The sequence below is a fragment of the Aquarana catesbeiana genome, linkage group LG01, assembly GCF_042186555.1.
Source record: "Aquarana catesbeiana isolate 2022-GZ linkage group LG01, ASM4218655v1, whole genome shotgun sequence".
Taxonomy (NCBI): Eukaryota; Metazoa; Chordata; class Amphibia; order Anura; family Ranidae; genus Aquarana; species Aquarana catesbeiana.
Window position 1 is genome coordinate 798,905,451 of NC_133324.1, and position 60,561 is coordinate 798,966,011.

The window sequence follows — 60,561 nt, forward strand, 5'->3', positions numbered from 1 at the left end:
TGAAACTGAGCTGCAGCACGGTGGCCAAGACCATGCAGCGGTTTAACAGGACAGGTTCCACTCATAACTGACCTCGCCATGGTGGACCAAAGAAGTTAAGTGCACGTGCTCAGCGTCATATCCAGAGGTTGTCTTTGGGAAATAGACGTATGAGTGCTGCCAGCATTGCTGCAGAGGTTGAAGGGGGGGTCAGCCTGTCAGTGCTCAGACCATACGCCACACACTGCATCAAATTGGTCTACATGGCTGTCGTCCCAGAAGGAAGCCTCTTCTAAAGATGATGCACAAGAAAGCCCGCAAACAGTTTGCTGAAGACAAGCAGACAAAGGACATGGATTACTGGGACCATGTCCTGTGGTCTAATGAGACCAAGATAAACTTATTTGGTTCAGATGGTGTCAAGCGTGTGTGGCGGCAAAGAGTACAAAGACAAGAGTGTCTTGCCTACAGTCAAGCATGGTGGTGGGAGTGTCATGGTCTGGGCCTGCATGAGTGCTGCCAGCACTGGGGAGCTACAATTCATTGAGGGAATCATAAATGCCAACATGTACTGTGACATACTAAAGTAGAGCATGATCTCCTCCCTTCAGAGACTGGGCCGCAGGGCAGTATTCCAACATAACGGCCCCAAACACCTCCAAGATGACCACTGCCTTGCTAAAGAAGCTGAGGGTAAAGGTGATGGACTGGCCACTCATGTCTCCAGAAATATACCCTTTTGAGCATCTGTGGGCCTCCTCAAATGGAAGGTGGAGGAGCGCGAGGTCTCTAACATCCGCCAGCTCTGTGATGTCGTCATGGAGGAGTGGAAGAGGACTCCAGTGGCAACCTGTGAAGCATCTAGTGAACTCTATGCCCAAGAGGGTTAAGGCAGTGCTGGAAAATAATGGTGGCCACACAAAATATTGACATTTTGGGCCCAATTTGGACATTTTTACTTAGGGTGTACTCACTTTTGTTGCCAGCAGTTTAGACATTAATGGCTGTGTGTTGAGTTATTTTGAGGGGACAGCAAATTTACACTGTTATACAAGCTGTACACTCACTACTTTACATTGTATCAAAGTGTAATTTCTTCAGTGTTGTCACATGAAAATATATAATAAAAAAATTACAAAAATGTGAGGGGTGTACTCACATTTGTGAGATACTATATAAATGAGCAGGTAACCCCTGCAGTGCGGGTGCAGACACACTACAAGGGATAACTTTTAGGTTTCCCAGAGCTGGACATTAAAGGAGAAGTATGGTCAAAGGTTTTTTGGCCATACCTCTCCTACAGGTCACAGGAGTGCAGTTTATTTTGACCCATTTTCAGCTAACAGCGGGCTAAAGCCCGCAGTCATCTGACGTCACTTAGCTGGTCCAGGCTCCAGACCATATGGTAGGTATCCACCCAGAAGCCTGGACCGGCACCTGGCTCAGCCTGTCAGTTATCCACAGGGAGCCTAAGCCAGTACCTCCACAGCCCAGCACACCAGTGAGTGCTGGAGGGGAGAGCATAGAGCCACTCACTGACAGTCATGGCTCTCTGCTCAGAGTGGGAGGGGGAGAACTGAACGATTAGCGGTGTTTGATCACTTAGTTCTCATTGCAGAGCTGGACGGGGACAGATGCAGCATCAGATCGAGGTGACTATAAATGTTTTTTTTTTTTTTTCTTTTAAATGCCGAACTTCTCTTTTAATGAGCCTCAAGAAACAGATTTAATGGTAAGTGTACACACCGAGACACAGTAATAACAGAAAATCATGTCATCATCTGATTTTTGCTTGGTTATTAAACCAGAGGAGCCTGGCAGCCATTTTGGTAGGCTGTTCAGACTAAAATAATAAGCTACCTTATTTTTACTTTAGGTGGCCAACAAGAGCTTAATATATGGTACTAGTATTTATAGTATTTGTTTTTCTGTCCTAATCCACCTAAGAATGTAATGTTCTTATTTTTTTTCTATTACACGCTGAAAAATGTATTAGTAAAAAATATGTGTAAAGTATATGTCTCCCTAGGGCCCAAAACTACTTTGTAAGTTTTTATTTCAGGCCTGGTGTGTGTAATTATGTACAGCTATAAACTAGGATACCAGCTAGATTTCTAAACAGATTTTGACTCTCTGGAGAAGAAGCCTGTAAAACACTGGAGGAGGAGAGATTTCATAGGGTTTAAATTACATAATAAAAAGCACAACATCCAAAAATCTTTTTGAAGGGGGTTCTTGGCACTTTTCCTTTTCTTTATCCTGATGACTAAGAATAATTGGGGTGATAAAGGACTTGCAGGCTTCTTATAAACAACTGAACAGGTAATCATGTGGTTGATAGACAATCAGCAAGTTTATTGAGCCAAAGATCATTTTGACAGGAGGTTGATTAAATGTCTGCAGTGTGGCAACACATTGTTTACTGTTTGTGGCCAGCCCAGTAATCATGTACAGCAGCAGGAGTCGCCTTTGATTGCCATGATTTCATGACCCTCCCTAGCTTTTATCAGGCAAAGATAAAGCTGATCATTTTATTGAATTGTATTCCAACAGAAGACCCACTGTGAGACTCAAACTCAAATTGCTTTCACCTTTTGTACTGGAAGTGGATAAGCCCTTCAAAACTGTAGATTGGAGGGTTGCAATAGTAAGTTGCTAAGTTGAAAAACTATAAATATAAATGGGAACCTGTTTGCCAGCAAACTCCTTTTTCTAATTGCCTGACCTGTTTTGGGGCAGCTTATATTGTATTATGTCCAGCCCTACACAGGTCACACCCTCATACTTCCCCAGGTATATGCTGTCTGCCACTTGTGCTACTGTCAACTTTATTAGAGAATGTTAGCATTGCACTGGCTTTGCAATCTCTCAAGAATTTCTGTTGGGAACAAGTAACTAATTTGCGTCTAATTTGTTTTTTGTTTTTCTTGTTATTTTTTTTTTTTTTAGAGACGGCCATGGGAACGAAAATTCATGCACAGAACAACAGTGACTCTGACTACATCAAGGCTATCTATGAGTAGGTATTAAACTTGCAGCCTGTGATTGAGATGTAATGTATATTATTAGTGGTGAAAGAAGTCAGAGAATAACTAAGATGATTATGTAAAGTATATGTAAAACCAAGATATGGAAATAGAGATTAGCAATACAAGTAGAACTGTCATTTTGTGAGTCACTGCTGGTCTGGAGAATGTCCAAAGAGGGTATTAGCATGATTTAAATAACCATGTCATTTTTTTCAGACTGTTTCAATAATATATGTCAGAATACAAAATAGCATAACTTAAGTGTCTGCATGTAAAACATTGGGACTAATTATCAAAATCTTAGTAATTAATAGTATACAATGTAAAACACACACACTAAATCCTAGTTAGAGCTGCTGACCAACTCCCATCACCTTCTGGGCACAATTAACATTAAGGCCTTATGCACACTAGATGTTCTAAAAACATTATAAAAACGCCAGTAGCTTTGTAGTGAGTTTTTCGACTTTTTTGCAGTGGCATTAGCGTTTTTTTAGACAGACACCACCTCTCTGCTATTAGAGAAGGATAAAAATGTTAAACGCTGGTGAGCCGCGTTTTTAGCGTTTATCGGCATTTTTTGACGTTAGAGCGTTTTTACAGCTGAAAAACTCCTCTCAGAACCCACTAGTTTTGGGGGTTTTTTTACAGAAAAAACACCCCAGCCAAAAATAGTTGACAGCCTATGTGTGCATGGACACATAGGATAACATACTGGAGAGTTTATTGACTGTAGAAAAAAACGTCTGAAGCCAAAAACAGCAGCTGTAAAAACATCCAAAAACATCCAGTGAGCATGAGGCCTAAAAGACACAAAAAAGACAGCGCTCCTGAATCCTCTGTTATCCCTCCTGGAGACGATAACAGGTCTCACCCACTTAATCTTGCATGTTACAAATATCTCTAGTCCAAAGTTTACTTTCTGGAAGCAGTCTCAACTTCATTCTCTCTATTAAACAAACTTGCTGTATGATAGCTCATACCAGTTCCATGGTAGAAATGTCAACTGAACTTGTTTGGAAAAGGCCCCTTTCACCTGGGCTTTCCGATCAGGTCCGCCTGTAAGTTTTTCAGGCAGACCTGATCGGACCCTCCATTCACCTCTATGGAACAGTGGATGTCAGCAGTGACATGTCTGCTGATATCCACCAATATCTGATCAGATCCTGTACGTGAAATCCAGACGGATGGTGACCCACCCTATTTTTCATCCGTCTGGAGGATCAGATCGGATGAAAACGGAGAGGTGGTCCATTTTCATCCGATTTCCCCCAAAAAGAGAGCGGGATTCTGACAGGAACATCTCTGTACAGTGAGCAGAAAACAGCCTGTCATCCGCCTGCTCTGCGGGGATCAGCGGATCAATCCCCCGCTGAGCAAAGCAGAGTGCGCCGGGTGGATTGCCGGTGAACACACGATTATGCCGCGTACACACGATTGGAAATTCGGGCAGCAAAAGACCGATGAGAGCTTTTGGTCGGAAAATGCGACTGTGTTTATGCTCCTTTGGACTTTTGCTGGCCGAATTCCAGCCAGCAAAAGATTGAGGGCATGTTCTCAATTTTTCGGGCGGAAAAAGTTCAGATCGGAAATTCCGATCGTCTGTAGCAATTCCTACGCGCAAAATTCCTACGCATGCTCAGAAACAATTCGACGCATGCTTGGAAGCATTGAACTTAATTTTCTCAGCTCGTCGTAGTGTTGTACGTCACCGCGTTCTTGATGGTCGAAAGTTCAGCGAACTTTTGTGTGACCGTGTGTATGCAAGCCAAGCTTGAGCGGAATTCCATCGGAAAAACCATCCAAGATTTTACTGGCGGAAAATCCGCTCGTGTGTATGCAGCATAAGTGCAGTTCCTGCTCACTATGCTTCAAGCCTCAGCAATTGGTTAATAAACCTCCAAGCCTCTCTCTGGATCACTATTCCTGCTACAGACATTCAAATGAGCAAGTCTCAGGCCCCTTTTACACATGCAGACCATTTGTTTCATCAGTTCAGTCACTTTTTTTCAAAGAAAAACATATGAAGTTCTTCATCCATTTTTTTTATCCGTTTTTAAACCAGTTTTTTAAATCTTCTAGCTAGAGTCCTTAACCACTTGAGTTCCGGAGCCATTTTTTCATGCAAAAACGCACCATTTGTTCATTTACATCCGTTTTTCGTCCAATCCGTTTTTTAACAGAAGAAAAATAGGGCTTTGATCTGTTCCAAAAAAATGGATGTAAACGAATGTAAATGGATGATCATCCATTTACATCCGTTTACATCCACTGCCATCAACATTCATTTTTTTTTTCCATTGAGATGCATTAATGTCTTTTTTTTTTTTTTTTTTCATCCGTCAACAGATGGATGAAAACGGACAAACAGTCCGCATGTGTGTCTGTCAATCTTTTTCCAGTGTTACTTCCTTTTGATTTCGATCTCTCCAAAGAATGCAGTGTCACACGCGTTCTTTCACCCTTACTCTGGAGCTTACACTCTCCTTGAAGGCAAAACAGAAAACTTCTCATTGTCCAGTGCAAACATAAAAGATATTTATTAGTGATAAAAGTACTACTCACAAACGTACAGTCTATCCATGCATTTAGAAGGGACCCAACTCCCCACAGGTAACTCCTGATTGGGGCTGACACTCCAAAACCGAATCCAACAGGTGGAGCTGCGCGATCTCGATTTAACCCTCCTCCCGATATTAATCCAGCATTTCCACGATTCATGTAACAAGTGCAGAGCAGTTCTGCTCACAGCTGTCAAAAAAAAAGCAGCCGCGTTGAAAGAGAGATAAAAAGAAATATTGTATCCTTCTGTTCTTTAAGGCTCAGTTCACATCTAGGCATCCCAAATCACGGCAAATCGGGGGACGCCCCTGCAATCCCCGTCACTTCCAAAGGCACCCCGATCGCAAACAAAATCGCGGGACGCCTGTCGCAGGCGTCCTCCAATTCTGTTTGCATGATTTTACCACGATTCGTCGGGCTACAATCGCGGCACAATCGCGCCACGATCAGGGTGCCATTGGAAGTGATGGGGATTACAAGGGCGTCCCATGATTTGCCGTTATTCGGGATCGCAAGCAGAATCGCTGCGATTCTGTCCGTGACCTGGGATGCCTAGATGTGAACGGAGCCTTAGATCTCAAAGGGGTGAACTTCTGTCTGTAAATGAGGTATATATATATATATTAGCAGAGACCCTAGAGAATAAAATGGCGGCCATTGCAATATTTTATGTCACACTATTTGCGCAGCGGTCTTTCAAATGCAATTTTGAATGAATTTTGAGCCCAATTTTTTTGTATAATGTGAAAGATGATGTGACGCAGAGAATCATGAAAGAATCGTGATCTTTATTCTAAGTAAAAAAAATTGTGATTCTCATTTTATCCAGAATCGTGCAGCTCTACCAACAGGTTATGGTCCGATCCTTCCACAAAAACTTGGCTCCCGCCATAACCCAATGCATTTCAAAGGTCCCGACTCCTTCTTCATCAGATCCATTAATCCCTCCCTTATTGGGTATTAGTTAACTCCTTGTGCATAGAATAAAATGAAGGTACTTCCTCTTAAAATCTCAGTAAGTTTGAAACATTTATGGTAGATTTGATGCATATTGGTGGCTGTGGAGAAGTAAGGTCTGTTGGGGATTCACTTTTAAAAGTATTTTAAGAGTTCTCTGTGTTGCCGCACTTTTTAAACTTAGTAAGATGACAGTTGGACAATGCATGTTTGAAAGTTTGTTTTCCTGAAAAGATACACTTAGGCTACTTTCACACTGAAACTCTTTACAGGCGCTATATCGCTAGAAATAGCGCCTGCAAAGCGCCTGTAAAGCACCTCTCCTGTCACTCCAGTGTGAAAGCCCGAGTGCTTTCACACTGGAACGGTGCGCTTGCGGGACGTTAAAAAATGTCCTGCAAGCAGCATTTTTGCAGCGCTTTAGGAGCGGTGCTTTGCGGGCGATTTTAACCCTTTATTCCACCGCTAGCGGGGTTAAAAGCGAACCGCTAGCGCCAGAAAACAGCAGTAAAGCGCCACTAAAAATAGCGGGGCTTTAATGCCAACGCCCCAGTGTGAATGTGCCTTAAGGCTGGCCATAAAGGAATATTTTTTTTATTCAACCAGCAGGTTGAACAAACGAAAATGACATGATTCCCCATCCATACACTTAGTTTGAAATGGGAAATCCCCCACGCTGAGATATTGTTTTCTGACGAGATTTCCCCACCATCAGAATTCACACATCAGCACCACCAGCTATTGTTGACAGCACTGGTCGAGAGAAAAGTTTCCAACATGCTAGGTGTACACAAATTGATTGATAGATGGACTTGTGTATAACCAGCCTGCCCATACATGGATCAAACTTTGGCCAGTCCCTGCTGAACAGAATTTAAATGTATGTCTGGATTAAGAAGGCTGCACATAGATTTTTTTTTTTTTTTTATAAATAAGGCAGTGGGCTGATGAGGAAAAAAAAACAGATTCCCTATCCATACACGTGAGCTGGGTGGAGGAATTCTCCCCACTGTGCTACTATTTTCTGACAACGGGGACTCTTCTGCTGTCAGAAAACACTGATCATCGATGTAGCCGCTGATCAAATTAAAACTTTCCAACATTCCCATTCGACAGCGCAATAACGGGCATAGATGTATGAAAGATTTGTTCAGTCCCTGCTGACCTGACCAAATTTTTATCCATCTATGGCCAGCTTTTCTCACAGAGTGATACTGACCATAGCCTTGAGCTCAGAGAGGTTAAGGCTAGAGCTACCCAAAGTCTAAATAAACTTTTATTTTAAAAGCTCAAAAGTGTACCTTTGGAACATGTTACATGATACACCTGTATTTGGGGTGTAACATATTCCAGCTCCACCTACTGACTGCTCCCCCTCTGTGTGACAGCAGGTGGGGGCTCCCCCCCCTGCAGTTGCTGTCACATTTGAAATCAGCACAGCTGTGAGCAGATGGCTTGTAGTTCTTGATGGACTACGAGCATGCTGATCAACGTGCTCATAGCCCATCCCTTCAGCTCTCTAAATAAAAGCCCATACAGAAATACAGACAGAAAGCTGGAAGACATGTCTGCATGATCCTGACACTGCACCCTTGATCCACTGATCACGGGTGCAATGCTTTGCAGGCTCCTGTGGAGAAAGATAATAAATGCAATTTTTTTTTCCTTTTTTACCCTTTAAATAGTTTACAGTAGATGCATTACAGATGCATCATAACAAAAGTTGTTCAAAGTGCTAAAGTTTTTTTAACTAGTTTAAAAAGTAATCACAGCCTTAGCAGAAAAGCATGTGTTGTGCCAGCATGCTGCAGAATGGGACACTTGCTCTTTGGGGGAAGCCGGGATCACTTAACGGAGGTCCGATACACCCATGCCTGAGTCAAATAAAGAGTTGTTATATCAGCTTGGAGCATGAGCTTCACTGATTGCAGAGCCAATGGTTTTACTCAGCAGGGGGTGTGTTCAATTTCTAGAGAGACTGTTGCTCCCCTACAGAGCACATGGGTCCCACTCTGCAGCTTCTGTCAAGGGATTAGCTTCTCTACTTGGGCTGTAGCTGCTTTAGGTGAGCGCTCTAAATCACCAATTGGCTTCCCTGTCATTCCGAGGGAACTGTAAGCGCTTCAAATCTGCTTTGGAAAAGTTATATTTGCAAATTGGTTAGTTGCTTTCGGCAAGAAGAAGAAAAATATATAGTACTTTTAACTGATTTCATTAGCCCCAAAACAAAAGCTGTAATCTTACTGGGTGTTGAAAAAAATAAGTATGGAAATAGAATGAATGAGTGAAAGATAATGACACATGCATAGCACTTTCTCACAAATAAAAATACACATCTCATTAAATATCCTTTCCAATAGAATGAGTGATATGATACACCGTCGGCAGAAGATGCCCTGGTTGTGGCCAGATTTTGTGTACTCACGCCTGAAAGCCGGAAGGAATCATGATAAAAACCTGAAAATCCTCCACTCATTTACTGATAAAGTAGGTGAATCACAAAAAATAACTTCTACCTCAACACGTTGGCTTTCCTGCAGCATTCTGTGGTTTCAGCCGTGTGCCCCTAAACACAAAGGTTCATATGTATGTTACATATCCATCATGTAAATAGTCTACTATCACATTCACATCTACCTGTAAGTATGTGGATATATCCACATCTGTAAAGCAGCATAGATACGGTATTTGACATTTTATGCAAAAGGAGGAAACGCAAGACCTATTGTCGTGTGTGTTTTTTTTTTTTTTTTTTTTTTTTTTTTTTTAGCAGATTACAGGGCAGAAAGTCGGCTTTATGCTTAAAGTATTTCTCCCTTTCTTGACAACATCACATTCATTTTGAATATCTTCTGTTTTGCTCTATTGTTTTATGTACAAATATTATTAAAATCCCTTTTATTTATTTTTTCCGAATTCTTTATAAGAGACAGCAAGGATACAGACATAACAGTTGGAATTATTATGTAAAATGTTACATAAGTTTGAGGAAAACTGTCAGGCAGAACTTTATATTATCCGGTCTTCTGAAATGTGTATATGTTCAGCATTTGTATCACTGAAAGCAGTTGGTACAAAACATATAATCCAAAAGGTATCCAATGCAGTTAGACCAAAAGGAAAAATAGATACATTTGTATAGTTGTTGTGATATATGGTACTTGCTAGATCTGATTTTTTTTTTTCATCTGGAAAAACAGAACAGAAAAAACAGATACAAGTGGGATAAATTTGGGAGTAAGGGTATCAGCTAAGGGGAAACCATGTAGACAAGGTCTCAAAGTGGGTGTGTTCCACAATAGGTAAAAGTAGACATTATAAATAAAGGGGAAGAAGCTTGTGAGAAAAAAAAAAAAAGAAGGAAAAAGGGAGAGAGAAAGAAAATTGGGGGAGGAAGGGAATGAAAGCCACTGAGGGGACTGGAATTAAAGTGGTTCTAAAGTCAGAAGGTTTTTTACCCTAATTCTTTTTATGCATTAAGGTAAGAAACCTTCTGTGTGCAGCGTTACTTGAGCCCAATTCTGGATAAGCGATATGCCGGAGAGCAGAATTGTTGCTCTCTCTTCACTGGCTCAGAGGCAGCAGTGAGAGCCATTTGCTCCTGCTGCTGTCACAGCCAGCGAGGAGAGAGCAGCCTGAGCCACACTGTGTGTTTCAATAGACACACAGAGCGCAGCTTGGGAGTGTGCCTGCATGAGTGCCCTCATAGCCAGTGCCTTGCTATGGGGGCATTCAACAAAGGGATGGAGCCAGGAGCACAGAGAAAAATCAGGACTGCTCTGTGGAAAACAGAGCAGGTAAGTATACCATGTGTGTTATTTTAAAATATATATATATTTTCTCTTTACAATACTTTCAAACTGTGGTAGGCATAAAAGAGAGGAAGTGACAAGTGCTATAGAGCACAAACCCCACTCACTCATCCCCAGCTAACAACCATTTCCTGACAGCTCAATGGCAGCACAGCTGGGTATAGTCTCCGCCCCCCCCCCCATGCCTCCAGGACTTAACTCATATAAATTTGAGCCCACCTACAGCCTCGGCGTTCTTCTTTTTTCCTCCTATGCACAGGTCCTAGGTGTGCTCCTCTACCTGGCTGTCCGTCCATGTGTGTGGATTAAGCTGGACATAGTCCCTGGTGTCTCGGCTAAATGATCTATAATCCAGAGAGCCCCACTGCTGAGCCTCGGACCGGCTTTTATCATGGCTAACAGCCTAACAGCCTTGTCTGGGGTCCGCTGGGTCCATGTAAAGTGGGCAGCGGTGTTGGCAGTGTCTCCCCTCTGCACGCACACCCGCGCTGTGCCGGTGTTTACAGTCGGATGGTGGAGGTTGGGTGAGCTAAATTTTAAAAATGCTTTGTATCCAAATGAATGCTGCATTGCTGGGTATTATTGTGCCTTGCTCCCTGCAGCCACTATGTATAGCCTGAGCTCATCCACAGGGAGTACTCTGCGTAACAGGTGCACAAATAATACTTTGTCTGTTGACACATGGCAATAATCTGTTGGTGGCTTCCCATGTTTGCTTTACTATTGTGCCATTGTGCCAACCCCCTCAAAAGACCAGCATTTCCAGAGAAGGTAGAGGAGTCACCTGTGGATGACTACTGGACCCAGCTATGGCCTGTTGAAATATAGGATATCCTTTTATATTTCTTTGTGCTCTACAGTTTTTCACCAAAAAAAAGGGTTTGTTACTGAGGAAACTATTTTATTGCATTTAATTATTTGTATGGGCTGATTTGTTAAATGGCACGCAAAACCCTGTGAGAAGGTTATCTATTGGTAATGACCAGTCTCAGAGCAAAACAGCCCTCTTCACGCTCTTAAATAAAGAAGACATGGATGAACATGGCGGTATGAATTTTGCTTTTATATGGTTCTATGTTCTGGCAATGACCAGTCTAATGGCCTTCCCAGGCAACTCAGCCTTTTTAGACTCTCCAAATGGGAAGATGTGAAGGAACATGACTTTGTGAATCTTGCTTTGATTAAGCAACCAGATATGAGGATGATGATACCGAACAGGTTGTCTTATTTAATAAACAAGGTCAATACACTCAAAGCAGTATTTCCACTTACCCTGTGAAGGGGTTACATTCTCTGGCAATTAGCAGTCTCCTAGCTTTCCCAAGCAAAACATCCCTCTTCAGACTCTATAAGAGGAATACACGGATGGGCATGACAGTATGTATCCTACTGGCTCAAGCAGCCAGGGATAAAGATGACACCTAATAGGATGTCACATTCAATAAACACATTGTCAATACACTCTAAAAAAGTGGTTTCTGCTCACCCTTTTGAAAGGGTTATCTGCTCTGGCAATGAGAGGCTGCCTAGCCATACCAGGTGAAACAGCCCATTTTCCAAATCTCCGTATGGACATGACTGCATAAACTCTGCTTTCTACAAGCAACCATGGATAAGACATCTAACAGATTGTTCCATGAGGCTAATATGCTCTAAAGAAGTGTTTCCACTCACCCTGTGAAAGGGCTGGCTATCCTTTCTATCAGTGAGCAGTCTCCTAGCCTTCCAGGCAAACCATCTTCTTCGGGGCCTTCCAAAAAGAAGAGACAGATGAGCATGAAATTATAAGCCCTGCTGGTTCAAACAGCCAGGGATAAAGATGTCCACACCTGCCAGGTTGTCATATTCATTGAACACATACTAAAGGAGTTGCTTCCACTCACTCTGTGAAGGGGTCATATATGGTGCCAATGAGTAGTCTCAGAACCTCCTCAGGCAAATTAACCCTTGTCATCTTCTTCCCAAGAACAGGTGAATGAACATGTGATTCCTATTGTTCAAGCAAGCTGTGATTAAGATGATGGTGACCAAGTTGTCACAATTAAGCATATGGCCAATACACTCTAAAGGAATTGCTGAATTCATCTTCTACAAGGGCCATCTTTTCTGGCAATGCCCAGTCTTCTATTCGGGGCCTTCTCAAGCCAATCAATCCTCTTCAGTCTCTTCTGAACAGGAAGATGAGGACGACCTTTGTGCAGATTGGTAAGGTTGGTGAAATGCCTTTAAATAGAAGTGAAGCTTTGGAAGTATTTTAAGTACCTCCAGAGGACAGCTTGACAATCCCTTATGTTGGATGGATCAAGTGCTTGTTCTACAAGATTGTAAAGTATGTTGTCACAGCAGGATGTCAAAGTTATGCCCTTTTGAACTAAAAGATGTCCAGGGATCACCCCTCTGGTCAGTGTGTGTCCCTTGTGGGATTGGCCATATACATGACCTTACCATCAGAAAATGTTGTGTCCTTCAAAGACAAACGCTATCACTGCATTTTTCTTGATTGTAGAAGCTCAAGCCTAAATTTAATAGTGGTTTGGCTTCCTTCCTCAAGATGAATATCTGAGTTAAAGGAGACCGAAAAACTCAAGAGTCAGTTTCCACACTCACTCTCACTCTAGAGAGGTTAGTTTCTGCATTTCTGGCTTGGAGTCCAGGAAGAACTGAGAAGCCAACGCATAAATCAAGACGTCAGTAAAGCGTTCCATGTTAGGATGCTTTCTGGTATTTTGGGATTGTGCCACCCATACATGTCTTAGGGACACTTTGTGGCTCCTCTGTGGGCATAGGTATGGCTTTGGTGATTGACACGTGGTCCCTTAAGGCAAGCATTTTGGGCCATATTTGGAGATCTTTCATCCTTCATCCTCAGATTGAGCCATCGCCTCGCTCCAGCAGCTCAGATAGGCTCAGTTTAACTCTCGCCCCCGTTCAAGTCAAGTTTCTGGACCAGTGGCCTAAACTTGTGGTAGAAGAAACTAAATCGTTTGTAATGTCATTCTCTTCTGATGACCTAGTGGCTGGTGGTTCAGTCAGACACCAGCAAAGTAGTAGGAGAGCCCTACTTCAAGACCAATGGGCTCAGAGCCAATGGTCTTTTTCAAGGGTCCAAGATGGTGTCCAACGTCCTGGAGTTGAGAGCAGCATTTCAGGCTGTTAGCTTTCAGTTACCTCATCTGGGGTAAGCCTGTCCTGGTGAATTTGGACAGCGTAACGACTATGGCCTACATATGGAAACAAGGCTCAGTCTTTCTGTCAAGTTCTAGGTGCGAGGCCGGATTGCTGAGAGGGCACTCCTTGCGATTAAGTGCAGCGTACCCCTGGGATTGAGACAGGGAGTACAGTGCCCAAAGGTGCACGGATTGCCGAGTACTGCTGCTGGGTAGCTGGGTAGCAGAGGGCAGCTGGGGTGCACTGGTAAGCTGATTGGGCAGCCGTGCGAGGAGGAATCCCAATGGAGCAACCAGGAACAAAGGCAATAGCCAGGCCAGTAGTCATACACAACAGGATCAGTCCAAAAAGAGGTTCAGCAGGATTAACCAGGAATGGAGTCAGTAGCCAGTCCAGGGGTCAAACACAAGCAAAGTTACAGGTGCGGAGACTGGAGAATAGTCTGGTCCAAGCCGGGGTTGGTGCAGGCGGAGAGCAGGAGGAGTCAGGCAAGCCGAGTAGTCAGCAGGAATCAGATACATATAGTACACTGGTACTGGCAGGATTGCCAGTCCTACGGCCATTTCCCTGACGCTTTCCCTTCTGAACGATGTTTCTCTAATTCTAGAATCTGCCCAAGTCAGTCTTCTACAGCTATCTGCGACCTATGTGCCTGGTCAGAAGAATCTTCAGGCAAACTATTTGTCCAGGACAAGTCTGGATGACAGTGAATGGTCCAGACTACTGCGAGTCTTTCGAGAACTAACAGAGCTTGGTATTTTTCTTCCAGAGGTAGACCCGCTCACAGCCTCAGGCAAAACCAAGTTGCTGAAGTTCTATTCCAGAGCCCAGAATCCGCAAGCAATCGGGGTGGAGTTGCTGACCGCAGAGTGGATCTCCAAGAAAGCTTATGCCTTTCTGCTGCTCCCTCTGATTCTCATCTTCCAGCTGAGGCTATGGCGGGGGAAGGTGACAGTTCTGGTGATGATCCCAGATTGGCTGAAGGGGCCTTGGTACCCTCTGCTCATCATTTTGAATGTCAAGGATTGACTCCCTCTGCCTGTAAGATCTAATCTTCTCATGTTCCATTCATACAGCATCCGACAGGCTCAGGCTTATGGCCTGGGTTTGGAGAGGCAGAGGCTAATTGATTTTGAATGCTCTGTGAAGTTTGTGAATACTCTTACGAAAACAAGAAAGGACAGCGCTAACCGTGCCTATAGTAGAATATGGCATAAATTCCCAGTATTATTGCTGATCATGATTTTACACTGGACTCTTCAGGAGTCTGTTCTGAAATGTCTGCAGGCGTGGCTTGATTTAGGTCTATGCATAAGTATGCTATAGGCGCACATTTCAGCTAGCTCTGCCTTCACCAGCATACAGTGGGCAACCAACACTTAATTATACTAATTTTCAAGATGCAATTTGGTTGAAACCTCGAATTGTTTCCAAAATGAGATCTGCTATTGCTGTTGGACGTTATTGCATCAGATGCCTTCAATCACCCTGTGGTACCTCTCACTAAAAACTGCTTTACTGGTGGCAATTACATCATCCAGAAGAGAGTCAGCATTGCTGGTCTTGGGGTTTAACCACTTCAATACCAGGCACTTAGATGCCTGCCCAAGCCAATTTTCAACTTTCAGCACTGTCACAATTTGAATGACAATTGCGCGGTCATGCTACACTGTACCCAAACAAATTTTTTATCATTTTGTTCCTACAAATAGAGATTTCTTTTGGTGGTATTTGTTAACCTCTGCGATTTTTATTTTTTTCGCAACAAAAAAAAAAGTCAGAAAATTTTGAAAAAAAACAAGTTTTTCTTTGTTTCTGTTAAATTTTTTTGTAAATAAGTATGTTTTTGTCTTCAATGATGGGCCTCTAATATGGCTGCACTGACGATCACTGATAAGGTGGCACTGATGGGCACTGATAGGTGGCACTGATAGGTGGCACTGGTATGCGTCACTGATGAGCACTCATAGGTGGCACTGATGGGCACTCGTAGGTGGCACTGATGACACTGATGGGCGGCATTGCTGGACATCACTTAATTATTCTGTTACATAATGGTGCCAGTCAGTGCCCATATGTGGGCACTGATTTGACACAGATTTGGCATTAATTTGCACATGTGGATGGCCATGGGGGATGTACCTGGCCATCCACATGTTATGTGCCTCCCTGGTGGTCCAGTGTGGGCATCCAGGAGGGGCTGCGCTGATAAATAATCAGCACAGACCCCCCTGTCAGGAGAGCTGCCGATTGGCTCTCCTCTACTCGCGCCTGTCAGACAAGAGTGAGGAAAAGCCGATAACTGGCTCTTCGTGTTTACATCGTGATCAGCCGTGATTGGACACGGCTGATCACGTGGTAAAGAGCCTCCGTCAGAGGCTCTTTACCGAGATCGATGTAGCAGTGTGTCAGACTGACACACCGCACCACCGATGGCAGCAGGCGCCATCGGGCGCACGGCGGCTGTTATCCTGCAGGACGTCATATGACGCCCAGTCAGGATAATGCAACCACCGCCTGGCCCTCATTCTGCTGTAGGCCGGGCGGGAAGTGGTTAAATAACCCATACTCGTGTACTTCCTAGACAGGGTGATAGTCATGCCAATGCTCGAATTTGTGCCTGAACTGACCTTCAGAGTCCATATCACACAAGTGGTTGTCCTCCTATGTTCCTTTTGGGGAGTACTCAAGAAATTAGCCCATCGGATGTGGGCCAAGCCTTAAAATGTTTAATCAAAGTGACTTCTGCCATCAGGAAGTCGGAGCATCTGTTTGTCATTCCAGGTGGAACACATAATGATTTTACGGCTTCCAGCAAGATTATTGCCTCTTGGTTGGTAAAGCTCATCTCATTGGCCTACAAGTTGAAAGGGTTGGCTATGCCAGGAGAATCACGGCACTCTTCACTAGAAGGGTTTCGACCTTGAGAGTGGCAGCAGACGGAGTGTCTGAAACTATCTGCAAGGCAGCTACGTGGGCACCAAAATTTTCATATTCATGGCTTAATGACAGTTGAGTTTGGCAGAGGCATGCCGGCTTCTGTTTTTTTAGTCAGAATTAAGGAGTGTATAGCAGTATCCCTCCCCTGTTTTGGCTAGTTAGTTCCCAGCTGTGCTGACATCAGAAAAAACGTCAGAAAAACAGAAAATTGAATTCAAATACTTACCATAATTTTCCTTTCCTGACGAGCTCCATGGCAGCACAGATCCCACCCAGCTTGGTAGGACTAGTTACAGAACGCCGAGGCTGTAGGTGGGCTCAAACTTATATGAGTTAGGTCCTGGAGGCATGGGGGGGCTGAGCCTATACCCAGCTGTGCTGCCATGGAGCTCGTCGGGAAAAGAAAATTATGGTAAGTATTTGAATTACATTTTCTGTTTCCCTTCCTCCGAGAATATGAACATGTGCAGAGCCAACATGTCTTATGGAATGTGAGTAATTTGTTTGGGAATGGCGTAAGTCTTCCATCCTCCTTAAGTTTTCCACTTTGTTATGCCACATCTGGATATATGGAGGGGAATCTTTTCACCAGCAGTCAGGAATACAAGTCTTAGCCGAATTTATCATATGTCTAATGATACATTTTTTATAAATTTTTTGGGGAATTGCGTTGTGAAGGACGAGTAAAAAAGGCAGATGTTTTTAGATGTGTAAAAACACTGGTTTATGTTTGCTTATCCACAGACCATTTTAGAAAGAGCACAAGAATTAAAAAATGCAGAAGCATCCACCAATGGTAATGCAGAATTGAACAAACCCAAAAAGAGAAGTGCCTTCCTGGATATGCTTCTCAAAGCGACAGATGATGCTGGTAATACTTTGAGCCACAAGGACATCCGTGAAGAAGTTGACACCTTCATGTTTGAGGTAATTTACTTACCTGCCATTTTTTAACCCTCAATAGTTACATTTCTTGCTGGGCTGTTGAAAGTTACATTTTTTTGTGCTGCTGAATACATAAGTTTTATCATATTGGTGTTAGGAACCTTGTTCTATACAGGGAAAAAAATGACAAAATAATTATTTTGCACGATTTTAAAAGTTTATCTAGAGGTCCCCTTGACTTTAGTACACATTTAATTTCGCCATTCTGTATCACTTTGTATGATATGTGCTAAAAATGCTTGGGATTTTGGTTGAAAAACATTTTGAAAATGTACGTGTGAGCAAAATTCACAATTGCCAATATTGGTTTTTAAAAATGCTGCAAATACCGTAACATATCACATGATTCTGTCAGGAATGCAGTGAGCTCCTAAATTCCTATAGTAGGCTGACCGCACTGTCACTGTTGTACTAAAATGGTGGTCAGGTAAAAGAAACAGCAGGGAACAAGCACTTAGATTTCTAACAATCAAGAGAAGGGGATGCGCAGACATAGTGCAGGAGGGAAGAGCTCAGGAAAGGCTGACAACAGTGTTGCGTACATTGAGATTGATTTACTACAGGCAATAGGCTGTTCACTTTGCAAAGGTAGCTGCACTTTGCAAGGGAGTTTTCGCCAAAGCTTAGGGAATGTGGCAAAATTTCACTTTGCAAAGAATTGCAACTTCCATGAAAAGTGAATTGTCTAAATGCCTTTAGTAAATAAACACATATACAGTCATGGCCAAAAATATTGGCAGCCCTGCATTTCTTGTCAGATAATGCACCACTTCGTCCAGAAAATTGTTACAATTACAAATGTTTGGGCATTCTCATGTTTATTTCTTTTGTTTGTATTAATATAACACAAAGTGGAGAAACAAAAAGCCAAATCTGACACATTTCACGCAAAACTCCAAAAGTGGACTGGACAAAATTATTGGCACCTTCTCAAAATTGTAAGAAATAATTGCATTCCAAGTTTGTGATGCACCTGTAATTTGTAAATAAACTCACCTGTATCAATTAACAGGTGTTGATAATATAGGAATCCCACCGGCAGCCACTTAAAATGGTGAAAAATTGAATCAACCTTTCTGTTGTGTGTCTCTGTGTGCCACACAGAGCATGGAGAAGAGAAAGAGCAGCAAAGAATTGTCTGAGGATTTGAGAACAAAAAGTGTGGAAAAGCATTGCCAATCTCAAGGTTACAAGTCCATCTCCAGAGACCTTAATGTTCTTGTGTCCACTGTGCGCAACATTGTCAAGAAGTTTACACCCCATGGCACTGTAGCTAATCTCTCTGGACATGGATGAAAGAGAAAAATTGATCGAGTTTGCCAAAACTTACCTGAGGAAGCCAAAATGCTTTTGAGAGAATGTGCTGTGGACAGATGAAACTAAATTACAGCTTTTTGGTAAAGACCATCATTCTACAGTTTTCAGAAAAAGAAAAGAATACAGTCGGTACAGTTAAATATGGCAGGGGTTCACTGAAGTTTTGGGGTTGCTTTGCTGCTTTAGGCACTGGATGTCTTGACCGTGTGCATGGCATTATAAAATCTGAAGGTTATCAAAGAATTCTGGGGTGCAATGTAGGGCCCAGTGTCAGAAAGTTGGGTCTCCGTCAGAGGTCATGGGTCTTACAGCAGAACAAAGACCCAAAGCACACATCAAAAAGCACCCAGAAATCGTTTAAGACAAAGCGCTGGAGAGTACTGAACTGGCCAGCAAAGAGTTCAGATCTAAATCTCATAGAGCACCTGTGGAGAGATCTCAAAACAGCAGTTGGGAAAAGGAACCCTTCCAATCTGAAAGACCTGGAGCAGTTGGCGAAAGAAGAGTCCAAAATTCCAGTAGAGAGGTGTAAGAAACTCATTGATGGTTACAGGAAGCGAATGATCTCAGTTATTTTTTCCAAGGGTGTGCTACCAAATATTAAATTGAGGGTGCCAATAATTTTCGTTAAGTCCATTTTTGGAGTTTTGCGTGGAGTTTTGCATAGAAGGTATCAGATTTGGCTTTTTGTTTCTCCACTTTTTTGTGGCATATCAATACAAACAAAAGATATAAACACGAGAATGCCTAAACATGTGTAATTGCAATAATTGATGGGTGAAGTGGTGCATTATCTGACAGGAATGCAGTGATGCCAATATTTTTGGTCATCACCAGTGGCGGCCCGTCTATTGCGCTCTGAGCCCACCCAGTTGTGGCACTGATCCTATGGCCAATCGGGAAGCGGACCCGTCACTCGAATGGCTAAAAGCACAGGCGATCCTATTGGATGCCTAGGAGGAGGAGGGAGGAGACGCCCGGCGGAAGCCATCATGATGCAGAGGAGGAAGAGACACGATAGAAGCCGCCGCCCACAACATAGATGACTGACTGCGAGACCCCCCTGTGGGAGTGTGGGTGACCCGACCGACAGAGCACATGGGGGATATGGTTTGCCGCCCCCCAAAAAAAAGAAACCCCAGCCACCACTGGCCATGACTCTGTCTTCCCCTGACTGTCGGTGCTCTGGTCTGCTACACCAACAGCAATACTTTGCCACTTGCCTGCTGTTAAGTATCACTGTGCTGTTTGAGGTGATGCTACAGTTTTATTCTGAATATCTGTGGGCCAGTGTTTCATTGCAATATTTTGATATTAAAAGGAGCTTATCAAGGTGTAAAAAGAAAATCTGTAACGGCTTGCTTGTTTTAAAAATGTAACATTTTTGTATTAAAATAAGGATGAAGGTGTCCCAGGGCCCGCACAACTACAAACAAGTCAGCACTGGCAGTTCCCAGGTTTCTTTAAATAAATATGGAGCTTCAAATGCCTTCTCTTTGTGCATCATAAAAGGAAACATGTTCTTGCTGTCAAGCAAGTTTTCATAATGAACAGACTTACAGAACCCGTATATTTTTGTTGTTAAAGGCATGCATAGAGAATAGATAATTTTAGCTACTGACTGCTAATTACACATTCTCATTTCAAAAATACTGCAGCAAACTAAACTTTTTTTTTTTTGTTTTAATCATTTACATTTTTTAATTTTTTTTTCAAGATATTTCACCATCATCAAGATATGCTAAACAAACAACTGTCAAAGTATTGCATGTGCTTTATTTACTAAATGTACTAATATTTCAGTTATATTATACAGTATTAATGACACAATGTATTAACAGACTTTAATCTTTAGGGTCATGATACAACTGCTGCTGCTCTAAACTGGTCCTTATTTTTATTGGGATCCCACCCAGAAATCCAGGCAAAGGTGCATAAAGAGCTGGATGAGACTTTTGGTAAGATCTGCAATAATGTAAGGATGACAAGATGGCTCATAGCAGCTTAAATATAATATTCCAGCAGAATCTGCACAGCAAGAACACTGCTATAACAAACACATGTAGTGGAATTCGTTTTCAAATTGGACATGGGCACCAGCGGGTAGGGGTACTAAAAATTGATTTTTTTATCTCAAAGAAAAATAATCAGCATTTTTGTTTTCTCAAGACCTCTGACTTCTGCCTAGGATTTTTTTCATCATGTGCACAGTTTGAATCACCCAAATCCATGTAGATAGTTTATAAGATTGTAGAAAATATAGTCAGATTTACCCTCTTTTCCATTATTTGAAATATTTATGAACTGTGTTTAATGGTCACTGTGAACCCATCAAACACCCAGTACATATGCAGGTCAGTCAGTTAAAGATTAACATAAAGTGCCCCTTCTAAACTGATTTTCACTATAACTCACCCACAAATTAATTAGTTCTTTTTAAGATTTAAAGTCTATTTGAAAATTGAACCCTTTTTTAAGGTTGGGCAAGTAGGGAAACAACACTATCACATGGAGAGACTTACCTTCCTTTTTTGTCCTAGCAGCCATTGTTATAAGGACTGAAACTGAGGAAATCCCAAACATTTGAGTTGCTACTGGAACAAGAATAAAGGGGACATCTTCCAATGGGGATGCATTTTGTAATTTCTTAAGGATTTCCCTCACTTTATTTTGTCTTGCTTCTTGTAGTATCTACATGACAGAAAATGAATAAATCTATCAAATGTGATACAGATTGCAAAAAAATCCTGATGGGTTTTAACCCTTCCCTAATCTATAGCTTCCAACTGTCTCTAATTTCGAGGGACTGTCCCTGATTTGGAACAAAGTCCCCCTGTCCCTCTTTCCTCCTCATTTGTCCCTCATTTTCGTCTGATCTATATAGGTGTATGTAAAATGTACTATTTATCTTACCAAAAGTGTTTTCCCAGTGCTAAACCTTTCACCCAAATTCTAAATGGCTGCATTTGTAAATTTCAAAAGCCAGTATAAAGGAGTAGTAGTGGTAAAAAAGCACTTGTGGGTTTAACTAATTTTTTTTGTACAATTCTCCTTAAGGGGGCGTGGCAGAGGATATGGCCTATGCCTACATACGTTTTGCTATTAGGTGTCCCTCGTTCCCATCTTAAAAAGTTGGGAGGTATGCCTAATCTGCTAAAAAAAAAAGCTTTGAGTTTTCTTGGTCTTAAAACAAGTCATACCTGAAATTTAGCCATTGCAAATTTAGCACCCTCCTATATTTAAGGAAGGCTGCTAGGCAAATTTAGTTTGGCTTCAATGTAATCAGTGGAGCAGGGGGTGATTGGTTAAAGCTGCTCACGTTTTTACAGGCTGCTGCTCTGCTACATCCTGTATTCTAGAAATTTCTGGAACATGGAGGGAGAGCAGAGGCTGCAGTCTGAATATTTATTGCACTTCAGCCAATCCTGGGAGGTGTGCCCAGAAGGCAAGTGAAGAAGAGCCCATAAATAGTCTGAGCCTGAGTGGCAAGGGGGAGATTGCAGCATACTGGTGTAAGGCAGCATTCCAGAATCCAGCCTGGAGGAGATACCAAGGTCTTAGCTAGGCTTAGCTGGGGGTGGGGGGAGGGGGAGGCAATATACAGAGCAGCCCAAAAATCCAATGAGTCAGAAGAAAGCTCATGGGAGGAGAGCCAGGAAGTAAGTTGTGAGAGAGAGCCCCAGAGGCTGAGTGAGTCTTCATCTCCTTCACAGGTAAAGGGCCTGGTGGATATCAGCAGGGGGCAACTGATTACAAGTGAGTACAAGACCCCAGTGCTGCAAGAGTGACTGTGTGGTGCTTTAGTCTCTAGAAGAGGACAGGTCACAGGTAGCATAGAGTTTCTTTGGGACTTTTTTTGCTGGGAGAAGTGCAGCCAAACAGGGGTGAAATACTGTCAGGTGTTGTACAAATGCAGCTGGAGCTGTACAAATTTCAAGGGTTGGAAAAATACAGCCATAAATTTAGCAGTCCTCAAGTTGTTCAAGTTCTACAGTTGCGGGGTATCCCATGCTGTCTATCCCCATCTAAAAACCCCTAGACTGATTCTTATGCCAGCAAAAGACTAAAATGCTGTGTGCCTGGATGTGTGTGTTCTAAAGGGAGGAAATAAGCCCAAACTACCAGTGACTCTTTTGGGGGTGCACTACACACACTTTCAAATATGCCAGTTTAGAGGATAAAATAAAACTGACGAGAGCTACTAAGCGATGAATGAGAAAGGTCCCTCTGACATATTTTTTACATCCTTAGGTCAGTCTGACCGTCCGGTGACAATGGATGATCTGAAGAAGCTGCGTTATCTTGAAGCAGTTGTTAAAGAAGCGCTCAGGATTTACCCTTCAGTTCCATTCTTTGCCAGGACCATCACTGAAGATTGCACCATTAGTAAGATCACAAAGCTTTCTGAGAATATTAATATTAGCTCCTAAAATATTGTGCTCTTGCCCCATTTGAGCCAGAGAGCCTGAAATACACAAATCTGAAAGTCAAACTGAAAGTTGAAAATAGAGTGCTGTGAATAAGACAGATCTGTGATTTCTAAAATAAAAGGTGAAAGATCTGCCTATGCAGTGTCAGTCGGCAAGGATGATCACACAGATATGAGAACAGCAAAGTTTGGTGATCCACACAAACGAGCTGCATAATAATATACAGTGGATATAAAAAGGCTACACACCCCTGTTAAAATGTCAGGTTTCTGTTATGTAATGTTTCAGAACTTTTCCCACCTTTTAATGTGACCTATAAATGGTACAACTCAATTGAAAAACAAACTGCAATCTTTTGGGGGGATGGGGGGAAAGTAAAACTAAAAAACTAAAATAATGTTAGTGTTGTGGTCTGATGAAACCAAGGTTGAACGTTTTGGCCATAATTCCAAAAGATATGTTTGGTGCAAAAACAACACTGCACATCATCAAAATAACACCATACCCACAGTGGTGGCAGCATCATGCTTTGGGGCTGTTTTTCTTCAGATGTAACAGGGGCCTTAGTCATGGTAGAGGGAATTATGAACAGTTCCAAATACCAGTCAATATTGGCACAAAACCTTCAGGCTTCTGCTAGAAAGCTGAACATGAAGAGGAACTTCATCTTTCAGCATGACAACGACCCAAAGCATACATCCAAATCAACAAAGGAATGGCTTCACCAGAAGAAGATTAACCCCCCTGGCGGTAATCCCGAGTGTGGCTCGAGGTTAAATTTCAGTATCATTAGCGGTAACCCCAAGCCACACTCGGGATTGCATTGCAGAATCCTGGTCCAGTGTATTACCTTGTCACCAGGATCCTGCAATGTCCCCCCGCTGTGTCTGCGGGCTGTGTCCTCCGCCCGATGCTCTGTGTGCCGGGCTCCGTTCTCTGCGAGCGTCGCAACGCATGGGGGCGGAGCCCAGTGGCAAATTCAAAAAGTACACAAAACATAACAGATTACATTACTGTATCAAATCATTTCACATCCCTATTATCCCTAGTGCTTTGTTCAGTGCCCTGCATACAGTTTTATATTATATATACTGTTCTTTCTGCCTGGAAACTTAAGACTGTCCATGGCGACCAAAAAGTGTCCCTTTATGTCAAAGAGTGGTTTTAGACCAGCTAGAAAACAGAGATAGTAAATTAGAACATTTTGCAGAATTGAGCGATAGTGAATCGTGGGGAAATGAATTTTATCATTATTATATTATTATTTTTTATAATTATTTATAGTTATTTATTATATTATAATTTATGATTTTGTGTTTCAAACGCTATTATACCCAGGATATCTACTAGACTCTTGTTTGGACAGATTTAAGTGTGTTATTCCTAAGAATGACAGGCCTACAATATAAAACGCCAAATTTCTATGCAAAACAATGTACCGCTTTGAGACGCAAAAATCTGACATAATCATACTGCTAGGGTGGCTACAGTTTTGGAATGACCCAGCCAGAGCCCAGACCTGTATCAGATTGAAAATCTGGGGGGTGATCTGAAGAGGGCTGTGCACAGGAGATGCCCTCGCAATCAGACAGATTTGCAGTGTTTTTGCAAAGAAGAGTGGGCAAATATTGCCAAGTCAAGATGTGCCATGCTGATAGACTCATACCCAAAAAGAATGAGTGCTGTAATAATATCAAAATGTGCTTCAACAAAGTATTAGTTTAAGTGTGTGCACACTTATGCAACCATATTATTTTATTTTTTTATTTTTACTTCCCTCCACCTAAAAGATTTCAGTTTGTTGTTCAACTGAGTTGTACAGCTTAGAAGTCGCATTAGAGGTGGAGGAGGTTTTATATCCACTGTATGCTAGTGTTGCTAAAGTGTATGCAAACCCTAAATCAGTTTTTCAGTATGTTTGCCTCATGCCTCAATATATTGGATTTTCTTAAGAAAATTGTTATGTTTGTAATTTTGTTGCAGCTTTTTTACCTGGAGCTCCTGCTGCAAATGGCATTTTCTGTTTAAAGCTGATAACTCTAATGCCGCTTACACACGAGCGAACTTTTCAGCATCAAAGGTCCGACTGTCTTTCCGAACGGAGTTACTACAGACTTTCGTACGACCGTACTTGCCCACACACGAACGGACTAAAGTCAGTTCAAAAGTCCGTTGGTTTGAACATGATGACGTACGAAGGGACTAGAATAAGGAAGTTCATAGCCAGTAGCCAATAGCTGCCCTTGCGTCATTTTTTGTCCGTCGGACTAGCATACAGACGAACAGATTTTTCGACCGGACTCGAGTCCGTCGGAAAGATTTGAAACATGTTCTAAATCTAAAGTCCATCTCATTTTTCGACAACAAAGGTCCGATGAAGCCCACACACGATCGAATTGTCCGGCGGATTCGTTCCGACGGACTTTTGCTGTCAAAAAGTCTGCTCGTGTGTACATGGCATAAGGCACTGACTTTCAATTAGCAGCAGTGTTGTCAGCCTGCTGAATAAGCTCCTTTAGTTGGCTGTTGGACTGTCCATTTGATAGGCCTGATAAGGAGTCCAAAAGCCAACTTAAAGGGTATGTACAAAGCAAATAAACAAAAAAGTCACATGGATTACCCTGAAAACTACTAGTACTATCCTCTATGAAACTGGAGGCTGCTTAAATCTCTAAAACAGAAAACTGTGATGTGAAATACACCTGGGGGCATATGACCAGTACAGGAAGTAAACCGGATCTTCGCCCTCCATTGCAAGTTGCCTCCCATCTACCCCTCCTCCCCTTCACTGCACAAATCAGGAACTTTTTTCCTCTTTGTTTATTTATTTCTTTTTTTCATTAAAGCAGACATGCAATTTGACCACTCTGCCTCCTGAGATGTACGTCACATATTCCAGGAAGCTTAAGCCTGGTACACACGGGCCAAATATCAGCCAGTATTGACCGGTTCAACAAAAACTGGCCAACATTTGGCCCGTGTGTACATCAGCCTGTTGAACTGGCATGCTGGAAAATCAGCATCCAATCAGCAATGGCAACCAATGGCTGTGAGCGCTGACCTGTTTGTTCTGTTGGGTGGGTAGTCCCCCTGTCAGAACACAATAGCTCAGTGGGGAGATCGCTGTACTAACGTTGCATAGTTAGTACAGTGAGCTCCTCTCAAGCTTCTCAGTTCTGAATGAAAAAAACTCATTGTGGTACCAGGCTTTAGTCTTTCATTGAGAAAGGAGGAGGGACTGGGGCCTAACAGCATGTCGGAGAAATGAAGGCTGAACCCGGAAGAGCTGACAGCTTCCCGATGTCACCAAAGAAGATAGCAATGCAGGAGTGAGAGGGGGGAGAGAAGAGAAGATGTCAGCCGGACAATGCTGGATCCGCTGGGCAGATGAGTAGGCGGGGGGTTAAAAAATTGGTGGGGGAGGTGCAGTGTGAAAATCCACTTTAACAATCCAGCAATAGAAAGAGATTTATAGAAATATAGTGCGAGGAAGATGCTGCAGACGAGAGAATGGCATTAAAATAACTAAGGTTATGTAAACACTAAGAATGATCTTGTCTTATTTGTTACCTTTTAGCCTGTTAAATATACCAATAAAAGTGTTTTTATATGTATTTGATAAATGCAAAAAAATATTTGTTGTTCATGTCAGAAATTCAAAGCTGTCCTGTGTCCAGTGCTCATTTCCTGTGTGTTGACCAAGGCAAATGTTTTTTCATTCAGCCAGTGGGTTGAACGAAAGAAAATGACCCAATTTCTACTTCCACACACTTTACGCGGATGAGAACCCCTCCCTATGCTCTGTTGTATTTTGACAGCAGGGAGAGTTCCTTGCAGTCAGAATACATTGATCGAATGAGAATTTTCCAACAGGTTGCTTGTACACAAAAGTGGAAGGGATGGGAGGACGGGAGCAAGGATAAATATCTTCCTCCACTGTCTTGTGAATTTTCTTGTACTACATCCTTTGAAATAGATATACATAAAAAAAAAAAAAAAAACCCTAATAGGAAAAGCTATATAGGATTTTGCAGGTACCACACCGAAAAATATGTTAAACGTTGTACATTTTATTGAACAAATTCACGTAAAATATTTAACATTTAAAAAACCCCAGAAAAGAAAGCAGGGTAAGAATATTGCATTTTGGCATACTATGAAACACATGCAATCATGATAAAGTACACAATGAAACCATATATATATATATATATATATATATATATATATATATATATATATATATATATATATATATATATATATATATATATATATATATATATATATATATATATATATATATATATAAGCCTGGGCCCAAGCAGGGGAGGGGGAGATCTCGTAAGGGGCGGGGGTACTGTCATGACTGCAGTAATGTTCATGTCTGTTTGCTCACCTTTCTGTTGTGTTCAGCTTAGAGGTCAGTCGCTGTTCACCTGTATGCTTACGTAATCTTCCCTCAAGCATAGCTCCACCCCAGCCTCTAACTAGGAACACTATATTAACATGTGCACTGCAAGCCAAGCCTTGATCAATATTGTGTGTTTGGCTTCCTGTGTGTTTCTTGCTGTGTGCTCTACGTCTGTTTCTCTTCACCGATCTTGGCTTGTTTTTTGACTATCCCTGCCTGCTTGTTACACTGACCTTTGGCGTGTTCTTTGTCTAAACCTTGTCTGCTAGTTCCCCCGACCTTTGGCTTATCACTTGACTATCCCTTGTTGTCCTTGAGTGCTGCTTCCTCTCTATCCTCCAGTAGCCTACCGTGAGCTGGGAGACCCTGGGGGCCGCGACCTGGAGCCAGTTGCAGCGCAGTCCATCCTAACCACTAGAGGCTCTGGTGAACACCTGCTGGCTCTTAGACCTGCACCCCAGGGAATCTTATGCTCCTGCTCCCAGTGGGAACTGTGTTGATGCTCCAGTGGACCTGCTTTCCTGAACCACCCAGAGCTTCATCCACAGCAGTCAGCCGTAGGGTCCACTACCTTAGCGGTGCACTCCTGACTCCAATGGTGTGCATCTGTCACCTGGCCTCAGGTGACCTGACATGCACTCTTAAACCTTGTGGACAGCCTTCCTAGAAGAGTTGAAGCTGTTAAAGCTACAAAGGGTTGGTCAACTCAATATTGAACCCTACGGACTAAGACTGGAATGCCTTTTAAAGTTCATGTGCGTGTAAAGGCAGGCGTCCCAATATTTTTGGTAATATAGTGTTTATTTGTTACATGTCTCCATTCACATAACATAACTTAAAAATATTTTAAGCGGCAGCTTGTACTTTTTAGAGGCTCTATTCTGGACCCTCCAGCAAGGAAGTAGTTTATGAGGGGCTGAGCAGCTGTGCTTTCCATATTTAACCCTGTCTGTACTGTGCAGGAAGATCTGCAGCTAGTTTTGAACATGTGAATCCCTAATGAAGGGATGAAGGGTTAAAGGTATAGAGGCTGGGCTTCTTGCATTGCATAATGAGGATAGAGTTGGGACAGGCTCACTCTAACATTGTTCAAAAAACCTTGCAGTCAGCCATGACACATTATCCTAAGAAGCATCTAAAAGGCATGCTGTGTGACGGGAAACACATAATGTATAGTGGGGTTTTCTCAAATTCGACTGCAAAGTGGAAATACACCTTAAGGAACTCACAAGGCATGTAGTAGTACTTCAGTGTTGTTAACTGCAACGGTAAGTGTTGTTACTGGCAGGATCCCCAGGTAAGAAATTCTGCAACTGATTCCCAAATAAAGATTTCCTTAAGTGACAACACACTAAAAATAAAAATTTGACAACACACTAAAAATAAAAATTTTGGGTTTATATACACTTTAATAAATAAATGCTACAGTGCATTTATTTAAGGAAATTTTTCTAAAAAATCATAAAATATAAAACTAAGAGGCATATTTATAGTTTAATGGGTCACTTTAATTCCCCTTTTTGTGCTAACTATACAGAACTGTGCATGCCAATTATGCTAAGGTGTCAAGCGTAAACATGAAATTGTCTCTTCTGAAAAAACAAGTGTAAAAAAAGCTATAAAACTAAAAAAATGACTACAAAAATGCACTACATGCCCATGTATATGTGATTACCCCTTCATTGTTGAGTTGAGGTGTTTCCAGTAAAGGCTACTGCTAATGCTACAGTTTACAAAGATATTTTAAACAACTGTGCACTTCCAAACTTGCGACAACAGTTTGAGGATGGTGCTTTTTTGTTCCAGCATAACTGTGCGCCTTTGAACAAAGCCAGCTCTATCAAGACGTAATTAGGCCAATCTGGTGTGGTGAAACTCAAGTGCAGAGAACCTACAAAAAGCCACAACCTTACTATTCAACACCTTTGAGATGAATTGAAACATTATATTTGAGCCAGGTCTTTTTGTCCAAAATTTTTACCTGACCTCACAAATTCCCACGGACACACAATATTGTGAAAAGCCTTGGAATGCCCAACAAACTCATATAGGTGTGATGGTCAAGTGTCCACAAACATTTACTATACATTATACATTTTGTTTCTAATATTCAAAATTATTCTAATACTATTAGCTAACAAAAGCCTGAAATCAGTCAGATGTCATTTCATAGACTGCAAAATAGAACAGACATTCTGATTGGCAGCTGTGGGCAAGCAAAACACACAGGAATGACACTTATGCTAGGTTCACACTTATGCATTTTTGTGGGCCACATTTGCGCGGGCACGGCAGCCCATTCAAATGAATGGGCTGCCGTGCAAGCATTTCTACAAAAAAAAAGGTGCATGTACCTTCCAAAAACGTGACCGCTGGGAAATTACATGGTCTTTTTGACCCTGTGATTTCCCTGCTGTTCCTGCAGCCACACTGCGATTTTTTTTTAAGCCCCGCGCATTTCCACAGAACAGTGCGTTTTCACTGCGGGTGGTTGTGAGTTCAGAAATTGCTGCGATTCCCGCATCCACACGCAGAAGTGTGCACCAAGCCTTAGGGAGTAATGGAGGAACTGTTTGTGATGAGTGTTTTATCCAATAAGGGTCTCTTTTCTCTCACATGTAATGAAAAATGACAACTTGCTCCATGTCAGTTTAGACATGTTTATATAGTGAATAAAGTCTGGTATTTTTCTAACCAGAAAATTTCACCTTGTTATCTTCCTGTGTTTTCATTGCTTCAGGAGGGTTTCATGTACCTAAAGGCGTAAATGTTGTAATTGTACCATTCGCTCTGCATCGAGATCCAGAATATTTCCCTGAGCCAGAGGAATTTAGACCAGAACGTTTTCTTCCTGAGAATTCAAGCGGACGTAATCCTTATGCATATATACCTTTCTCTGCTGGGCTTAGGAACTGCATAGGTAAGTTAAAAGGGTCAGCAGATTTGCAGAACATGAATCCAAAATACTGTTTTATGAACTTATGTAGCAAAATGTGTTTGTCATATGATATGGAAACAAGAATTTGGGTTAAAACTGTCCACTCAGGTATAGCTGTATTAGGGTACTATTTACACATGTGTTGCGGTAAAATTATGTTTTACAATGCCTTACCACAACTCACTTTAAAACATAATACAGTGTATGGTATGGTGCCATTCATTTTGAATCACACCCCTATGCACCTGTGCAGTGCGCCCAATGCTCTCGGGTGGTTGAGATGGTTTACATCTTGGTGTTGTGGTGCTCTTTATATAAAAAAAAATACTGTAGGTCTGTTAAAACCTGTTTTGTGCTCTGTGAGCAGCCCATTCAAAATGAATAGGCTGTCTTACTGTGACACAAAAATACTGCACGTTACCTTGCACGTGATAATACAATGAAGTATGAACAGCTCTAAAGGAGCACAATGCTCACACAGTACAGTGAAACTGTATTTACCGCAATCATCCAGTCACGAGCCAGAGATTTTTCCAGTATTGAAATGTTACACATGAGTAGGTAGTGAATTTTCAACTCCTTTTGTAAAATCGGCCCCATTGCAGCCAAGTACTTGTTGTAGTTTATCTGTTACATTTTTACCCCTTTAACACTATCATTGTTATTACCGTTTATATTATTATTACCGTTTTTTATTATTGAAGCGTACATTTTTGAGGGCAGGGAAAGAAATCATTGATGACTGATGAAACATTATTCGCATAGTTGCCAACTCCCGCAAATTTCTATGATCAGTAACTGATTTTGTTCCTAGGGATGATATAGTCATGATTTTCAAAAATTACCAATTTTGCTGTAATATTGGCCTTTTTAGTTAATTTTGATTGAAAAGCAGTATTTAAAATGCAAAGAGAACTGTATGGCAATGTAAGAAATATGGTGTAATTATGTATACACTAATACCTAGTAAATTGTTTGAAGACAGTGTGTTAGGAATACAACACAGGTGCTGCTGTTGGCTTCATATAATTAAAGACTCCATGTTCATCATCCTTGACTTGCTGCATGGTGGATAACTGACTTAGAACAAGTATGCAGCCAGTGAAGTTTATATAGTTGTTCCAGGACTGTGACTTACTAAAAGTGAAGTTAGGATGAAGATAAGCTTGTTCAAAAACAAGTTGGCAAACTGTATCCTGACTGGTTCCTGTTACAGATTTGACAAGTTACCTTCAAAAATAATCTTTTAAAAATCCCAGTTGCCAAAACTGCCCTCATTCCTAAAATAAACTTCCTAAAAGCATGTATATTCAGAAATACCCATACATTATTGTTTATAATTAGATGGAACTAATTACAAGAATCTGACACCCTCTCTTACATGGTATTTAAGCTTGTGTGGTCAGCCTGAATTAGGCTTGATGAGCTTTGATACACCAATTTATGCATCCACGTATCTGCACATTAAAATACTGTTATGCTTTGCACACTTGTACATAAAGTTGCATATCCCAGGATTAGCATAGAAAATTGCTGATGTTAATATGCTGACTATAAGGACACACATGATTTTGATTTCCACGTGGGGACTATTTACTAAAGTACAGTAGTAGGCTGTTCAATTAGCAACTGTGTATATGGAGCCAAATCCAATGAAGTAGATCCAGCATGAAATGTACAACCAAGTCATGGGCATTGATTAGCGCAGTTTTAGGATCACCTTTGCGTTATGAAATATGACATGTGAGGGCCACCATGGATAGCATATAAATGTGAATCCAGAAGTGGTTGAGTAACTTACTTTTTTATGTATGTGGTGTCTCTGCTTTATCGTCAGGCCAACGATTTGCTTTAATGGAAGAAAAAGTTGTTCTATCTACCATCCTGAGAAACTTTTCTGTGAAAGCAAGCCAAAAGAAGGATGAACTTTGCCTGGTGGGAGAACTTATTCTGCGTCCGCAGGATGGCATGTGGATTGAGTTGGAGCACAGAACACCCAGATCTGCTACCCAAACCTTGTGAAGCAACATCACTGTGTGAATCTTAACTTACTATCATTTTAATTGTTATTAATTGTAAATAGCTCATTCTGTCTGCTTGTGGACACATGGGAATACATATAAATTGTCCAACTATAGGCACTAGACATTTTATTGACGTTAAAAGACAGGCAGATAACGGGGGTTATTTACGAAAGGCAAATCCACTTTGCACTGCAAGTGCACTTGGAAGTTCAGTCGCTCTAAATCTAAGGGGTAGATCTGAAATGAGTGGAAGCTCTGCTGATTTTATTATCCAATCATGTGCAAGCTAAAATGCTGTTTTTTATTTTCCTTGCATGTCCCCCTTGGATCTACAGCGACCTTACTTCCAAGTGCACTTTTAGTGCACTTTCAAGTGCACTTGCAGTGCAAAGTGGATTTTCCTTTAGTAAATAACCCCCAATATGTAATTCCTGATGCCTTACGAGCCCCCTTGTTTCATGGGCAATATTGCAAGTACCTCAGACCACAAAAATGCAACATTTTAAAATTCAATAAACAAATTTGACAAGACGTGACTGGGAACCAGACACTCCTGTGCACGCCAGAACAAGAATAATATTAAGGTAAACACATTTACCACCCTTCTTTACACTAAACATTTTAATTATGCTATAGTAATTCTGTTGCGCTGTGAACACGTTTTAACCTTTGTAGATTAATTTGCTAATTTGTTCCCAAATCATGGGAAGTTCAGATCATGGTTATTTCAGAGAATTAATAAGAAGTGTAAAATCCTACATTAATTGAGCTGTCATGAATTTAGCCTATTTTTTATGCCATTTTTATTCATTTTCATTTGGATGCTGTTTTAATGGCAAAACAAAAAATTCACTAAAAAAAAGCAACATTTTTTTCCGTGTAGATAAGCATAGGAAAAGGATCAGGCACTCCGTTGATTGTAAAGATCTGTAGCATTTTATTCATTGTTTTGTTATTCAGTTGTACTTAATCAAAATAGACAGGAATAGAAGGAAAAGTAAAAAATCTGGTGAGGTAGTGATGATGTGCACAATACAATAACCAATCAGAATACTGCATTATGTGAGCATTGCTCTGTGTAGTGCCTTGTAGAATAAAGGGAATTGTAATTTTTCTTGGAAACGGAAGTAAGATTTATTCTTTCATTGGCATTCCAGTGGCAAATTTGCATGAAGCCTGGTAACTGGAGTTTTAAAGCAGCCTGTCACTTTTCAAATGTCTTACTCATTAATTGAATAATGCAAGTTATATAATGTTCTAATATACGTCATATGTCAAAATGGTTATTTTAGAAACTGTCTGTTTCCATAGAAACAGCTGTCATGACTCTGAGCAGACAGCCTGGCCACCAGAGTTCTGTATAAGTCTTCTTTCTAACCTCCCTCAAACTTAGCAAAGCTACTTAATCAACTCCTCATCTACCTGATTTCACTTTATTTGTAAGACGCTAAGCCTTAGCTTGAAGTTTATAACTGAGAATTTCTGAATATCTATCTATCTATCTATCTATCTATCTATCTATCTATCTATCTATCTATCTATCTATCTATCTATCTATCATCTTTTGAGTATCTGTGAATATCTTGGGGAAAATTAGATGTTGATGTATGTTTTTTGTTTTGTTTTTGTTGTTGTTTATTTGTTATAAAAATTTCAAAAATAAAATCTGAATAAAGTTTATAACTGAGAGGAGGTGTCTAAAATTTACAGGAGAGATAAGAAGACTGACAAAGCAAAGGAGTATGTGTGGGAATGTCCATGATTCAGAGCGAAAATTTCCATTTTCATTAAGTGGATATAGAAAATGTCATAACTTGCATGCAACTAATTGATGGTTAAGATCAAAAACAACCTATGACATGCTTATAGTGAACCGTTCACCATAGCTAAGTTATTATGTTTTACAGTTTATTTGATACACACCTCAACTTCATTGGAACTGAAGTCCAGAGCTCTGACACTGACATGTCTCCTACATGAAACAGTTCAAACACATCTCGGTATGGTCCCTTGGGTGGGCAAAGATGTACATGCTTTAATTTGCAGAATGCGTGAGACTCTCCAGATTTAGAAATGCCCATTTGTTAGTCTCCTAGAGCACTGAGATGCATTTTTATAATGCAACTAAGGTACATGTACCTTAAGGTGTATACTACCAGGAAACTGACAAAATTAGTAGCTTAGATGTGGTGGCAGGTTTGTTTTAATTGAACATTGGATTACATTAGTTTCATTGTAAATTTTCTGTAAAATATTGGTGTAATGGTGTTTTGAGGGATGGGTAATGTGTTGGAAAACATGGTTAGGATGGAGCGTTAACATTCCTGACATTTTTTTTTCATTACTGTTAAAAAATCAAGTAATGTATTTTGTACCTTCCAAAAGAAAGATACAATAAAATGCCTTTTAATATGTAAAATGACAAAAACCAGACAATGGTTATTCTTCTGTACATGATTATAACAAGATATGGTAAATTGTAATATGGAATGAGGCATTGAAACCCATATTGTCTGTTTGATTTAAATCCATGGTTGGCAATCAGTAATGTTTTTCTGGGCTCAAAAAATGTGTCCCTGCCTTATCTAAAGAGCTGCTACACCGTATAGTTAATTTGCTTAAAAGCAAACATATATTTTCGCACTTGCCCTTTATGGAACTGCTACAGCAATAAACACAATGGTGCGCTGTTCGTTTAAGTATGCAAGTATTCAGCTGTGCGCTGATGTAATCATCTATGTATATTAGAACAGCCTAGGCTCTAGAATTACAATAAGCCCCGTTCTTCTACACAGACTTGCATGAATGTGCTTAAACTTCAATAAATGAATAAAGTTTAAAAAAAATCTTTTAAAAGTGCATGCATAAATTGCTGTGCAAAGTACAATATTGCATGTCCAAAGATAAAGTTTAAAATGCAAACAACGAAAATGAAGTACAAAATGCCCATGATAAAAATAAAAATGAAATGTTGGGTGCTCCACACCATGTACGCCAGGTTCTGAAAATATGCATAAAGGTGCTCCTTAGTGAAAATAGGTTGGCCTCTTATCTGAATCAATGGATATCTAGAATAGAGATCATAAACAGCTTGCAATCAGTGACTATGGTGTTGATATCTCAGACAGCATATCTCCATGGCATCACAGGAATGCGATCCATACCTCCAGATAACATGCATAAGACATGTCTTGTGTGGTGAGGTAGGGGGCGCCGGTGTTGATATATCAAGTGATGACAAACAACTACAAGACAGTGAATAGTAAATGGATACACAAAAATGCAAATGTAACAAAAAAACAAAACGGTTAAACAAATAGCAATGAAGCAAAATGTGATTGCATAAATGTGTAAATAAAAAGTCCCAAACAAAAGAAGATTCCTTCTATGTGTAGATTTCTTCCAAACAAGTAATCACTGATCCTTCACCAAGCACTAGGACAACACCCAAAGTGTACCGGATAAGTGATCTGCTTACCAGAAAGATTTGACTTCTTTAGTTAAAAAGAAAGTCAAATGTCGCTTTGGCAGGATGATGCCTGCTCGCATATAGTATGACTGGAGATGTATAGGAACCTTCCTCCTCATAGTGTTAGGCAGGATATGTGAAAATAATAATAAACATCCATAGCGTAATATTTAATTAAAACGTTTTAAAAAAGAAATAGCCAAATGGCTGCTTACATATAAAAGTGCCTTGACCCGGCCCTGATCTGCTGGCTTGTCTCAAGATAGTGGCTGCATGTGCCTAGCGTCCACGTCTGGATGGCGTGTGTTCCACCAACCGGAAGTACAACCAGAATGACTGGAAATGGCAGTGTGAAAAGTGTGACCAGGTACCGCTTCGATGTACGTTTCGAAGTATGTATAGGACACTATAGGCAGCTTCTATTGCTTTGAATATTTGTCATTAAAATACAATGTAGCACCAAAGCCTTAAAGTGATTGTAAAGTCTCGTTTAAAAAAAAAAAAAAATAACAAACATGTTATACCTACCTCTTTTGTGCAGTTGGTTTTGCACAGTGCAGCCTGGATCCTCCTCGGGTCCCTCTTCGCTGCTCCTGGCCCCTCCCTCCTATCGAGTGCCCCCACAGCAAGCAGCTTGCTATGGTGGCACCCGAGCCGAGTCACAGCTCCGTGTATCCATTTAGACACGGAGTCCCGGCCCCGCCCCCGCCCCCTTTCTCCCCTGATTGGCTGACTAACTTTGACAGCCGCGGGAGCTAATGGGGCCACTGCCGTGTCTCAGCAAATCAGGAGGAGAGCTAAAACACACGGACATCACACGGACATCGCTGGAGAGAGATGGGGCTCAAGTAAGTAATTAGGGGTTGCTGGGGAGGCTGCTGCACACAGAAGATTTTTTATCTTAATGCATAGAATGCATTAAGATAAAAAAAACCTTCTGTCTTTACAGCTCCTTTTAACCAGTTGCCGACTGCCGCACTCCGATGTACGTCGGCACAATGGCACGGGCAGGCATAAGGGCTTACCTGTACATCCTACCCGGTGCCTGCGGCAGTCAGATTAGAGTCTGGAGCAATCCGAGCTGAGGGGGAGGCCACTGATTCATGGCCACCCCCTCACGATCGCTCCTGGCGAATGTCAAGCTTCCTCTGCTGCTGTAATGTAAACAGTGAAGTGATGTCATCGCTCCTCGTGAAGCCTTTTCGTTCCGGTTTCCGGGGAGAGAAGATATCAAGTAAGTGCACAAAACACTACACTTACAGTAGAACACTCTAGGCACACTTTTCACCCCCCTGCACCCACTGTCACAGTGACACCAATAGCAGTTTTTTTTTTTTTTTTTTTACTGATTTTAGCATTGGTGTCATTTGTGACAGTTATAAGTGGTAGGGCAGTTAGTGGTAGACCCCTTTAGGTCTAGGGTACCCCCCTAACCCCCCTTAATAAAGTTTTAACCCCTTGATCACCCCCCGTCGCCAGTGTCACTAAGCGATAGTTTATCTGATCGCTGTATTAGTGTCACAGGTGACGTTAGTTAGGCAGGTAAGTATTTAGGTTTGCTGTCAGGTTTTTATAGCGTCAGGTACCCCCATATACTACCTAGCAAAGGTTTTAACCCCCTGATTGCCCCCTAGTTAACCCTTTCACCAGTGATCACTGTATAACTGTTACGGGTGACGCTGGTTAGTTCGTTTTTTATAGTGTCGGAGCTCCCGCCGTTTATTACCTAATAAAGGTTTAACCCCCTGATTGCCCGGCGGGTGATATAAGTTAGGTTTTAGGATCAGATTGGGTCTGCGTCGCCCCAAGCAGCGTCAGGTTAGTGCCAGTACCGCTAACACCCACGCACGCAGCATACACCTCCCTTAGTGTTATAGTATCTGAATGGATCAATATCTGATCTGATCAGATCTATACTAGTGTCCCCAGCAGTTTAGGGTTCCCAAAAATGCAGTGTTAGTGGGATCAGCCCAGATACCTGCTAGCACCTGCGTTTTGCCCCTCTGCCCAGCCCACCTAAGTGCAGTATCGATCGATCACTGTCACTTACAAAACACTAAACACATAACTGCAGCATTCGCAGAGTCAGGCCTGATCCCTGCGATCGCTAACAGTTTTTTTTGGTAGCATTTTCATACAGTTGCTAACGGTCAGGAGCTTTTTTACCTGTGAGTCTCACTACTGTATTAAATTTAGAGCCCAAAATGGCAAATCGAAGGTACAGTAGTGAAGAGGCCTACACGTTTCTGAGCATGACAGATAGTGAAGAGGAAGTTACTCATCTGTCAGATTCAGGCTCAGAATACGAACCTGTAGATAGCAGCGGCTTCATGACAGATAGCTCTGACGATGGAGTTGTGGTCCCTGCCAAGGTCCAGACCCCAGTCTTCTTCTGCTGTTGAGGTACAAGAACTGCAGGGCCCTCGTATGGAGCAGAGAAGTACTAGCGCCGCTATTCCTTCTGGTGAACTGGCAAGCACCAGCGGCCTAGTACATCCAACACTGCAGTAACACTTGGTGATGTGGCGAGTCCCATAAGCGCAGTTCAAGTTGGCGAGGTGGCAAGCACAAGTAGTGTCCTGCTACCACCAAGAAGACAAACACAGGCCCGTCGTGCCCATAGTGACCTTCCTGCTGCATTCGCCAATCCTAACTGGGAACCCACCACTTCTGCAGCACCCGTACCATACTTTCCCCATTCACTGGCCAACCCAGCATTCAGGTGGAAACAGTTGATTTTCCGTCACTTGATTTTTATTCGCTGTTTTTCACCGAAGATCTCTATAGATCTATTGTGGACCAAAGCAATTTGTACACTGGTCAACACATCGCCACTATTCCCCAGTCCTCCCTTGACAGAGATTGGAAACCAATTATGGTTTCCGAATTTAAGATCTTTCTGGGCCTATTCCTCCTCATGGGCACAACCAAAAAGAGTGAGTTGCGGTCATATTGGTCCACTGACCCAATTCACCATATGCCCATGTTCTCTGCTTCCATGGCCAGGGCACGATACGAGCAGATTTTGCGGTTCATGCACTTCAACAACAATGAACTCTGTCGTCCTCGTGGAGACCCTGGATACGATCGGCTCTACAAAATTCAGACCCTTGTAAACCACTTCAACCAACGTTTTGCAGACTTGTTTACTCCCCATCAAGTTGTCTGCGATGATTAGTCCATGATTAAGTTTTCTGGCCGCTTGTCATTCAAACAGTACCTTCCCAGCAAGCGTGCCAGATACGGGGTCAAGATGTATAAGCTCTGTGACAGGGCCACAGGCTATACATGTAGTTTTATGGTTTACGAGGGAAAACTGCCCTGACTACATAGGAAGCCCTGGCAAGATTGTGTGGGACTTGGTGTCACCCTTATTCGGAAAGGGGTACCACTTATACGTGGACAATTATTACACGAGCGTGCCACTTTTTAGTCACTTGTTTGATCATCAGATTGGAGCATGTGGCACCATGTGATCTAATCACCGGGGCTTTCCCCAGCGGCTTGTAGATTCCCATCAGGCTGGGGGAGAGGGCTTGCTTGAAGTGTAATAACTTGCTCGCTATGAAGTGGAGGAATAATAAGAATGTTTTCATTCTTACCTCCCTTCATGCAGACACGACTGTCCAAATTACTACGGCGACTGGTGTTGTGGAGAAACCCCTCTGTGTCCACAAGTATAACCAAAATATGGGAGGGGTGGACCTCAACGACCAGTTGTTGGCGCAGTACCTAGTTGCCCGTAAGGCCAGACGCTGGTATAAAAAAGTGTCTGTATACTTATTTCAATTGGCTTTGCTGAACGCTCATGTGCTATACAGAGCTTCAGGACGGACGGGATCCTTCCTTAAATTCCAGGAAGAGATTGTCAGAGCCCTTCTGTTTCCAGACAGTGCTCCACCTCACCTTCCCCAACCAAATGCAGTAAGCCGGCTGCATGAGAGGCAGTTTCCTTATGTCCTCCCGAGTACCCCTACCCAACGAGCCCCCCAAAGAAATTGTCATGTCTGTAGAAAGTGCGGATATAGGCGTGACACCCGCTATTATTGTCCCTCCTGTCCTGACAATCCTGGTCATTGCATTGGTGAATGTTTTGAGCGATACCATACACTAGTTGAGTTTTAGCGTAGGGTACAGCATTGCACAGACTAGGCACACTTTCACAGGGTCTCCCAAGATGCCATCGCATTTTGAGAGACCTGAATCTGGAACCGGTTACAGTTACAAAAGTTACAGTTACAAAAAAAAAGTGTAAAAAAAAAAAAGTGAAAAAAAAAATACACAAAAAAATAACATAAAAAAACAAAAATAGTTGTCGTTTTATTGTTCTCTCTCTCTCTATTCTCTCTCTATTGTTCTGCTCTTTTTTACTGTATTCTATTCTGCAATGTTTTATTGTTATTATGTTTTATCATGTTTACTTTTCAGGTATGTCATTTTTTATACTTTACTGTTTACTGTGTTTTATTGTTAACCATTTTTTGTTTTCAGGTACGCCATTCAGCTGCAGCACGGATTCATTTATCTTGACAGCAACAGCGTTTGCTCCCACGATACATAAAGCTGTGACTCCAGCTCTGTCGGAGGTGATTTCACCACCACAGTTGAAAAAAAGAGCATATATGCCGAAGCATGGGGGCAAAAAGGGCGGAGGAGCGATTTGCTCCTACCTTTTGCGGGTGGATGCCCCCATGCTTCGCCATATATATATATATATATTTTAGGCACAGGTTACGTTAAAAAATGTTTTATTTTTTACTGTTTTTTTTGTATTTGCTTTGCAGGTATGGTAAGTCTTATGCCCTGTACACACGGTCGGATTTTCCAACGGAAAATGTGTGATAGGACCTTGTTGTCGGAAATTCCGACCTTGTGTAGGCTCCATCACACATTTTCCATCGGAATTTCCGACACACAAAGTTTGAGAGCTTGCTATAAAATTTTCCGACAACAAAATCCGTTGTCGGAAATTCCAATCGTGTGTACACAAATCCGACGCACAAAGTGCCACGCATGCTCAAAATAAATTAAGAGGCGAAAGCTATTGGCTACTGCCCCGTTTATAGTCCCGACGTACGTGTTTTACGTCACCGCGTTCAGAACGATCGGATTTTTCGACAACTTTGTGTGACTGTGTGTATGCAAGACAAGTTTGAGCCAACATCCGTCGGAAAAAATCCATGGATTTTGTTGTCGGAATGTCCGATCAATGTCCGACCGTGTGTACAGGGCATTACTGTTATACTGTAATGTTACTTTGTTTTATTGTTAACCATCATTTGCTTAGCAGGTACGCCATTCAGTTGCAGTGTGGATTTATTTATCTTGACAGCAACAGCGTTTGCTCCTATGATACATAAAGCCGTGACTCCAGCGCTGTCGGAGGTGATTTCACCACCACAGTTAAAAAAAAGAGCATATATGCCGAAGCATGGGGGCAGCAGGGGCGGAGGAGCGATTTGCTCCTAACTTTTGGGGCGGATCCCCCAATGCTTCAGGATATATAAATGGTGCATGTATGCCCATCATTAGAAGTGGGTGGATGAAGGGAGGTATTCTAATGGTGGGCATATCCACCGATCAATTTCTTTTTTTCGTTCAGCCAACAAGCTCCATGAAAAAAAGATTACAATATATGCCCAACAAGGACCAGCAACGTACTGGTGTGTTGCTGGACTTTGAGTGGTTATACCAGAATGATGCCTGCAGGTTTAGGTATCATCTTGGTATCATTCTTTTCAGACAGCGGTCGGCTTTCATGAAAAAGCAATCCTAGCGGCTAATTAGTCTCTAGACTGTTTTTACAAGCAGTGGGAGGGAATGTCCCCCCCCACCATCTTCCATGTTTTTCTCTGGCTCTCCTGTCACAACAGGGAACCCGAGAATGCAGCCGGTGATTCGGCCAGCTGACCATAGAGCTGATCAGAGACCAGAATGGCTCCAATCATCTCTATGGCCTAAGAAACCGGAAGCTACGAGCATTTCATTCATGACTTTGATTTCGCCAAATGTAAACAGCGCCATCTGTGGTCAGATGCTTTGAGGGCAGAGGAGAGATCTAGGGTCTAATAGACCCCAAATTTTTCAAAAAAGAGTACCTGTCACTACCTATTGCTATCATAGGGGATATTTACATTCTCTGAGATAACAATAAAAATGATTAAAAAAAAATGAAAGGAACAGTTTAAAAATAAGATAAAAAAGCAAAAAAATAATAAAGAAAAAAAATTTAAAAAAAGCACCCCTGTCCCCCCCTGCTCTTGCGCTAAGGCGAGCGCAAGCGTCGGTCTGGCGTCAAATGTAAACAGCAATTGCACCATGCATGTGAGGTATCACCATGAAGGTCAGATCGAGGGCAGTAATTTTAGCAGTAGACCTCCTCTTTAAATCTAAAGTGGTAACCTGTAAAGGCTTTTAAAAGCTTTTAAAAATGTATGTAGTTTGTCGCCACTGCACGTTTGTGCGCAATTTTAAAGCATGTCGTGTTTGGTATCCATGTACTCAGCCCAAGATCATCTTTTTATTTCATCAAACATTTGGGCAATATAGTGTGTTTTAGTGCATTAAAATTAAAAGTGTGTTTTTTCCCAAAAAAATGCGTTTGAAAAATCGCTGCGCAAATACCGTGTGAAAAAAACACCATTTTAATCTGTAGGGCCTTTGCTTTAAAAAAAATATATAATTTTTTGTGGGTTCAAGGTAATTTTCTTGCAAAAAAAAAAAATATTTTTTCATGTAAACAAAAAGTGTCAGAAAGGGCTTTGTCTTCAAGTGGTTAGAAGAGTGGGTGATGTGTGACATAAGCTTCTAAATGTTCTGCATAAAATGCCAGGACAGTTCAACCCCCCCCCAAATGACCCCATTTTGGAAAGTAGACACCCCAAGCTATTTGCTGAGAGGCATGTCAAGTCCATGGAATATTTTATATTGTGGCACAAGTTGCAGGAAAAAGACAATTTTTTTTTTTTTTTTGCACAAAGTTGTCACTAAATGATATATTGCTCAAACATGCCATGGGCATATGTGAAATTACACCCCAAAATACATTCTGTTGCTTCTTCTGAGTACAGGGATACCACATGTGTGAGACTTTTTGGGAGCCTAGGCGCGTACGGGACCCCGAAATCCAAGCACCACCTTCAGGGTTTCTAAGGGTGTAAATTTTTTATTTCACTCCTCACTGCCTATCACAGTTTCGGAGGCCATGGAATGCCCAGATGGCACAACCCCCCCCCCCCCCCCCAAATTACCCCATTTTGGAAAGTAGACACCCCAAGCCCACCATCTAAAAAACAGGATTCAATACAGGGTTCTCTTATAAAACTACAATTTTTCTAGATAGATATGACAATGATTTTGGCAAGTTCCTCTTACCCAAACACTTCCTTCCTTGAAGATAAAATAAAGTGATCTCGCGCAGACTAGCAAATATTCTAAAATACAAAAAGTGCAACGTGCAGCCAAGGAGGGGTGAGAACTTCAAATATAGGTTGAAGAAACTGTGAAAAAATTTATTTTAACAAGGGACATAGAAATATTAACAAATGAAAGCAAATGTCCGCTAAATGAGCAAAAAAGTGGAAAAAATCAATACATGTGCAAAAAAATCGCATGTGCAAAAAATGCAAGAAAAATGCGTATATGGGCACATAAAAATTAGTTCACTCTAAGGGACAGAAAGATGATATTATCTCGTCTTCTATTGAGAACCGTGAGTACAAGGGTAATAAATGTTCATAAAGTAGTGCACAGAGATGGTGTGGTAATGAGAAAGAAAATCAGTGCTGCTCAGTATCCATGTAAAACTTGTTGTAATATTATATGCACATATGCACAAAAATTAATTCCCAAACAGTCAGTCTCCCAGAACTCTCACCTCAGATACTGTAATAAATCCCATGGTTATATGGACATAACTCTCCACCGCTCCCCTTTGGCTCCTTCTCCAGCTCAAATACACTTCAACAAGGGTTAGGGGTACCTTCTCCAGCTGTAAATGTCTTTACTCAGCCGTCCCTATACACTCCGGTATGTTAATAAGGTAGTGATGGGGAAGAGAAAGAACAAAAGTGCCTCCAATAATGTAGTGGGGTTATAAAAGACCAAGGTACGTTTTGTTAAAACAATTGGGTGGACTCTTACATGAAAAACAAAAATAACAGGCAAGAACAGTTTAAAACTGGCGTTTTCGGCGCCTCCTTACATCACTTCCGGTGCACATCTGATTCCAGCCACTCCCTACGCGTTACGTCACGTGACTTCATCTGGGGAACCGGATTGGCCGTGCAGGCATTGTTTTTATGTGCTGAAACCGGAAGTATTAGAGCGGCCATTTTCTTATGGACCGTTCATTGTTTACATCGCGGCCATTTTATTGGTTATCCATGCACACCGCATGGCGGCCATTTAGTTGTAGTGTGATCGTTCTTATTTCACAAAGATGAGATGATAATGTAAAGGAATCAACCAGACATTGGCTGGATGATGATATAAATACAAATGGGCATCAAAATAGAATGAAAATAGGAATACTAAAAATCTTATAAGCCCAATGAATTGAAGTAAACATAAATAAGAGAATGAGATCTTTTATAGATGATCAATAAATGAATAATTCACTCCACAGACGTATTATTGCCAGATAGGCTCTCTAATATATCAAACTGCCTCAGTCGTGCACCAGAGGAAATGACACTCATTTAAATTATTTTAAGTATATAAAAACATTTTAGGTATATAAAAACATCTATATATGGGATAAGATTATATAAAGATGCCAAGAATAAATAAAAATCTGTAGTGATGGAATAAGGCAAAAATATAAATAAAGAAAATCAAAGAGAAAAATGAAAAAAAAAATGAAAATGAAAATAAAACTAAAAATAAAACTAAAAATAGAAATAAAACTAAAAATAGAAATAAAAATAGGAATAGAAAAAATGGAAAGGAAAAAATAAATAATAAATAATAAAAAATAAATAAAAATTGAATGAAAAGGTTAGTAAGTGAAACCTAAAAAGTAAAATTGATGAAAATGGAAAATACCCAAAAAAATAGGGTCAATTAAATCTATTATAAAATGTTAAAAGGCCTCGGAAACATTAGAAATGGATAAATGCGCCCCAAACTAAAAATTACAGAGAAACATTTAAGATCGAACTCTACGTTCATTCCTCTAGGGGACAGGGTTTGCATAGTATGTATTCATTTAGACTCTTTTTGACTTATTGTCCTAACCTTGTAGCTACCTCTCCAAGATTTATTGTATTTTTCAATACCCCAGAATTGTAACTGTGACGGGTCTTTATTGTGTACTAGAGCGAAATGCCTAGATACACTATGCTTAGGAAAGCCATTTACAATATTATATAATATGTTCTTGCATTCTCACTTTGAGGGCTCACTTTGTTCTGCTATTGTAAATTACAGCTGCATTGTAATACATAGACCACTCCTTCAGTATGGCAGCCGATAAAATCTCTAATAGTAAAAGATTGACCAGTATTCATGGCTTCAAATTCAGTTCTTTTCTTCTGGAATTTTTTCGCATGTCGGCATGCGTAACTATTCCTGCAAGGATAGAATCCCTTGCCACTAAAAAAGGTATATGTTGCTTTGGGGGGCGGTTCCACTACCGACCTGACAATCAGGTCTTTGATTGTAGGTGCTCTTTTGTATATAATGTTAGGTCGATCTGGAAGAATTTTTTTTAGGTCTTTATCGTTCTTTAAAATGTGCCAATGTGGTTGGATTAATTTGGCTACCTCTTTATGTTGGACATTGTAGTCCAATATCAAACATGGTGCTTCTTGTTCAAATGTTTTCTTTGGCTTGTTCCGTAGCATCTCTGTTCTGTCCATTTCGTTCACATGTATCTGTTTTTCTATCCATGAGTCATCATATCCCTTTGTTATAAACCTTGCTCCAATATGTTCAGCTTAGAGTTTGAAATCTTCTTCTTTTGTGCAATTTCTTTTGAGTCTTATTAGTTGCCCCTAGGGATTGTTATAAAGCCAAGGTTTGTGATGGCAACTGTCGATCGACAAATAGCTATTAGTGAGAAAAGAGAGAAAGTCCCTGCGCAAAGGAATAAGTACTGATTGAGGTCAGGAAGTAGTTAATGGAACTGCTGCCTCTAAAAATTACTTCCACTAGGTGGAGTAAGTGAAATTAAAAGGAAAACGAAGTAGATATGGCGCCGTTCAGTTGTTATCAAAAGCTGGTTAGAATTTAAATGTGTATACTGCTCCCTTTGATAGGAGAAGAAATTGAGATAGGAGAAGGGATTTGGGGAGAGAGGAGGATTGGTGTGCAATGATAGGTAATATCTAGTGAGTAGCAATTGGGTGAATCATAACCAAATATATGTGCACAGTTTAATTAAAACATTTAGTATAAAGACTGGGTGTGTGTTCATTGATGTGAAACCCAGTATGCATAAGCCCTTGGATTTAATGTAAGTGAACTAGTGATCCGTGTACCTGACACAATCTAAGATACAGTGTGTCAGAAACCACAGAAAAAATTAAAATGACTGTAATATGCAAATGCTGTACAACGTAAATAAACCATCTAAAGTGCAATGAATACCAAATCAATACCATGTGCATATAATATTACAACAACCATAGTATAAATAGTGCAAAAAATATGATGCTAATATAAAGTGCTGGTGTGTATAAACAGCTACTATATAACAAAATGGATTACAAGGTGCTCTTGTGCCAGTGAAGGGATCCTTCTGATACTCTGGTGGGCTTTCCAGTGAAACAACACTCTGTGCGTGCCTTATTCGTGCTCCTATTGTGACTGCACTCTCCAGATCCTTCACCCCCTCCTGGGGTCAAACACCTCCACAGTATGTGCCACTGTGTAGCAATATGGGATAACTCCGTCCTTAGTGTTGGCTCTTAACAATACAAAAGCTCTTGTCAGCTACGAAATAAACGAGAACAGTTTTTGCAGCCGTTCGGTGTTCTCCTTTTTGTAACTGTTCTGAATAAACTTTATCGGTATGCCCTGATTCCTGGCAGGGCAAGGTTTAGCTCAATAACCACCTGATACACACCAGCACTTTATATTAGCATCATATTTTTTGCACTATTTATAGTATGGTTGTTGTAATATTATATGCACATGGTATTGATTTGGTATTCATTGCACTTTAGATGATTTATTTATTTATGTTGTACAGCATTTGCATATTACAGTAATTTAAATTTTTTCTGTGGTTTCTGACACACTATATCTTAGATTGTGTCAGGTACACGGATCACTAATTCACTTACATTTAAATCCAAGCGGATGTTTTTATCATTATTATTTAATTTATTTAGGAAATCCTCAAGCGTATTTCTACTGCCATTCCACACAATAATTAAGTAATCGATATATCTTTTATATAGGGTGAGTTCAGCAGGGGTATCCTCATAGACTGATTTTTCCTCCCATTGTGCCATAAAGGCGTTCGCAACTCCCGGCGCGAATTTGGCACCCATTGCAATTCCTATGGCCTGTTTGTAATAGTTCTGATCATGCCAGAAATAATTGCATTTCAGGCAAAAGTCAAGGCACTTAATCAGGTATTTTCTTTGCTTTCAGATAAGGTTGCTGTGATTTCTGAGAAGCCATTTTGTCGCTGAACATGCATCATGATGTTGGACAATCGTGCATAACGATGCTACATCAGCCATGGCCAATAAGGTTCTTCCCTCCAATACTGGTGTTGTGTTTAGTAGTTGTAGCAAATGCTTGGTATCCTTAAGATAAGCTTGAGTATGTTGAACTGCTGGTTGAATAACATAGTCTATATACTGTCCCATCTTTACCGTGAGGGAGTCTATCCCATTCACGATGGGTCTACCTGGTGGACTTTCTTTGTTTTTGTGGATTTTCGGGACAGTATAGATGACAGGGATTCTACATGACTCTGGTATGAGGTATTTTGATTCTTTTTTGTTCATTCCCAGATTGACCAAAAGCTCCAATTCCTTCTTGTATTTAATAGTAGGGTTTCCCCGTAATTTGATATAAGTATCTTCATCCTGTAGTTGTCTATTGAGCTCTCCCTGGTATTGTTCTTTAGATTGTATGACCACCCCTCCCCTTTATCTGCTGGTCTTATTACTATATCATTTCTTTTAGTTAATAGTTTTTAATACCTTTCTTGATGTGTATAGGATCCAACATTTTCTTCAATTTAAGAGATTCCAAGTACTGCAGGACTAACTTCTTGAATACATCAATGTGTTGGTTGTCCGATACTTGTGGATTGTACAGAGAATTATTCTGAGTTGTATTTGCTGATCTATAGGGGTTGTTCATGATGTATTTCTTGATGTTAATTTTTCTTATGTATTTTTGTATCCCTGTATAAGTGTAAAATTTGTTGAGATTTTTAATTGGGGCATGTTTCAGTCCTTTGTCCAACACGGCCAATTCATCTGCCGTGATGGATATGGCACTAAGGTTTACGACATTCTCTCCAACTAACTTGAGGTAATTTCCTGGGAGATCGATATGGATCTTGCGGTTGTCTCCGGGGTGATCGATATGGATCTTTGGGTAATCTCCGAGGGGAGTAATGTCTCCTCTCCCTGTCTAAAAAAGACCTCTGCGTGTCATATTCCGACCTCTCTTTCTGGTGTTGAATAGGTTGAACTAGGTTGTGTTTGTTCTATCTTGCTCTGCCATTTAAAGACTTGGTCCGTTTTTAATCGGTCACATCTCGCTGATATTTCTTCATTTTGCGTTGTTGCACTTCCAAATCTTTAGCAATCAAGTCTTTATTCAATTGTGTGGCGAGTTTTCACAAGGAGTCTGTGGACTCCTTGTGAGGTTCTAGTTTTGATTTTATTAATTCAATTTGTTGTTCTATTAGTATGGTCTTTTTTAGTTTCCTACCTAGTAGAAATTTCAGATCTTCCACACTTTTGCTATTAAAAAAATTCAAACCATTCATCCGTAGAGGCTTTGTCCGTCAGACCATCATTAGGTGGTAATTCCCACCGTAGACGCCTAGGGACAATGTTCTCCCTAATATATCTTTCAAAGGTGTTGGTGTCCCACCATAAGTTGGCTTTTTTCTCCATAAGATGTCCCAATTTCCTGACTACACTTTCTAGGTCCATATTGCGTGTTTTATTTTGTGGGTTAAAAACCTCATCTAAATTAACATTTCTATTCTCCATGAATGTGAAAAGATCCATTGTAGCTGCAAAGGTGTTTGATGTGAGGTATAAATAATAAAAAGTGTATGGATGTCCCTCGTGCTACTCTGAGTAATAGGTGAATAAATAGAAGAAGAAAAATCAAATATGAAATGAATAAATAAATTAGACAAGTGAAAAGAATCTGCAGCAAAACCTAATGGTGTTCACAGCACCTAACAATGAGTAAAATAAATAAAGTGATCTCGCGCAGACTAGCAAATATTCTAAAATACAAAAAGTGCAACGTGCAGCCAAGGAGGGGTGAGAACTTCAAATATAGGTTGAAGAAACTGTGAAAAAATTGATTTCAACAAGGGACATAGAAATATTAACAAATGAAAGCAAATGTCCACTAAATGAGCAAAAAAGTGGAAAAAATCAATACATGTGCAAAAAAATTGCATGTGCAAAAAATCGCATGTGAAAGATATATTAACAATATTAACAAGTGAAAGCAAATGTCCATTAAATAAACAAAAAAATGGAGAAAGAATCAATAAATGTGCAAAAAAAATTAAAAATCGCATGTGCAAAAAATGCAAGAAAAATGCATATATGGGCACATAAAAATTAGTTCACTCAAAGGAACAGAAAGATGATATTATCTCGTCTTCTATGGAGAACGGTGAGTACAAGGGTAATAAATGTTCATAAAGTAGTGCACAGAGATGGTGTGGTAATGAGAAAGAAAATCAGTGCTGCTCAGTATCCATGTAAAACTTCATAAATTAAATCATTCCCGAACAGTCAGTCTCCCAGAATTCTCACCTCATATACTGTAATAGATCGCATGGTTATATGGACATAACTCTCCACCGCTCCCCTTTGGCTCCTTCTCCAGCTCACATACACTTCAACAAGGGTTAGGGGTACCTTCTCCAGCTGTCTTTACTCGTCCCTATACACTCCGGTATGTTAATAAGGTAGTGATGGGGAAGAGAAAGAACAAAAGTGCCTCCAATAATGTAGTGGGGTTATAAAAGACCAAGGTACGTTTTATTAAACCAATTAGGTGAACTCTTACATGAAAAACAAAAATAACAGGCAAGAACAGTTTAAAACCGGCGTTTTCGGGACCTCCTTATGTCACTTCCGCTGCGTGTCTGACTCCAGCCACTCCCTACGTATTAAGTCACGTCATCTGGGGAACCAGATTGGCTGTGCAGACATTGTTTTTATGTGCTGAAACCGGAAGTATTAGAGCGGCCATTTTCTTATGGACCGTTCATTGTTTATATCGCGGCCATTTTATTGGTTATCCATGCACACCGCATGGCGGCCATTTTTTATTTCTATTTTTAGTTTTATTTTCATTTTTATTTTTATTTATTTTTTTGCCTTATTCCATCACTACAGATTTTAATTTATTCTTGGCATCTTTATATAAACTTATCCCATATATAGATGTTTTCATATACCTAAAATGTTTTTATATACTTAAAATAATTTAAATGAGTGTCGTTTCCTCTGGTGCATGACTGAGGCAGTTTGATATATTAGAGAGCCCATCTGTGTCTGTGAAGCGAATTATTAATTTATTGATCATCTATAAAAGATCTTGTTCTCTTATTTAAGTTTACTTCAATTCATTGGGCTTATATGATTTTTAGTATTCCTATTTTCATTCTATTTTGATGCGCATTTGTATTTATATTATCATCCAGCCAATGTCTGGTTGATTCCCTTACATTATCATCTCATCTTTGTGAAATAAGAACGATCACACTACAACTAAATGGCCGCCATGCGGTGTGCATGGATAACCAATAAAATGGCCGCAATGTAAACAATGAACGGTCCATAAGAAAATGGCCGCTCTAATACATCCGGTTTCAGCACATAAAAACAATGCCTGCACGGCCAATCCGGTTCCCCAGATGAAGTCACGTAACATAAAGCGTAGGGAGTGGCTGGAGTCAGACGTGCACCGGAAGTGACGTAAGGAGGCGCCGAAAACGCCGGTTTTAAACTGTTCTTGCCTGTTATTTTTGTTTTTCATGTAAGAGTTCACCTAATTGTTTTAATAAAACGTACCTTGGTCTTTTATAACTCCACTACAGTATTGGAGGCACTTTTGTTGTTTCTCTTCCCCATCATTACCTTATTAACATACTGGAGTGTATAGAGACAGCTGAGTAAAGACATTTACAGCTGGAGAAGGCACCCCTAACCCTTGTTGAAGTGTATGCGAGCTGGAGAAGGAGCCAAAGGGGAGCGGTGGAGAGTTATGTCCATATAACCATGCGATTTATTACAGTATGTAGCGCTTACCCCCGAAGGAGCGGCTGATTATTATATGCGTAATTCACGTTTACCACCTGACCCACGGCAGCCCATACAATCAGAAACAGTCCATAGGGTATTTTTCTTTTGCTTTTATTTAAGTAACATGAACTGGGATAGGAGAAGGGTTTCTTTTGAGATGCTCTTTTGTTGCTTTGTAATCTTTTCTTTGCCTCTCATGCAGAGACTTAGAATCATTGCGGATAATAGGAAATAATTCTATGTGATTTCTTCATCAGGGAAGATGGAAGTAGATTTGATAGAGAATAATTGATAAAGAGTCACTCTGAATAACTTCTTCATCTGCAGAACTTTTCAAGAACGGTCTGTATCTCTATATGTGTACTAGTAACTTTACCGCCACCTCTTTACCACTACTTCCCATCTGCATGGTACTTCCAAGTTAAGCTAAAGAAAAGTCACTCTGAATAACTCCTCCCGCTTGACTGATTGGAATCCCGGGGCATTGTTGAACCCAAAGTCACAGGCCATCACCACCTGTCTCATTGACTTGTGTACCAACATCCCTCAGCCTCTGGCAGTAACCGTCCCTTGGGCTTTCACTCATGTGATCAATAGTTCATGTGCCACTCATAAACGATCGATCGCCCAGTTTCCTTCCGCTTAGTTGCTACTTCTTCTGCAATGATTCTTTCATCCCTTTCCTCTTTTCTGGCACGCTCCCTTCCCCACAGGGGCGGCCAGTGACTACATGCTGCAAGGTGTCATCTCCTCTTCTATGAGTGCCGGTTCTCCACCCTCCTCGCAAGGGGGGCTCCGTTGGCTCCCTTCCGGGAACCAGGCTGAGCTTCTCTCCAAACTCGAACTCCTGACTCGCCATATGACCCGGCTTTTTATATGAGAGTCCTGCCTCCTGCCAAACAAATTAATGACATTAATTACATACACCCCCCACTTAAATCACAACTGTCCCCAGTTGTGGGGAATGAATTTAGAATACCTCCTTAAGTTTAAAGAGGGAAAAGCATCTCATTACATCAAATGGCATGGGGAAAAGGAAAATAAACTTGAAACAGAAATAACATCGACATTACTGTACACAATAACAGCACAATATAGTGTTCATTTATACAATTTACATGGCCTGACTGTAGGTCCCTACAGTTAACATTCCATACAAGTGGAAACAAAGCACTACTCCCGCAGGAGGAATACTCTGCTTACCACAGGCCTTCATCTATAAGATAGCCAGCGTCACATCTTCAATATACCTAAAAGAAGACACAAAACATTTCTAACTAATACTAACTACTACACACATTACCAAACAGAGGGGGTTATCATCCTCTATTGGGTAATTGATCAAATATACAATCTTTTATGGCATGTACGTTTCTGTTAGGATCATCGCTCCCTCAAAAGGAGTCTAACAGACTTCCTGCAGAGCGCACCCTGGACAGACATGCTCAACAAATGAACCCATCTGCTCATTGGCTAACAAACTTTCTGTTTGGCTCTTAAACAAGAGTCCTTGTAGAAGTACTTGTGCAGCAAAGGGACTTAGCAGAGACAGCACACTCTAGTGTCCATAACTTTGTCCTTGTTAGGCACCATGAATGTGAGTCTCCTGCTGGGCAAATTATTTGGGGAAAACCCACCCTAACCCATATTCCATCCTGCAGTCAATATGGGTACTGAAATACATTTGTGAATGCACTTCCAACAATCCTACTCACAAATAGTACCTCGGGTCAGGCAACCTTTTTCGACTGTCCCCTTGTCCTCTCACCGAGATAGAGTGGCTACGGGTGTTTTGTCCGGCCTTTACCACTAACACTCTATCCTTGTGAATCGCTCTTCCAAGTCTCCATTCATGGTGGATGTCTTTAAATCGGACCCAGACCTCGCTGTCAGGTGTCCTTTTTGGTTTAGGAACATGAAGGTAGTCCCAAACAAGATCGTCCTCCCATGCTTCTCGGGAACTTTCAACAATCTCCATAATCCGTTCAGGAACATAGGGATAATAGAGGCCCCACTCCTGAGCCACCTTCCTTTGAATCTCTCTCTGAAAGTCTGGGCAAACTTTAGCCTTTCCTCTTCCAGGCAAAACACATGCGTCAGAAGCTCTACTGACCCACTGTTGATACGTGGCTGCCCTAGTAGGAAGGGTAGTATTTGAAATATTGAAAGGGGGTACTGGAGTTTTAGATGTACCAGATAACTTTTCTGACACTCCTGTGGAAGCCTCCACTGAAGTAGAACTTTCTAGGAAACATTCTTCCTCATCACTTGATTCAAACTCTTCAGGGGATGTCCATTCAAACAAATTGTCCATAGATCCATATTTTTGCAAAATCTGCGGTGATCCCCAATCTACAGCCCGGCCTCCGTCTACCCTGTCCGGCTCACCCGAGGGATCCCCCTCCTGTAACTTAGGCTCCTTCCGGACAGGCATAACAAAGGGCTTATCATCAACCGACTCCTTAGGGATTTCTTCCAAAGACTGGGCAATACTCTCAACAGTCCTTGGGTCCCCAGCCAGGCTACAGGCTTTCTATTAGATCCTACCTGATCTTCTGGTGGCTCCGATTCAGCCGAATCAGATGAGAGCTCCTCTACTGCTGCATCAGGCTATACACGACCCTTTCTGGCCTTCCGAATCACCTGTTCTTGCGGCAAAGTCCCGTTACAAGACTGGCGGAGTAGTACTTGACTTTCTGTTGAACGGGTACCAGCCGTGTTTGCTGAACCCCACAATGTCCACACTGAGCCCAGGCGGTGACTCCAACCGTAGGCCTCTGACATCCGGGACACAACATACAAAGTCTCTCCACTCCTTCGATCACTCCTAGTGCTAGTCCTCCGGTGAGCTCTAATCAAACTGGGATAGGAAAAGGGTTTCTTTTGAGATGCTCTTTTGTTGCTTTGTAATCTTTTCTTTGCCTCTCATGCAAATACTTAGAATCATTGCGGATAATAGGAAATCACTCTATGTGATTTCTTCATCAGGGAAGATGGAAGTAGATTTGATAGAGAATAATTGATAAAGAGTCACTCTGAATAACTTCTTCATCTGCAGAACTTTTCAAGAACGGTCTGTATCTCTATATGTGTACTAGTAGCTTTACTGCCACCTCTTTACCACTACTTCCCATCTGCATGGTACTTCCAAGTTGAGCTAAAGAAAAGTCACTCTGAATAACTCCTCCCGCTTGACTGATTGGAATCCCGGGGCATTGTTGAACCCAAAGTCACAGGCCATCACCACCTGTCTCACTGACTTGCGTACCAACATCCCTCAGCCTCATCCGGGGATGTGGCTGGTGGGCGTGACCGAAGGCTGAGGGGAAGGGGAGGGCGTTGCGGACCCGAACCCAGCTGCTCCTCCTGATATCCACGCTGGAAGCCGGAATACCGGAGCGGTAATCTCCATGCTTGTGGCGGCCGGATTCCTGGGAGATAGGGGAGACATCCTAGCGTCCTAACGATCGGTTCACCCGAGGACCGGACCGGCACGCTGCCTCTGCCTGCCTTTTTTTTTTTTTTTTTCTCTCTCTCCGGAGACAGGAGTGCATGACCCATAGGATCCTTCGTTAGAACGCTTGTGCTGGCTGAACACAAGCAGGAGGACGCTGCTGAGCTGAACGGCTGACTGGTTGGTGGGGTAAGATACACTGCACAGGTATGCTGCATGATATGCGCTGTATGCCTTAGGAAAAGCCTGTTTGCATTTCTCCTGGACAAGACTGTTGGAAGCTTCCCCTTGGGGGGTCCCCGTGGTGAGTTCCTACCTTTGAAGAGTGGAGGGGGACATTGGAAGCTGGAGAAGTGGCCGTGAGGAGTGAATACACTGGCTAAATACACTGGCTAAAGTTTAATTGCATGTTACATTTACTTTCTGAAGGCAGTGTTTCTGTGGGGCTATCAACAGAATCCCAAACATCAAAACTTAATTATATAGCAGGATTGTATGGTTTTTTTTCTTTTTTTTTTTTTTTGTTTTTTGTTGGTTTGTTCTGGAAATCCTAAGTGGTGAGGGAGGACAGGATGACCAAGAAAAAAGGGGCAGAGGAGACCGCAGCACAAGAAGGAGCTGGGGCACATAATTTGCGTGGCCCCAAGGATAAAGCAGGCCAAGGTGCAGCAGCAAAATTGGAACGCTTTGCCCATACACCAAACTGTACACCTAAGAAAGGTAGCCAGATGGGGGGTGCGCAGCATCAAGGGGCCCAGGCCAATCACCCTGGGGGGAGGAAAAGTCAAGGCCCAGCCCAAGCTTGTGTACCCACAGTCACCGAACCAGCGTCGCAGACACATTTGGGTAGGGAGAGCGGTTTGGGTAATGAAGCGATAGAGGATAAGGGGATACCAGAGCAGGAACCATCTTTAAAGGACATTTTTCTAGCAACGAATGCCTGCAAGACCGCGCTGTCTGATTTATCGGACCAGCTTAGAGGTATTAGAGACGATTTAGTTGTGCTGAAAAGGGATATGCAGGAGGTATGCGCTCGGACCACTACCCTCGAGGAGAGACTTAGTCAGGTGGAAGACGATGTGAATCCGCTAAGACAGGAGGTTAAAAGGATGAAGGAACAATTGGACACCTGCTTAAGGAAGATGGACGAACATGAGAACAGGGCACGTAGGAAGAACGTGAGGGTCCTGGGTCTCCCCGAAAGAAGCGAGGGTAACAACCTGGTAGAATTTATGGAGGGATGGTTCAGGGATGTGTTTGGCAAGGACACACTTTCTAGCTTGTTTGCTATTGAACGAGCACATAGAGTGGCCCCTAGGATTCCATCTTTAGGGGGTCAGCCAAGGCCTCTTATAGTTAAACTTCTGTTTTTTGGAGACAAAGTCACTATCCTTCAGAAAGCAAGGGAGATGAAAAATATTTTATACAACGGTGCAAGAATATCCCTGTATCCAGATTTCTCCCCTGAGCTGCAGAGACAGAGGGCAAAGTTTATAGAGTGCAAACGGAGTCTACGGCAACATAAAATAGGCTATGCACTGTTATACCCAGCTCGTTTACGAGTAACAGTAAATGGGGAGGTACAGTTCTTTAATACTCCTGCGGAAGTGTTTTCATGGCTGGAGAAGAACGAGGGAAGGTTTCGGCCGGGAGAAAGGCCTTAGAAGAAGAGCGGAAGGCCTTAGAAGAGGAGCAAGGGGGAAGAGGAGGATAGAATTTGGGGTTCTTTTTTGCCCAGCGAGTAGATGCATATTTGGGGACATAACTCCTTTTTTTTTTTTTTTTTTTTTTTCCTTTTTTTTTCCCCTAGTCTTCATTGTTTTTTCAGGTCTTCTTCCCTCTCCCTCTTTCATGGTTATATTTGCAGAGGTGTGGGTTTAGGGAGGTAGTGAATAAGAATCCTTTATATGTTGGTTACGATGGGGGTAATTCCCCCTCTTATATGGGTTCGGGTTGCAATGCAAAGGGGGAAGGAGGTGTATCCACGGTTTGTGGGTTAACACGGTCACTTTAGAAGCTCGGTGAGATGGGCCCAAGGTTGGGTCGGGGGGGGAGGGGGGAGGGGGGGATGGGATGGGGGAGGGAGGGGGGTTGGGTGGGATTGGGGAGGGAGATGTGCATGTGGTTGTTGGGGGGGAAGGAGGGGGGTAAAAGGGTAATGTGGTGTGAAGTAGGAAGTACTGAAGAAATACAAAAAGTTAAAACACTAAAATTTCAAATTTTAAGCACAATAGTTTTTGGAATAGAGAATTATGTTGAATTAAGACACAGGAATAGGTGAATGGTAGGCACTAAAACAGATAAGAGGGTAACTTTAGGAAAATTTAAATATATGAAGATATGCTCATGGAATGTGAGAGGGGTGAAAGATGTATGTAAGAAGAAAGCAATTTTTTCTACGGCCAGAACAAGGGATGTCAGGATACTCTGCCTCCAGGAGACCCACCTAGATAAGGATACGGTGAACATTTTGAGGAATAGGAACTATCAAGAGCAGTATCACTCAACTCATACCTCATATTCAAGGGGAGTGAGTGTGTTGATAAATACAGGGTTGGTTTTCTCCTGCAGGCAGAGTAAACTGGATAAGTATGGTCGATATGTTTTTCTCTACTGTAATATTGAGGGGTGGGACTGTATTCTTGCAAGCGTGTATATTCCTCCACCATTCAAAACAGAGATACTTAGCGAATTGATAGGCTTCATAGCGGACAAATCTGGGGTACCAGTTGTAGTGACAGGGGACTTTAATATGGCCATGGACAACTGTGTAGATAGATTCCCGACAAAGGGGATCCCTGGAGGGTCATCTAAGGGCCCGCTTTTCCAATTCTGCAAGGAAGTGGGATGGGTGGATGTCTGGAGGAAGTGGCATCCGAGCGAGAAGCAATATTCATGTCACTCGAGGACACATGCTACTCTGTCCAGGATTGATTTGGTGCTCTGTAATGAGGAAGCCCTGAGGATAGTGGGAGGGATAGATTACGAGCCAAGGGGGCTCTCGGACCACTCTCCATTGGTCTTTTCAGTTAAAATGGGGTGGCGTGTTGGAGGGGGGGAGTGGAGACTGAACCCCTTTTGGCTTGAATTAATCGAGGACGATGAGGGGATCGTTGGTAATTTGGAAGAATTCATAAATATGAATGTAGGATCCGCCCTGATAGGTATAACCTGGGACGCCTTGAAGGCGTTCCTTAGAGGCGTCTTCATTCAGAAAATCTCCTATGCCAAAAAGAAAACACAGGCCAGGGAATATGGAATAAGAGAAAAGGTAAGGGTGGCAGAAGGGAAGTACTTGGAGGAGCCAACCATAGCTAGATATGAGGATTGGGTAGAAGGCCAGGAAGAATACAGGAAACTAGTACTGGAAAAAGAAGAAAAGAGTAGAATGTTTCAGAAACAGAACTTTTTTTGTGAAGGGGAATTAGTTGGTAGAACTTTGGCATTGATAGCCAGGGCAAATGGCCCCTCATCCACCATATCAGGAATATGGGATAAGGACGGGAATACTATTAGAACCACCCCGGGTATAGTGGAAGTGTTTAAAGACTACTATGAAGGTCTGTATAGGGCCCCACAGTCGGATGTAGAGGGGGAAATGTGGGAGTTTTTTGAGAAATTGACGATAACCCCGTTATCCAGCGAGGAGAGAGATGCCCTGGAAACTCAGTTGACATTGGTGGAGTTGCAAGGAGTGGTAAAGGAAATGGCGAATCAAAAAGCGCCAGGACCTGACGGTCTGCCCATAGAAACTTATAAGAGATATGGGGATGTTTTGCTCCCAAAACTATTGGAAGTTTTGAATGGTGCCTTTATGGAGGGTAGATTGCCCATGTCTATGACAGAAGCTACTATTGTAATTTTGCTAAAGGAAGGGAAGGAACCGTTAGATGTAGCTTCATATAGACCAATCTCACTTCTATGTACAGATATTAAAATTCTGGCAAAAGCCCTAGCAAACAGGTTAAAAAAGATAATTGCGAAAGTAATCCACTCAGATCAGACTGGCTTCATACCGGGTAGATCGGTGAGTACGAATATTAGAAGATTGTACAGTAATATACAAGTACCTACGGAGAAGGAAGGGAATAGAGCCATCTTATCACTAGACGCGGTCAAGGCATTTGACTGCCTTGAGTGGCATTATTTGTGGAAAGTACTGGCAGAGTTCAAATTTGGCCCTAATTTTGTGAACTGGTTGAGTCTATTATATGACAAACCAAGAGCCAGAGTTAGGGTTAATGGTGAGTGCTCCGGGTGGTTCCAGCTGGGGAGGGGGACGAGACAGGGGTGCCCATTGTCGCCCCTGCTCTTCGCCCTCGCGCTGGAACCTCTGGCGGTCGCCCTAAGAATGTCGCAAGAATTCCAGGGTTTTAAAAGAGGGGGGGTAGAGGAGAAAGTCGCAATGTATGCGGATGATATCCTGTTGTTCCTGGAAGACACACAAGCTTCCTTGCTAGGGGCTATGAAATTGATTAAAGAATTCGGGCGCTTCTCGGGTTTGAGAATTAACTGGGAAAAATCTTCTCTTTTACCAATAGATCCCCTGGTAAACCCGCTCCCAGGACAGGTAAACTCCATAAAAACTGTAAATCAAATGAGGTACTTGGGGGTAAATATAACCAAAGACCCAGGGCAGTATATAACTGGCAATGTAGTACCGTTAATGACAAAATTAAAACAGAAGAGCCGGGTGTGGGTTGGCCTTCCTCTCTCGGTCGCCGGTAGATGCAATCTTATTAAAATGATATGGATGCCGCAAATTTTGTTTGTGTTACACAATTCTCCTGTCTGGATTCCGAAGCATTGGTTTAGGAAGCTGGATAGTTTGTTTAGGGAACCAATTTGGAAAAACAGAGTGGCAAGAATTAGCCTGAGAGCGCTGCGGTGGCCGAGAGAGGAGGGAGGCTTGGTGCTACCGGACCCCTGGAGTTACTTTTTGGCAGCCCAAATCCAGTTTATGAGAGGCAGTAATCTGGTGGAAGAAAGGGTAGGAAGAAATAGTGTATGGTTGTACAATATCAGTCACGATACAGAGGTGGAGGCAGTGGAGGCTGAACTTTTTGGATATAGCTGCCCAACAACTCAGCTAATGATCAAATGCTGGAAGACGGTAAAGGCTGTATTGGGATATACAGGGTACTCCGAGTTTTCCCCGATATGGAATAATAAAAATCTGAATGAGCTTAGTATGATGGGGAAAATAGAAGAATGGGACAGGAGGGGTATTCACTGCCTGGCGCAACTGTATAAGGCAGGGAGGCTGAAAACATTTCAAGAGATAAAAGAGGAGTTTGCATTTCCCAATAGATTATTTTTCAGTTACTTGCAAGTAAGGCATGCCCTGGAGGTACAATTTAGAGGCAAGGCGATAGAGTGGAGTGAAATGCCCTTGTTAAGGAAACTGGTAAACACCAAGGGGTCTAAAGGGCTGATCTCACAAATGTACAGGAGTATAAGTAAGGCGGGGCAAGAAGGGGAGGTGGAGTCCAGGAAGAAAACTAAATGGGAAGAAGAGGTTGGTACAATAACGGAGGAACAATGGAAATTTATTCTGGCATTAGGTTCAAGGATATCTCTATCACCGTCACAGGGGGTCTCTTATCTATATTTGATTTATAGACTTTACTATACACCAGAGAAATTA

At 41.7% G+C, this 60,561-nt stretch overlaps 1 protein-coding gene across 1 annotated transcript; it reads left to right on the forward strand.

Moving 5' to 3' along the window:
- Positions 1-2,928: 2,928 nt before the first annotated feature.
- LOC141114178 (cytochrome P450 4V2-like) lies at positions 2,929-34,198 on the forward strand (the record flags this gene model as incomplete). The annotated part of the gene is given in 7 exon segments (XM_073607714.1): positions 2,929-2,998; positions 8,888-9,014; positions 17,192-17,374; positions 20,565-20,667; positions 22,961-23,095; positions 30,294-30,473; positions 32,329-34,198. Coding segments are annotated over 7 exon segments (983 nt in total), but the record flags the coding sequence as incomplete, so codon positions are not given.
- Positions 34,199-60,561: the final 26,363 nt, after the last annotated feature.